This window comes from Strongylocentrotus purpuratus, unplaced genomic scaffold, assembly GCF_000002235.5.
Source record: "Strongylocentrotus purpuratus isolate Spur 01 unplaced genomic scaffold, Spur_5.0 spur5_scaffold_1, whole genome shotgun sequence".
In the NCBI taxonomy this organism is placed as follows: domain Eukaryota; kingdom Metazoa; phylum Echinodermata; class Echinoidea; order Camarodonta; family Strongylocentrotidae; genus Strongylocentrotus; species Strongylocentrotus purpuratus.
Window position 1 is genome coordinate 7523441 of NW_022145594.1, and position 61002 is coordinate 7584442.

At 38.8% G+C, this 61002-nt stretch overlaps 4 protein-coding genes and 1 long non-coding RNA gene across 5 annotated transcripts; 2 read left to right on the forward strand and 3 right to left on the reverse strand.

Moving 5' to 3' along the window:
* Nucleotides 1-10449: 10449 nt before the first annotated feature.
* On the reverse strand, nucleotides 10450-14129 carry LOC115921229. Its single transcript, XM_030978495.1, has 3 exons — nucleotides 14016-14129; nucleotides 12561-13289; nucleotides 10450-12132 (listed from the first exon to the last, which is right to left on the reverse strand). The coding sequence occupies exons 1-3, from the start codon at nucleotides 14127-14129 to the stop codon at nucleotides 10450-10452; spliced, it is 2526 nt and encodes an 841-aa protein (XP_030834355.1).
* A 2713-nt stretch (nucleotides 14130-16842) lies between these two features.
* LOC115921230 lies at nucleotides 16843-17604 on the reverse strand. Its single transcript, XM_030978496.1, has one exon. The coding sequence runs from the start codon at nucleotides 17602-17604 to the stop codon at nucleotides 16843-16845; it is 762 nt and encodes a 253-aa protein (XP_030834356.1).
* Nucleotides 17605-29697: 12093 nt separating this feature from the next.
* Nucleotides 29698-31935, forward strand: LOC115921231. The gene is made up of 3 exons (XM_030978497.1): nucleotides 29698-29999; nucleotides 30766-30999; nucleotides 31477-31935. Exons 1-3 carry the CDS (start codon nucleotides 29698-29700, stop codon nucleotides 31640-31642), a joined length of 702 nt encoding a protein of 233 aa, XP_030834357.1. The 3' UTR covers nucleotides 31643-31935.
* A 17255-nt stretch (nucleotides 31936-49190) lies between these two features.
* LOC105446489 lies at nucleotides 49191-51410 on the forward strand. The gene is made up of 2 exons (XR_004062596.1): nucleotides 49191-49233; nucleotides 50343-51410. It is a non-coding gene; the product is annotated as an uncharacterized LOC105446489 (long non-coding RNA).
* A 1052-nt stretch (nucleotides 51411-52462) lies between these two features.
* LOC105446739 lies at nucleotides 52463-56872 on the reverse strand. Its single transcript, XM_030977595.1, has 3 exons — nucleotides 56471-56872; nucleotides 55285-55386; nucleotides 52463-54306 (listed from the first exon to the last, which is right to left on the reverse strand). The coding sequence occupies exons 1-3, from the start codon at nucleotides 56853-56855 to the stop codon at nucleotides 53987-53989; spliced, it is 807 nt and encodes a 268-aa protein (XP_030833455.1). The 5' UTR covers nucleotides 56856-56872; the 3' UTR covers nucleotides 52463-53986.
* Between the last annotated feature and the right edge of the window lie 4130 nt (nucleotides 56873-61002).

Here is a 61002-nt window from a genome sequence, read left to right on the forward strand (position 1 = left end):
ACAGATGATAATAATGATATGATAACAATTATAATAATACTATATTTCTTATACTAATCGTCATCAAAATCATCATGTTCATATTCATCATAATGATAACAATAATAATGATTATTATAATTACAATAATAATTTATATTAACGATGATAATCATGATAGGGATAATAACCACAATAACAAACATAATAATTACAAAAATAACAGTAGTAACACCACCAACCATAATAATAATTGTTGTCATTATTATTGTGATACTGCTTCTAGTACTACTCCTAATACATGTACTAGGAAGAAGGAGGGGAAGAGGAAGAATCTTATTGTTTATTTTCTGTATTATCGAGGCATACAAATGCACAGGGAGGTAAGAGAGGGAAAAGTAAGGCGACGAAGAGGGAGAGAGCGGGAGAGAGAACGAGAGGGGGTAACCTATGGTCCGGGTTTAAATTCAGTTCTCTGTAATTTATTTGACCCAGTACTGATGATCATAATTTTATCTACCATGTGATTGCCATGTGTACGCCACACCGATGGCACTAGCTCACTTTTTTTTTTTATTGTTGTCAAGAACTTATTGGCATGCAGCCAGTAGATTTTCATCATGTGTTTGATCTTGTATTGAAGAAAAGATCAAACACATCATCATAATCTACAGAGTGCAACCAACAATTTCTTAACAACAATTGAAATTATTTCTTTCAAGAAGCCTAACACTAAAAGCTGTTTTGATTAAAAGATCATCGTAGAGACGATGAACAAATAAGAATGATAATACATTCACTTCTATTTTCCCCGCCAAATAATCCGAACAAAAGAAATCAACCGAGGGTAATCAGCTGTTAAACGAATTAATCACGAGTCCTTGACAAATTAATTAATACTGCTTGTCAAATATTAATAAAGAACAGCAAAGGCGAACGCGATTGTCGCTACAATTCAGAAATCATTGCTTGCATTGCTTTTCTCTCAAAATTACCGTGAGATATCAAGCTACATAGAACTATGATCGACAAAAACGATATTGTCTTGAAAACAGGCAGAAACATTAGAACTTGAATGAATAAAACATATTGCAAATGAATAAGACTAGAATGAATAGGACACAAGTTCATTTTTACCATTTAAATAATCCAGTACCAAATACCTAAGCAAAATTCGAACCAGATGCATTTAATGGTAAACTTAAAGACAATGATTCATGACAATTGTCAATTGTCATGAGTTTATCGTCTAGACGTATTGCAAAAAATAATCAGAATGATACCTCTACTATTAGGCCTACTTATACATGTACTATATTACACTACTGCCATCGTAGATTATGCTGATAATACAGATGATAATAATGATATGATAACAATTATAATAATACTATATTTCTTATACTAATCGTCATCAAAAACATCATGTTCATATTCATCATAATGATAACAATAATAATGATTATTATAATTACAATAATAATTTATATTAACGATGATAATCATGATAGGGATAATAACCACAATAACAAACATAATAATTACAAAAATAACAGTAGTAACACCACCAACCATAATAATAATTGTTGTCATTATTATTGTGATACTGCTTCTAGTACTACTCCTAATACATGTACTAGGAAGAAGGAGGGGAAGAGGAAGAATCTTATTGTTTATTTTCTGTATTATCGAGGCATACAAATGCACAGGGAGGTAAGAGAGGGAAAAGTAAGGCGACGAAGAGGGAGAGAGAGGGAGAGAGAACGAGAGGGGGTAACCTATGGTCCGGGTTTAAATTCAGTTCTCTGTAATTTATTTGACCCAGTACTGATGATCATAATTTTATCTACCATGTGATTGCCATGTGTACGCCACACCGAATGGCACTAGCTCACTTTTTTTTTTTATTGTTGTCAAGAACTTATTGGCATGCAGCCAGTAGATTTTCATCATGTGTTTGATCTTGTATTGAAGAAAAGATCAAACACATCATCATAATCTACAGAGTGCAACCAACAATTTCTTAACAACAATTGAAATTATTTCTTTCAGGAAGCCTAACACTAAAAGCTGTTTTGATTAAAAGATCATCGTAGAGACGATGAACAAATAAGAATGATAATACATTCACTTCTATTTTCCCCGCCAAATAATCCGAACAAAAGAAATCAACCGAGGGTAATCAGCTGTTAAACGAATTAATCACGAGTCCTTGACAAATTAATTAATACTGCTTGTCAAATATTAATAAAGAACAGCAAAGGCGAACGCGATTGTCGCTACAATTCAGAAATCATTGCTTGCATTGCTTTTCTCTCAAAATTACCGTGAGATATCAAGCTACATAGAACTATGATCGACAAAAACGATATTGTCTTGAAAACAGGCAGAAACATTAGAACTTGAATGAATAAAACATATTGCAAATGAATAAGACTAGAATGAATAGGACACAAGTTCATTTTTACCATTTAAATAATCCAGTACCAAATACCTAAGCAAAATTCGAACCAGATGCATTTAATGGTAAACTTAAAGACAATGATTCATGACAATTGTCAATTGTCATGAGTTTATCGTCTAGACGTATTGCAAAAAATAATCAGAATGATACCTCTACTATTAGGCCTACTTATACATGTACTATATTACACTACTGCCATCGTAGATTATGCTGATAATACAGATGATAATAATGATATGATAACAATTATAATAATACTATATTTCTTATACTAATCGTCATCAAAAACATCATGTTCATATTCATCATAATGATAACAATAATAATGATTATTATAATTACAATAATAATTTATATTAACGATGATAATCATGATAAGGATAATAACCACAATAACAAACATAATAATTACAAAAATAACAGTAGTAACACCACCAACCATAATAATAATTGTTGTCATTATTATTGTGATACTGCTTCTAGTACTACTCCTAATACATGTACTAGGAAGAAGGAGGGGAAGAGGAAGAATCTTATTGTTTATTTTCTGTATTATCGAGGCATACAAATGCACAGGGAGGTAAGAGAGGGAAAAGTAAGGCGACGAAGAGGGAGAGAGAGGGAGAGAGAACGAGAGGGGGTAACCTATGGTCCGGGTTTAAATTCAGTTCTCTGTAATTTATTTGACCCAGTACTGATGATCATAATTTTATCTACCATGTGATTGCCATGTGTACGCCACACCGAATAGCACTAGCTCACATTTTTTTTTATTGTTGTCAAGGACTTATTGGCATGTAGCCAGTAGATTTTCATCATGTGTTGGATCTTGTATTGAAGAAAAGATCAAACACATCATCATAATCTACAGAGTGCAACCAACAATTTCTTAACAACAATTGAAATTATTTCTTTCAGGAAGCCTAACACTAAAAGCTGTTTTTGATTCAAAGAGCATCGTAGAGACGATGAACAAATAAGAATGATAATACATTCACTTCTATTTTCCCCGCCAAATAATCCGAACAAAAGAAATCAACCGAGGGTAATCAGCTGTTAAACGAATTTATCACGAGTCCTTGACAAATTAATTAACACTGCTCGTCAAATATTATTAAAGAACAGCAAAGGCCAACGCGATTGTCGCTACAATTCAGAAATCATTGCTTGCATTGCTTTTCTCTCAAAATTACCGTGAGATATCAAGCTACATAGAACTATGATCGACAAAAAAAGATATTGTCTTGAAAATAGTCAGAAACATTAGAACTTGAATGAATAAAACATATTGCAAATGAATAAGACTAGAATGAATAGGACACAAGTTCATTTCTACCATTTACATCATCACGTACCAAATACCTAAGCAAAATTCGAACCAGATGCATTTAATGGTAAACTTAAAGACAATGATTCATGACAATTGTCAATTGTCATGAGTTTATCGTCTAGACGTAATGCAAAAAATAATCAGAATGATACCTCTACTATTAGGCCTACTTATACATGTACTATACTACACTACTGCCATCGTAGATTATGCTGATAATACAGATGATAATAATGATATGATAACAATTATAATAATACTATATACTTATACTAATCGTCATCAAAATCAGCAAACTTTGCAAATAAGCAAAATTTGGACCAGATGCATTTAATGGTAAACTTAAAGACAATGATTCATGACAATTGTCAATTGTCGTGAGTTTATCGTCTATATAGACGTATTGCAAAAGATAATCGGGATAATAAGGATCAGAATGATACCTCTACTACTAGGCCTACTTCTGCATGACTATACTACTGCCATTGTAGATTATGCTGATAATACAGATGATAGTAATGATATGATAACAATTATAACTAGACTTTAAATCGTCACTTTGACGAATTAGGTGATACGTATGCTATTTTTGTATTATGAAAGTGTGCCGATGATGATCTAATGATAATACTCATAAATACGATAATGACGATATTGACGATGATGATTTATTTGTTTTAAATGACGATTTTTTTTTTAAAAGCTTTTTTGCCTTTATTAAGATCTTCATACTTATACAAAACGATGAATAGGAACACAATTGTTCTTACAGTATAAACATACATATAGTACATTGTCTCATACATTGCAAACACAGACATATTTAAAAAATATTTTCCATTTGTATCCAAACTAATAAAGTACACATTCAAAACAAGTGTACAGAATGTGCTCCAATTCCTTTAAAATAGAAAAAAGTGACAGTAATACTTGGATACAACATTTTACAAAGGAACATTTTTTTAAACATAATAAGCGAATCAATTAGTTCAATATAAATTAAGCAATCTGCACAAAAGATTTTCTTATATAAACAAAAAGTATAAGGTGAAGGTGCTGCTTCATAATCCATGATAACAAGAAAATTGTTATATTTACATATAATGATATGGTGCATTTTTCATTATAACTATAAAAGGGTCTTGTATCAGTGGAGGTCTTTAACTATACCGTTATTTAAACAAATAAAATATAACAAACAAGCAAACACGATAGCAGATAAGTGTCCGGATCGATGAGAAAGTGAGGGAGTGAACAGGAAACAGGAATTACAATATATATATATATATACAATCAGTTCCCCTGCCTTAAGGGGTAAAATTTTCCCATTTTTGATAATGTATTGGCAGTTTGTCCTTTAATTTTGCTTTTTCATGTTCAACTTTTTTTGAGTTCTCTACAGCCCTAAATATTTCTTTACTAGTTGGGAACTTTCCTTTTTTACGATTACTGTAAATCATATATTTGACCAAAATCAATACATGATTTAACAATATATTATCTTTCATATATTTTTTCTGAAACCAAGCAACACATCAATCCATTGCATATTAAGAAACTGAAACATCTTTAAACTGTTTCCCATCTCATTCCATATTCTGGAACCTTCAGAACATTCAAAGAAGATATGACGATAGGTTTCTACTTCTTTTCTACAAAAGGAACATAAATGTGACTGTGTTAATCCAAAAAGATACAATTTATCATTACAAAATATGATGTTATGTAAAAGTTTATACTGAAATTCCCTTAACTTCCCATCTAGAGTGGAAAATCTGGGGATTGAGAAACATGTTGTAGTTTCCGACTTATCTAGATTTAAAGCTATTACCTCTGGATGTTTAAAAGCAAATGCATCATGTATTATAGCAATAAAAATGTTATAGAGCATTTTGGAAGAGACAGACTCAAAAGAATACACTGTTTTGTTAATGATAAAGTTAATGTTGGCAAGATCAACAGTGTCATTTAGAGTATCATTTCTCCCTCTGCGAATTCTCTTAGTCTTCCAGGCAGCTGGCAATTTGGTGTATAGATCATTAAGAAAAAACAGATCGTCTACATTAAGACCTTTCCTTATGAAATAGTCCCCTGATCTCATATCACCTTCTGCGTCCGTCAAATGTTTAACTTGAAAAATGTTCACATGAAATAATTTTGCATTAAAAGGAATTATCCTACCTTCAATAAAAGTATTGTTGAAGAAAATTTGTTTTTCATTATGTGTTTCTTTTACAATTTATTCCTTCTCCTTTAGATAATTCCAGATGTTCAAAAAATCCAAGTATATATTGGGTGCCTTAATATTGATTGTTTTGGGATTATAATTGCAAAGAAATATTAACTTTCCTCCTACCGTTCTGAATATATATTCAAAAAATTGTTTCCATTTCATGTCATTATTTCCACCAAGTAGTTTCTTAATCCACACTACACGCTGTGCATAGATCATGTACTTGAAATTCAACATTTTCAAACCCCCTTTATAATAGTTCAAATATAAAATATTCCTTTTTATCTTATCATGTCCATTCCATATAAAATTAAAACATATCGTTTCAACTTCCTTGAAAACACTTGGTGGTACCGAAATTATAGAAGACACATATAGTAATTTAGAGATTGCAAAAACTTTAACGAATTGAATTTTCCCAAAAAGTGTTAAATCCCGTTGCTTCCACCACCCTAACAATCTTTTTTATTTTGCTCAGTATTTCCTTATAATTCATTTCTTCTTTAACATTGATATCCAAAGAAAAGTATATTCCAAGAACTTTTACCAGAGAAACCATCTTACCCAATGTTATACCGGTCAAATTTTCATTACTGTGACCAGAAGAACCAAGCTTCATAATTTGTGTTTTGTCCCTATTAATTTTTAATCCAGATACCTGAGAGAAGGAATCTAATAATTTTTCTAAGATTTTCATGTCTTCTGTGTCTTTCAAAAAAATTGAACAGTCGTCCGCATACATTACTATCTTCGTCTGTGTATTGCCTATCAAAATACCTTTTAATTTTTGTTCATTGCGAATAGCCACTGCTAATGTTTCTATGATTAGCAAAAATAAATATGGACTTAAGGGATCTCCTTGTCTTACTCCCGTGCCTATTTCAAAATAGCCTGTGGAAAAGCCCCCATTCATGACACAGCTAACTACATTTGTGTACAATACTTCTATCCATCTACAAAAACATGGGCCGAAACCATATTTTTTCAGTAAGAAATTCATATATGAGTGTGAGACGATGATAATGACAATGACGATGACAATGATTAAAAGTGGTATAGTGGTTTAATTTCCTCTTAAAATGATCATAGATTCCTATTTCTTTTACACCATTGGGAAGGGAATTCCAATGTTTTATGGCATTGTAATAAAACGAATTTCCAATACTACCTACTCTTTCAGGTAAGTTAAAGTTGAATCGTCTATTTCTTGTATTATAATCATCTACGTCAGTAACAAGATCGAAGTTGGATCGAATATAATGATTCGACCTAGTATGATATATTTTATGGACATGATGCAATACGAGTTGTTTTGATCTTTGGTCGACTTCAAGAAAACCAGCTTTAGAAAGTTCGCTGTAGCCAACATGAGTTCTTGGACCAGAACAGTTGATAAATCTCACCATTTTGTTCTGTATAATCTTCAACTTCTTTTGATCTGACTTGTTTATGTTACTATACCATGCAGGGTTAGCATAGTCAAATAAACATTGAATAAGAGCAAAACAGAGTGTACGTCTTGCTTTTAAATCCATACAACTTTGATATCTGTACAAAAATTTCAGACGAGAATTTGCTTTTTTTACAACTGATTCTACTAAAGATGAAAATGAAATTGCGCTAGCCAACTCAATGCCTAAATACTTCACAGACTCTTTTCTCTTGATTGCTTGATTATTGTGTGTCACTTTGAATTCAAATGACTTTTTAGGACTACTTTTAGAACAAAATAAAATGCTTTCTGTTTTTCCCAAGTGTAAAGAAAGCTTATTATCAGTCATCCAATCGACACACGTAGACTGCTGTTCACTGAGCTTTTCCTCAATATATTAAGGATCAGGATTTGAATAAAGTAGTACGCTGTCATCTGCGTACAATAATAGTTTGAAGTCTTTTATACAAATACACATATCATTTATATAACTTGAAAATAGAATTGGGCCTAAAATGCTTCCCTGAGGAACACCGCAAGTTATAGGCATTAGTTTGGAACGAATATCATGAATGGCCACTACTTGGTGCCGATTAGATAAGTAGGATCTAAACCAATCTAAACTTGCCTTATCAAAACCCATTAGTTGTAACTTCTTCAATAAGACGCAATGATTAACTGTATCAAAAGCTTTTTGCAGATCAAGGAGCACCATACCAACAAAGCGCCCTTGGGAAGTTTCTCTCCTCAAATAATCAGTCAAATGAATTAGACATGTTTCAGTCGAATAATCATGTCGAAAACCAGATTGAAATTCATAAATTATATCTATTCTTTGGTATAACGATTATACCATTTAGTGCCATGTAGCTTGGTATAACGCTTATACCATTTAGTGCTCTGTAGGTTGGTATAACGTTTATACCATTTGGTGCTCTGTAGGTTGATATAACACTTATACCATTTAGTGCCATGTAGCTTGGTATAACGCTTATACCATTTAGTGCTCTGTAGGTTGGTATAACGCTTATACCATTTGGTGCCATGTAGCTTGGTATAACGCTTATACCATTTAGTACTCTTTGAGGTTTGTATAACGCTAATACCATTTGGTGTCCTTTATGGCCCGGTCCCAATGGCCGATGGACACAAAACGTATGCATAAAGGACACAGCGAACGAGCAAAATTTCGGGGATGGCTCCATCCGTTTTCATTAATGGTGTAAATACAAGTATTCGTAAATACGCCGATGACACGGTCATCATTGGTCTCATCACGAAGAATGACGAAACGGAATATAGGAGAGCATTGAACTATTTTGTACAGTGGTGCGACTCTAACTTTCTAATACTCAATGAAGAGAAAACAAATGAAATTGTATTCGATCATAGGAAAAAGCCAGTATAAATCCAGTTATCCTCCAAAATTCAGTCATTGAAATTGTTCCGAAATACAAATATCTGGGTGTAGTAATTGATGAGAAGCTGAATTGGGTAGAACAGAGCAAACATGTCCTGACAAAAGGTTATGTAAGACTGCACTTCCTGAGAAAACTCACATCCTTCCATGTCCATAAGACCATTCTAAAACTCTTCTACACCGCAGTCGTTGAGAGTACCATCCTATATGGCTGCCTCTCTTGGTATTGTAGTTTAGGGGGGGGGGGTTCGGGAGGTTACCCCCCCCCCTTTGGTATTTTTATGTGTATAAACCCCCCTAACCCCCCCCCCCCCACCCATGTACCTTATCTTTCCTCCCTCTTTCCGTTTTCAGCTGCAGCGGATGTGAGTTGCTAGGATGACCAGAGGATGCAGAGAGGATATAGCGGACGTATAACGGACGATAACGGACATATTGGCCCGAATTCACAAAGCAAGGTTTGAGCTCAAACCTCCTTTTGTTCTTTACAAACCAGGTTTGTAAAAAACGCGCAAAACGCGTCATATGACGTACGAAAACCAAGGTTTGTCGACAAACCTCCATTGTGAATTTGGGCCAGAACGTTTGTTGCTCGTATTTGTCGCGGATTTACATCGTACACGGCGGAAGTTCATCCGTTCTAAAAGTTTTGGGCAGCTCAAAACCTTTTGCGCGGATGAAATCCCAGTGGACGGATGCTCGATGAATAGAGCGTATGAAACACGTATGCAATGAGTACACAACGGATGTATAGCGTTTTCCAACGGATGGCAAGATTTGTTTACGTTTTACATCCTCTTTGCATCCGTAAGTGCAGTGGGACCGGGCCTTTAGGTTGATATAACGCTTAAACCATTGAGTGCATAATGAATACAATTTTCTGGTTTGTTTTAATCGCTTTGTGTTTTAAGATGAGGTACATGAAAAGAGAGTGAATTCATGGTCATGAAGAGAGGTTGAGAGAAATACATTGTGTTCTTGCACAAGATAGGAATTAAAAAGGAACAATTACCTTTTGTTTCTTTCAATTAATGACAGAGATTTGTGACTCATGGTTAAACAAAGACTAAATATACAAAAAAAAGGATTAAATAGCATTTTCTGTATTTTTTTTACACTCCATAAACGAAGAAATAGTCCAGAATGGAAAAAAATTGGAGCATTCTAGCAAGGAGCCAGCAAACATTGTTGCAATGAAAACCTTTACCAGTATTATATCAACCTAGGGGTTAGAATTCCAGCTCCTTGCATAAACCAAAGTCGCGGTTTTCAAGACATTACAGCGATGAGTGATATGGAGTATATATGCAAAATGAGTTCATAATGTTCAAGACAACCTGGATATGGTCGTTCTTTTTCAAAAAATTAACATGGCATCTACTAAAAAGCCCGGATACAAAGTCATACTCAATTAGTTTTAATATCCTAAACAAAACATTTCCAGCTGTCAGATTGGTCAATAACGGCGAAAGAGGGCGATGTGTCGTATCTGTATCTGTATGATTTGGTCAGCAAAATGTCCTTTCCAGACACATCCACGCTAACGTATTTGTAGACAGAGCACGCTGTGTGTGGGTTGACTCTAATCAAATTATTGGGAATGTTTAAGTAAATTGTTCTTAAAAGTGGTTAATGATGGGCTGTTTACTATGGAGGTTGGGAGATTATTCCAGTCCTTGATGGTTGACACAAAAAAGGAGTCCTGGTAGGCTCTAGCTTTGTGGCGAAGTTGTAGAAACTTCTGGTTGTTCCCCCTGGTTTCTCTGGGATTCAGTTGTACATAGTCATACAAAGGAATGTCGACCAGTCCATTCTTCATTTTGTATAACATGCTGAGTCTCTGGTTTCTCCTTCTAGTTTGAAGCGATTCCCATCCTAGGTCTTTTAGCGCCTTGGTGACTGTGCCTTCTTCTCTACTGTAGTTGCTAATACAGAATCTGGCTGCTTGTCGTTGGACACGTTCTAGGGACTTGATATTCTGCTTGGTAGAGGGATCCCAAGCTGACGATGCATACTCGAGAAGCGGTCTTACTAACGCCAGGTACGCAGTTGATTTCACCTTCTTGTTGCAACTCCACAAGTTCCTGCGGACTACATTCTGTATTCTCTGGGCTTTCTTGGTAGCTGCCTGAGTATGAGTATTCCAGCTCAATGTATTCGATATGTGAACACCCAGGTATGGATGAGAAGACACACTCTCGAGACTATGGTTACAAAAGTTATACTTGTGATGAGGGGGGTTTCTCTTACCAATGGTCATGGTACAGCACTTGGTTGGGTTGAAGTTCATCAGCCATGTGTCTTGCCAGCTTTCCAGTTGTCTAAGATCTTTCTGCAGTACGCTGGTATCTTGATCAGCTGATACGGCTGTATACAGCAAACAGTCGTCTGCGAACAATCTGGTTGTGCAGGCCATGTTGTTTGGTAGATCGTTAATGTACAACAAGAACCATAGTGGGCCGGTCACTGTACCCTGCGGTACGCCAGATGTAACAGATGCAGGTAGAGATGAATGACCATTGATGACAACTCGTTGTGTGCGGCCCATCAGAAAACTTCTCACCCAAGAAGTGATTTCTCCCTCAAGACCATAATATTGTAGTTTAGAGATTAGGCGACGATGAGGGACCTTGTCGAAAGCTTTTGTAAAATCAAGCACTGCCATGTCGACTAACTTATTTCTATCCAGTTCTTGGCTAATATCATTGATTGTGAGAATTAGCTGCGTTTCAGTAGATCTTTTAGCACGAAACCCATGTTGGAAGTCTGATAGGATATGTTGATTTTCTAGGTGTTTCATTACGTGGCTATGTATGATGTGTTCCATGACTTTACTCAATACTGATGTCAACGAGACAGGTCTGTAGTTTGCAGCACTCTTCCTGCTCCCCTTCTTGAAGATGGCGGCTACGTTGGCGTCTCTCCATTCTTGCGGTACTATTCCAGTGTTGATGGAAGATTGGAACAGGTCTTGCAAAGGTGCAGATAGCTGCTCAGCTCCGATCTTCAGGAACCACGGTGGAATGCCGTCCGGCCCTTGTGCTTTGTTGGTCTTCAGCGTGCTGAGCAGCTTTTCGACCCCTTTCCTAGTAATGTTGAGATGTCCAATCTTCTGGTAAGGGCTGTTGCCAAGGGACTGTGCTAATCCAGGAGGCTCGTTGGTGAAAACGCTCCGGAATTGTTCATTCAAAACGTTTGCCTTGTCTGTGTCGTTGCTTACAGTCTTCTCCCCTTGCTGGAGATCTGCTACTCCCGAGTTTTCTTGTTTCAGTTGCTTAATGTAAGACCAAAACTTGCCGATTCAAGAGTGTCCCTAACATATAAAGAACGGGCTTCTTTAATGAGCTTGTGTGTGCTTTTCCTAAAGGCCTTGAACGATTCCCAGTCATCCGGCTTTCCTGTCCTAACTGCCTTGTTGTATAATCTCTGTTTCTTCTTAATCGTACGACGTAGTGATCTATTGAACCATGGTGAGTTAAATCGGCTAGTGGAAAACTTGTGCGGGACATGTTTTTCCATTGTGTGTAGTATTGCACTTCTAATTTGTTCCCATTTGTCCTCTACACTTTTGTCTTGGTTCGTTTGGAAATAAGTATCTGAAAAGTCTTGAAGTGTCTCCTTGATACCCTGAGTATCTGCTTTACCCCTGAGGTAGATTTTCCTTCTTATCGGACGCTTCCTTGTCCACTATATCTTGTCCACTATTTCAGGGTTATTGGAGAAGATCAAGTCCAAGATGTTTTCTGTGTTTCCCTGAATTCTTGTAGGTTGGGTGACATGCTGAGTAAGTCCCAATTCTTCCACTAGAGTGACAAGCTTATCAGCTGCTCTGGTGCTGTATCCACTCCTGCTGGAGACAACATGATCATCCCACGAGATGTTGGGTAGATTAAAATCCCCTGTGAGGATGACATTGTGAGAATTGATCTTATTTCCTAACCTTGTAAAGGATTGCGCCAGGTGGTCGATTGCTTCACCATTGCTGTCATTCGGTGGACGGTAGAAGACTCCCACAAGCAAGGGTCTACACCCCTTTATTTTTGTTTCAGTCCATAATATTTCACAATCAGAGTTAAGTTCACTGCAGTGCGTTGTAATCAAATCCCCCTTCACTGCTTGGAAGACTCCACCTCCAGTCTTTAGCTGTTCACGATCTTTCCTGAAGATAGAGTGGTTGTCTGGGAAGATTTCACTGTTATTAACCTCTGGGTCTAGCCACAATTCTGTTCCACAGATGAAGTCTGGTTTAACGGAGTCGATGAGCACTTCGATATCACCAGCTTTGGATCTTACACTCTGGCAATTAGTCAATATCAATTTAACTTTGTCTCTCTTCTTGGCATTACACTTTCTATTCTCTTTATTATGTCTCTTATTTCTTTTACTGTTGGGCTTGGGCTGCGATGCACCCACATCCTTCTGGCTTGCCGGCTGGGAGCAGACATCAGCATCAGCATCAGTATCAAGAGCATCAAAAGGGTTTTCAGTTGAGATTTCACCTTCGCTGAAGAATGAGTCTGAAAAGTTTAGTTCACTGCAGAGTGGGCAAACCCACGTACAATTGTTGGTCATAAGTGATATGTACAACTGGTAATCTATATCACAGCAGGCTGTGTGTAACCATTTATCGCAGCTATCGCACTGGACTGCGTGGTGATCCCTTAATACATTTCCATCGCACATACTACGCGGGGCGCAACAATCAGAGCAATACCACTGTGCAGAGTTGGCTCTCAAGTTCGATAATTGCTTTTGTTTGACTCCAACACAACTAGGATGGAATAATAGTTGGCAATCAGAGCATGTAAGTTTGTTCTTGCCGATCACAAGTTTACTGCAAGAGCTGCAAGCCTTCGCTGAGCTCTTCTTTCTGTTGGAAGGTCGAGCTGGTCCAGGGTTGGGTTGTACATCCCCAGCACACATGATTAACCCCAAAATAATAGTTCTAGGTTGGGAACAGCTTAGATCTCTTTGACTAGTCTGGTTATACATGGTAACAACACGATCCAGGAATTTATTTCTGTTTGATAATCTCGAGTTCCAAATAGGATCAAATACATATCTTGCTGCTAATGCAGTGGTATCCCTTCTCGGCATGCAGAAGGCATAATTGCATACAGCATGGTGGCTAATGATTGTCAATTTAGGTCTACTTACAGTCTGTAATCCCTTCTCCCCAGCATGAATATCTGTCAGACCTATCAATAACTTGGCAGTCACAAAGATGAGCACGGCCTTGTTGAGGTTGAAGCGGCGTCGTTCGGTCCCCATGACGTACACGTAAGCAATACAAAATGGCGGCAGAAATCCAAGATGGCGGAGTCCGCGAAAATTTAAAAAGTTAAAACTACACAAATAAACTCAAGCGAATACGATTACAAAACTGCAGATAATCAGTCTAAACGATTTATTGCACTCCAGATAAAAAACGCTATCATAAAATCCATATCATTGAAGCTTGCACATGTAGATATAATGTCGAAATGTCTCGTAGAAAAGGTTGCGGTGGTAGAGTAGATCTCCGTAGTATACGCTATTGCACCGTAGTATCGCGTAGGTGATCCACTGTGACTCGCGAGCGCGATGCTGGCTACAAATTGCAGGTAAAAATCCTTCCAAAATATAAGTCTAAAATTCGAAATAATCACACAACTTATGTTTTTAATATTAAAAGAGCATATATTGCTTGGTTAAAAAGCAGGATGGCAGTTTAAAAAGGCAAAATTTTAGCGATTTTGTTGAAAAGCTACGAGCGAAAGTTTTTTTTAGCGTCTATCCACACACAGCGTCCAATGAAGCTTTCTCGATATGCGTTTGGTATCCACTTTCCCCTAGCCACAAAATATCGCGTGTTTTTACATTGACATGGATATAAGTTGCATCTGTAGACAAGTCAGAAAGCATTCACCGATGTTATATATAATATATATTATACAATTGTCATGAGCTGTATAATGTCACCATGCAAGAACAATGAAAGGGAGAGTGGTTCGTACGACCCATCCTTTTCAAACCCATAAATTCTGGACTAAAACAATATCTTTCATTAACCCTTGCGATGCTTACCCTGACTTCATCTAAAAATAATAAACCTGTATCTCTGACCAAATAAAGCCGGGGCCCCGTAACCCGAAGCTTACCCATAAAATCGTAAACATCAAGTTTACGATCACTTGCTGTTTGTGTTACGGGGCTCACAGCAGTTGTCCCTGGAGTATGTCTGGGGGCACATGGAAGGGGGTCGAGAAAGAATGAGGCGAAGTTTAATGATAAGAAATTATTAAAGAACAAAATGTGAGTTGATAAAACAACCTGAAAAGGGAGAAAGACCTGGGTACGTACCAGGCGCGGATCCACGGGCCCAATTCTACCGGTCCGGCTATGGCAAGCCCATTGTGTAAAAACTAGATAAACTCAGTTTATCAGAAAAACTGTGTTTATCAATGATAAACTCAGTTTATCAACTGATAAACTGAGTTTTTCTGATAAACTGAGTTTATGAACCGATAAACTCTGTTTATCTGATAAACTCTGTTTATCTGTTGATAAACTGAGTTTATCATTGATAAACTGAGTTTTTCTTGATAAACTGAGTTTACCAACTGATAAACTGAGTTTATCAACTGATAAACTGAGTTTTTCTGATAAACTGTGTTTATCTGTTGATAAACTGAGTTTATCTGAGAAAAAAAGAGTTTATCTAGTTTTTACACAAAGGGCTTGCCATAGCCGGGCCGGAAGAATTGAGCCCGTGGATCCGCGCCTGGTACGTACTGATGTTTCGTCGTCTATGAAGACTATGGACTTTTACTTAATCGTAATGCTAAACTCAGACCAATCCAATCCACTCAGATCCTTCACCCTAGTAACCCAATATACCGGTTTACTAATATATTAACATTTACGGAGGTTTCTTTCCTGGGGACCTTGTGACGGGTTATTCATGAACATAGTATTAATAATAAATGAACTATGGTACCTGAGGTGTTTCACAAAGACTAAGATCAACTTTAAGTTAGCATTAACTATGGCAGGCTGTTCATGACACTGTTTGCTCTCACCATTTACTGGCATTGATATCTCAAGGGACGTACAAATCATGGTCACAAATCTACAGATTTACATTTTTTGATAATTAATTATTGAAGGAAAAGAATATTATCTAAAGATCATAATTGAGAGACCAATCGTAGTAGCAACCGGTGTTCAGACGGGGCTTCCTAGTCGGCTTAAATATTTAAATTATACTATTAGTTGTCCCAACGCTCTTACGCGGACAAAGAGGCCTTTTTTTATTTGATTTTTTTGGTCTCAAAATTTGAAAATCTGGCCGATCGATTTTGGTTTCGTTGGGGGGGGGGGGGGGGGGGGGGGGGGGGGGGGGGGGGGGGGGGGGGGGGGGGTTAGGTCAGCTTTTTAGGTCACCCATTACCACAATTTTTTAAACATATTTTTTGTTTTGTTTATTAAAAAATCAAATAAAGGGGGGGGGGGGGTCCAAAACAACGCGCCTGTGTACAGCAATAGAATAGATAAGCCCGGTGTAATTGGCGTAGCATTGCACATTACATGTTTTATCCTAAAATAATTTGAGAAATAAACCTTGCTTCAATAATAAAACCTGCCCAAAGCAGATACAAACCAGCTCTGTCCAGACTTTTCGGACTCCATGTACTCACACACTTTTATCTCTCGCATCAACAAACCAATAAGAATAACAAACATCTCCGCTACACTCATGAATAAAATTTCCTCAAACTGTACATATCTCACTACACACCTGGGGGTGTTTCACAAAGCCTAAGACCGACTTTAAGTTTGACTTAATAATAATAATAATAATAATAAAGACATTTTTATAGCGCGACATATCCACCCAGAGGGTGCTCAGGGCGCTTACAATGATCGAGCTACATAATATACTTAAATACAATTTTACTTACAATACATTACACATTACACATAAAAAAGGAAGAAGATGATATTAGTTAAAGTTGCCCATTAGATAAGTTTTCAGGCTGGCCTTGAAACTATCTACTGATTTACAGTCCTTAAGTGTGTTAGGGAGACTGTTCCACAATCGGGGAGCTGCTGAGGCAAATGCTCGATCTCCCCATGATCGTCTGGTCTTAGGGATGATCAGAGTTGATGTATTGGCAGAACGCAGACCAGAACGACCAGGCTTGCGAAAGTTAAGTAGAGAAGAGATGTACTGTGGCGAGGAGAACTTCAAGGCACGGTATGTGATCAGAAGGATTTTGTAGGTGAGACGATGTTCAACAGGAAGCCAATGCAGGGATTTAAGGACTGGAGTGATGTGGGCGAACTTGCGTGTATATGTCACGAGACGGGCAGCAGCATTCTGAACAACCTGGAGCCTCTTAACTTGAGACATAGGGATGCCATAGAGTAAAGAGTTACAACAATCGATGCGGGATGTAACAAATGCATGCACAAGCTGCTCAGCCGCCTTTGTGGTGAGATACTTGCGAATAGCACGAAGATTGCGGAGACTGTGGATCGCAAGTTTAACACTTGATGATACTTGTGACTCCATGGTCATATTGGAGTCAAAAATAACTCCAAGATTTCGAACTTTCTTCACTGGAGTAATTGATGACGAACCAATATTCAGATAGGGGGTTACCGACTTGGCGAGTTGCTGCTTGGAACCCAGCATAACAAACTGAGACTTAGCTATTGCAGGCCGTTCCTGCCACTGTTTGCTCTCACTATTTACCGGCATTGGTCTTTCAAGGGACGTATAAATCATGGGCACAAATCTACAGAATATACCTTTCGCAATAGTTTATTATTGGAGGAAAAAATATTATCTAAAGATCACATTTGAGAGACTAATGGTGAGAGCAACCAGTGAACCACTGGTTGCTCTCATCATAGTTTTTATCACCCTTTACTGTCTAGTATCAGAAAGAGTTCAAACAAAAATCTAGTTAGATTTCTAATATTATTTGAAGGGAACAATCAGGTACTATAAATTTGAAACTCCACACAACTAGAATTGGACATATACCTTAAAGTAAGGGTTTCGTTTTGGGATTCCTAAACTGATCGTTTTCCCCTTTTCAATGACCATATCTTCTTTCAACTTATTGGTCCGAATTGGAGCAATTCCATTTATGATTTAACAAAAGGCAAAAGTTTAAAGTTGCCACTGGAAAAAGACTGGTTGAATTCCCTTTTCAAAGTTAACCCTTTGACTGCTGCGGGCGGCAAATTCAGTCTAAGAATTCAAATTGACCAATATGTTTGGGCTTAGAATGGTTATGACTTTCTTACTGAAACAGAAATAGGTACTTTTATGATGAAGCTTATTCAAATGAAATATATTTTAAACTCAAAGACGCATGTTAAGTAAGAATTTTAACATTTTAAAGCTTGTTTTGTTTATGACAATTGTTCAAAAATTAGTGGAACAAAAGGGATTAAGGAAAATACTGTTGCATGCAGAAAAGCAAATGTAAAACAGTAGATGAAATCTGCAATAACTATTAGATGTTCTCTGGTGGTACTAATTTCCTTGGCTGTAATACCTTACAGATGCTTGGTAGGCATTTGTATGCTAATCCTAATATATTAGCTGGTTTGCTAACAACCCTAAAACATTGAATAATGTACATTCTATTTTATAAAATAACGGTATGTTTGTGGGAAGAAAAGAAAAGGATACAGGTAATGCAATATAAGTGGATGCAAGGTGTCAAGTCGTATTTTCTACAGCAATGCATACTTTAAACTTGATGTTCAAAAAAATATATCCGATAATTTTATTCATTAATTAATTTGTCTGAAAGTAGTCAAACAACAATCATGAATAGATAAAGATACTGCAAGCGAATGACCCAAAGTGAATACCGGCATACATATACAATATAAATAGACACAATATAGATGCAATATGATTATAGACAGACCCAAATGGACCCATACGAACCCAAAGCACACATCTGCTAAAAACCAAGTATTTCATGAATATCGGTTGCAACCCTCTGATGGCCAAATATTGTTATTCTTTGTTACTCCTGTTACGAATATGTAAATGAGATGTTGATTGATATGCGAATTCCAAAGTGTTGCTCGAGTTGAGAGTAATAAACGGATCAAAGGTAACCAAATCGTCTTGATTTTCTTTATATATTAATGTAAATGAGAGTTGTGGAAGGGCCAATGTGAGTTGTTTGTCCCGACCTAACACTCCCTTCAATTTTAACACTCATACATTTATATAATTTATATTATGGAATAAGAAAGTTGCCATTTATTGATGCAATGTGCTTCTTACTCTTAAACCTCATTACAGAGCTCAGTGACACGGCATCTTCAATGGGGCGACAGGTGCGCATCATTTATGGAGGAGAGCAGACACCCAGAGGCATTACACCAAACATGGGCGATGCACAGACCATAAGCCAGGATGTGTACTCCTTTGACGACTCCGATCTCACAGAAATGGAATAAAGTTACTAGTAAATGTGTTTAGTGTGTGTCATATGATAATCATCTCGATGCCAAAATTGTCCTTGCCAGCAGTCATAGGTGGTACATGAAACTAAATTGTTTATGTTGGCCTATATGTTTTAGGGCAGGTCCAAGCAATTGTCCCCTCTGGGGGTCAAATTTAATCTTTATATATATTTAACAAACTGTACATCATTTTAAAGCTGAAACTATGAATTTTATGAATCTGATGAAAAAATTAAACATTTAATCATAATACGAAGAATGCCAAGGTCACGAACTTCGATTTGTATTAATTAGCGTGACGTACGGGACATTACATTTTTATTTTATGTATCTCATTTGAATTATTTGTTTAAAATTAAATATCCCGGGACATGTAGACCATCATGCAAGAAAATAGGAAAAAAATATAAAAACTTTCAAAATTAATTAATTATGCAAATGAGGTAGGTTCCAAAGTGTGATTTCCCGTACGTCACAATTTGATCATTAATTTTAATCATGAAAATAATTTTTTTTAAAAGATATTCTAGGAAGTTCTAATTTAGATGAATACCTAACAAAAAATAGGTTTAACAAAAATTCCAAAAATTCTGTGTTGATTACATAATCAAATTAAGAAATGTGACGTACAGGACAAGTGTGTGACGTACGGGACAACCCTATATAAAACCAATGCAAGATGTGAAAAAGGATATGACCAAAAGGAGAATATACACTGTGTTAGGAATACAGGGATATATGAACATTCCAACTGGGTCCCTTCTAGGAGTTTACTTGTACTTGTTACTTGTTACTTGTAGAGATAATCCCGATGGCAGCTATCATACAGCTAAACTGGGATGTCCGTGCAACGTGCTGGCATAGTGACAGTGCATGAAGTAATTCAAAACAGTGAATGATGTCTATTATTTACAATAAAACGGTGGACGTGCAAGTAAAAACCGAGACGTGGAGTCTACAGTAGCTTGGACCCAACAGGAGGAGGCAACGCTCTGATGATAGGTAGAGCAGCCTCCTGGAAGATGGTCACTGTTGGAGATGTTACTGCAGCAGCTGATAGGTGGTTCCACGTCCAGATGGTGCGAGGATAGAAGGAGTACTTAAAGCTATCAATGGAAGCTGGGGGTACTGCATACTTCAGAGGGTGATCATTTCTGCCCAGATATGTAGCTGGGATAATGTGAGTGGGAAAAGGCATGTTGAGTTGATGATGGTGCATCTTGTAAAACAAAGTGGACTGTGCAAGAAGCCTGCGGTTGTGAAGGGTATCCCATCCCAGTTTGTTGACAAGTGCTGTGACTGATGTTATTCTCCGGTAGTCTTGGTATACAAAACGGGCGGCAGCTCGCTGTACTTTCTAAAGACTTTGTATTGATGTCAGAGTCCGAGGGTTCCAAGCTTCACTGCCATACTCAAGTTGAGGACGAACAAGCATTGTGTAGGCTTTGGATTTGATGTTCTTGGTGCACGGTGATAGAGTTCTGCGTAGGAGGCCAAGGGTTCTATTGCCTTTCTGGGTGACGAGTTTACATTGGGTGTTCCATTTAAGGTCATGGGTAATCGTGACACCAAGATACTTGTATTGTTTTACTCGAGGAATTGACTCATTTAGTAGGGTGTAGTCCACTGTGACGGGGTGCTTCTTGTTTGTGATTGACAATGTAGCACACTTCTTGATGTTGAATCCCATCAGCCATTTAGTGGACCAGTCTGCAAGAACATGGAGATCTTCTTGCAGTATATGAGTGTCAGAGGGAGAGTCGATACGCCGATAGATGACACTGTCATCTGCAAATAGACGCATTGTGGACTTGATGTTGAGTTTGATGACATTGATGTACAGCAGGAAAAGTACGGGGCCGATGACAGAACCCTACGGTACTCCTGAAGTAACAGGCATCCATGCTGAGCGAGCACCATTGACGACGACAGCTTGATGTCTATTCGCTAGGAGTGACATAGTCCAGCGGAGAGAGTCTCCCCTGATTCCGTAGTAATGTAGTTTGGATCTAAGGTGTTGATGTGGTACGCGATCAAACGCTTTTTGGAAGTCGAGAAAGATGGTATCAGTTTGGCCTCTAGATTGAAGAGAGGATGACCAATCATCGGTAGCTGTGACAAGTTGTGTTGTTGTCGAAAGATTCTGTCTGAAACCATGCTGTTCATCAATGAGTATGTTGTTAGCTGCAAGATGTTTAGAAATTTGGCTAAGCATAATATGTTCCATCACCTTACTGCAGATACACGTCAGCGATATAGGTCTGTAGTTACCTGGGCAACATTTATCTCCTGCCTTATAAATAGGGGCTACAAGTGCACGTTTCCAGTCTGAAGGCACTTCTCCGGTATTGTAACTCTGTTGAAACAGAAATTACAATGCAGGGGCTATTTCGTGTGCTAGCATCTTCAGAATTCTTGGATGTATCTCATCTGGGCCACTGGCTTTGGATGGATTCAGTTGAAGCAGTTGCTTAACTACACCAGACCGGTGGATGTGGAGATGTCCTATGTCATTGTATAGGGAGGGCCGGTTTATGCAAACTTGATCCACGTTGCTCTTGGTGAAGGTAGAATGAAAGTAATTATTCAAACATTCAGCCTTGTCCTTGTTTGTGATATGGAGCTTGTTATCATTTCTCAAGGGTGGTATACCAAAGTTTTCAGATCTACGCTATTTTACATATGACCAGAAAGCCTTGGGGTTCGCATATAGGCTCTCACCTATTATGTTGCAGACGTAATTGTGATGAGCTTGGCGGACACGTTTGGTCAGTTCGTTTCGAAGCTGCCTGTAGGCCTTCCAATTGGATGCACTAGGCTGACTTCGTGCCTTCTTGAACAAACGATCCCGCTTCCTCATTTGCCTTTTGAGGGAAACGGTGATCCATGGCAAGTTGCGTCTGGCTCTTGACATCTTGGATGGGATGAATTCATCCTTGCACTTGTTGATGAGTGATGTGATACAGGTCCAGTTTTCATCAACTGACTTCAGCTCTGGTGAAGATGATAGAAAATCCATTGAGAATTTTGCAACAGCCTTGCGGAGTTTCTGAAGATCAGCTTTGTGGAATTGGTAGATTTTTCTTGGCGGAATGCGGCAAGTTCTTGGATTCCCCGAGATCGAAAAAGCAACGATGTTATGGTCCGATATTCCTGGATGGACACAGACATCGGACACCAGTGTTGGATTTGACGCAAGAAGAAGATCAAGTGAATTCTCAGATACAGTGCGGGTTACTTCATTAACAAACTGGAGAAGAGAATTCTCTAGCAGGATATCAAGGAGGAGTTGGTGGATGCTAGTGCGATTGCTGTTTTTAACAATGCATTCCTTCCAATCGATATCTGGTAGGTTAAAGTCCCCGCCGATAATAATATTTGGATGATTGCGTCGGTAGGATTGCGTCGGTGTCTAGACATGTACTGAATTTGATGTAATTAGTCTTCAAGCCAGACCCCTGGTATTATCAACTTTGGTATTTTGCCAGTTGATGTCCCCAACATTGGCACGATGCTAAATATGTAAATCATAATAGTGTACTAGTTCCTGGAATGAGTCTAATGAAATTATATGGTGGTAGATGCACCAGAAGCTGGCTTTTACAACTCATAGATGCTGCAGGTAAGAATAGCACATGGTATCAAGCTCTCCATCTGAGGTTGTTTTTTGATATTCTATTTAAATGTCATATATGATGGTAAAGGATTACAGCATACACTGTACATGTTAATGAGCCAGCTCGGGAATTCTGATCTCCTAAAAACTAAATCATAACTTTTAAGGAAGGATAGCCTTTTTGAGTATTTCATACTCTCACCCACTTAAGATTTTCATCACTTTTACACCCATGCAATTTTGTTGATTTACGCTTTAATCTTTTGAATTGTGGAAAAGGTCACACAAACCTTTAGGGTTCTAATTTCTTATATCTGGTGGTGTTAATAAGATGTCTTTAATCAATACGAAATACATTCAAGATTTATATTTTTGTATCCATCTTTCACAATCATGTACATTAATGTACATCGAAATTCTTGAATATATGACAGCAACATATACATGTTCTAATCTCCTCATTTAGCTGTGAACGAAGATGAATTTATCCTCATTTAGCTGTGAACGAAGATGAATTTATCCTCATTTAGCTGCGAACGAAGATGAATTTATCCTCATTTAGCTGTGAACGAAGATGAATTTATCCTCATTTAGCTGTGAACGAAGATAAATTTATCCTCATTTAGCTGTGAACGAAGATGAATTTATCCTCATTTAGCTGTGAACGAAGATGAATTTATCCTCATTTAGCTGTGAACGAAGATGAAATTATCCTCATTTAGCTGTGAACGAAGATGAATTTATCCTCATTTAGCTGTGAACGAAGATGAATTTATCCTCATTTAGCTGTGAACGAAGATGAATTTATCCTCATTTAGCTGTGAACGAAGATGAATTTATCCTCATTTAGCTGTTAACGAAGATGAATTTATCCTCATTTAGCTGTGAACGAAGATAAATTTATCCTCATTTAGCTGTGAACGAAGATGAATTTATCCTCATTTAGCTGTGAACGAAGATGAATTTATCCTCATTTAGCTGTGAACGAAGATGAATTTATCCTCATTAAGCTGTGAACGAAGATGAATTTATCCTCATTTAGCTGTGAACGAAGTTGAATTTATCCTCATTTAGCTGTTAACGAAGATGAATTTATCCTCGTTTAGCTGTGAACGAAGATGAATTTATCCTCATTAAGCTGTGAACGAAGATAAATTTATCCTCATTTAGCTGTGAACGAAGATGAATTTATCCTCATTAAGCTGTGAACGAAGATGAATTTATCCTCATTTAGCTGTTAACGAAGTTGAATTTATCCTCATTTAGCTGTTAACGAAGATGAATTTATCCTCGTTTAGCTGTGAACGAAGATGAATTTATCCTCATTAAGCTGTGAACGAAGATAAATTTATCCTCATTTAGCTGTGAACGAAGATGAATTTATCCTCATTTAGCTGTGAACGAAGATTGATTTATCTTCGTAAAATTAATAGATTTGCACATATGTATACATATTTATTTGTATTCATTTCTACATATTAAATTGTATAGTACATTTGCATAAATATCTTGATTTCAATTGTTTTGATTATTTGTCTGGAGTGACTGACATAATTTCCTTTATGTTCAAATGATAGTTGAGTGAAGAGACTGAAGAGCATGTGTAGTACAGAGATCGATAATTCAGATATGTGTGTGGTCGTGTGCAGAGATGTGAAAGAAAAATCAAGGAATCATTTTGATGAAATTTTGAGGAAAAATGAACAAAAATTCGTTCATTTTGAAAAGATATACTGTTTGGTAAGAATGGCCTGCCATAGTTAAGTCAAACTTAAAATCAATCATAGTTTTTGTGAAACACCCCCAGGAATACTTTTGTAGCACATGATATATGTGTGAATTCACTGGGAAGTTTCCAAGTGAATTCACATATTCCTATTAGAAACTTAACAAAAAACTTCCGCCATCACACATCACGATCTCGTAATTAACTGAAGAAATATATGAACAGATTCAAACATAGTTTAGACCTAGTAGATTGGTCGAATGTATTACGTAGTCAGAATGCTGACAAACAATTATTACTATTCCTCGAAGTGTTTATGACAATATATAATGGCGACATACCTCAGCACAACCCTCACCCTACACAATATGAAAAGACACCACCTCAAATTAGGGTAACATAATTATTATTACGCTGCCTAAAAAGAAAAAAAAACAGATTATTCTACAAATGTAAAAGTCATGCATCAAACATCAATGAATGTAAATATAAAGCTATAAAGACAGCCTATCCAGTATTTTACGTCATGTGAATTAAGAAAGAATATTTCTCCAACCAATTTATGATATTAAATGTACATGGAAAATCATCTATGAGCTTAAAACAAAAAAACACCTACTAAATCACAAATACAGGACATTTATATAGACCTACAAGACAAACAGGCTAAAATTGCCCAAAGCTTGAACGATAAGTTTGTAAAAAAATTGGCCCGAGCCTTGCACAAATTATCCTATCCTTAAATCAGGCGCGGATCCAGGATTTCTTTGGGGGGGGGGGGGGGGGGGGGGGGGGGGGGGGGGGAGGGGGGAGGCCAAAATTTGAATTATGCGAGCCAAATATTGGTACGTAATAGTGACCAGCAGTGACGTAATGCAGGGGGGGGGGGGTACGTGCAGGGAGGGGCGAGTTCCCCCCTCCCTCCTCCGCGAAACGCGGAATCTTTGGCGTTTCATTTCATTCAAAAAAAGAAGACGATTCGTTGTACCGTTTTCGAAAATAATCCTCGTCTGAATTCAGTTTTCCCCCTCCCGCGCGAAGCGCGGAAGCTTTTACGTTTCATTTATTCATTAGAGAAACAAGACGATTCGTTGTAAAGTTCTCGACTCTTAATCCCAGTCTGGATTTAGGTTTCCCCCCCCCCCCCCCCCCGCGCGAAGCGCGGAAGCTTTAAGTTTCATTAACTCATTAGAGAAAGAAGACGATTCGTTGTACTGTTTCCGAAAATAATCGTCGTCTAAATTCATTTCCCCATTCCGCGCAAAGTGCGGAAACTCTTACGTTTTGTTAAATCATCAGAGAAACAAGACGATTCGTTATACCGTTCTCGACTCGTAATTCTCGGCTGAATTAAGTTGGCCCCCCCCCCCCTCTCGCGCGAAGCGCGGAAGCTTTAAGTTTCATTAACTCATTAGAGAAAGAAGACGATTCGTTGTACCGTTTTCAAAAATAATCTACTTCTGCATTTAGTTCCCCCCCCCCCCCTCCCGCGCGAAGCGCGGAAGATTTTACGTTTCACTTAATCATTAGAGAAAGAAGACGGTTCGTTGTACAGTTCTCAAAAATAATCCTCGTCTAAATTCATTTCCCCATCCCGTGCAAAGCGCGGAAGCTCTTACGTTTTGTTAAATCATCAGAGAAACAAGACGATTCGTTGTACCGTTCTCGACTCGTAATCCTCGGCTGAATTAAGTTGGCCCCCCTCTCGCGCGAAGCGCGGAAGATTTTACGTTTCATTAAATTATTAGAGAAAGAAGACGATTCGTTGTACCGTTCTCGACTTTTAATCCTTGTCTAATTAATTCAGGCCCCACCCTCTTGCGCGAAGCGCGGAAGCTTTGGCTTTTCAATAAATTATTAGAGAAAGAAGACGATTCGTTGTACCGTTCTCGACTTTTTGTCCTTGTCTGAATTCAGTTCCCCCCCCCCCTCCCGCGCGAAGCGCAGAAACTTTTACGTTTCATGAAATCATGAGAGAAAGAAGACGATTCGTTGTACCGCTCTCGACTATTAATCTTTGTCTAATTAATTCAACCCCCCCCCCCTCTTGCGCGAAGCGCGTAAGCTTTGGCCTTTTCATTCATTATTAGAGAAAGAAGACGATTCGTTGTACCGTTCTCGACTTTTTGTCTTTGTCTGAATTCAGTCCCTCCCCCTCCCGCGCGAAGCGCAGAAACTTTTACGTTTCATTAAATCATTAGAGAAAGAAGACGATTCGTTGAACCGTTCTCGACTTTTAATCCTTGTCTGAATTCAGCCCCCCCCTCCTGCGCGAAGCGCGGAAGCTTTGCCCTTTTCATTAAATTATAAGGAAAGAAGACTGAATCCTTGTTTGAATTTCAAAGATGTTCTTTGTCTTCCCCTTTTTCTTCCTATGTCCTCTTTTTTTTTCTCTCCTCTCTTATATATTTTTTTTTGTTTTTGCCGGTGATTTTTTGGGGACCACCCCCACCGCCCCCCCCCCCCCCCTGGCTACGCGCCTGCGGTCAGATTAACACATTTTGATACCTTGTCCGACCCCGAAGCTCAGGGTTTAAGGCAATACATTAAGGTCAAAAAAGCATTCAGGGGCCCGCCTTAGGACCCCTGGTTGGGTCGAGTCGGTGGAGCCCCCGGAAGCTTAGGGGTTTTAGGCGTTTAATTAAGGTCAGATGAGCATTTTTTTTATACCTTATTATTTTGTGACACTGGCAGGACACTATTTGGCGTGTGGTCCAGAGGGCGGAGCCCCCCCCCCCAAATCAGGGGTTTTAGGCATTACATTACTGTCAGATGAGCACCTACGGGCCCGCCTTAGGGCCCTAGTTGCAAACCATCCAGTGACTCCTAATAAATTGCGTTACTAATTCATTAATTATATCATTACAAATCTTTATTTTCAGTTTTCTTATGTATAACTGATTTTCTTATAAAATTGAAGATAATGCGTACATATTCAATACTGAATGAACGCCATTAAACTATTACCACCAACAACAACTTAGGACCTTAGGTGGAATCCAGGGGGGAGAGACCCCGGAAGCTTAGGAGTTTTAGGCATTTGATCACGGTCAGATGAACATATTTTGATGCCTCATTATTCGTGACACTGGCAGTTAACTATTCTTTCTTTCTTGCTCTTTTTCTTTTTCTTAAATATACTTTTTTTAAAAGTGGGGGGGGGGGGGGGGGGGGCTCCAGGCTCCCGATGCATAAAAGTATAATTTACTAAAAAGTGAGGAAAAATCTCGGAAATTATGTCATTTCAGCATTATTTGTAATCTACCGTTATGGAATTAGAATAAACCACGTTGGAATTTGATTCCCCAAGCCCCCACCCCCCCCCCCTATTAAGAAAGCCTGTATCTCCTTTTTTCTTTCTTTTTTCCTTTCCTTCCTTCTCTCTTATTTCTTTTATTAGGGGGGCGGGAGAACAGCCTGGGAGGCAAGGCCCTTTCGGCCCCCAGATCTCCTTCCTCCCCTTTTCTTTTCTTCCTTCTCTTCTTTCTTTCCCTTCTTTTCCTTTCTTCTCTCTTTTTTTTTGCGGGGGGGGGGGGTAGGCCCGCTCGCCCCCCCCCCCCCCTGGATCCGCGCCTGCCTTAAATAACCACTTCTCCACCTTTCTCGAACATCCCAAGTCGAAATCTTTTTCTTTTTTTTCGTTACTGCATTACAATATTACAAAGGTAATGGACATCGTAAATAGCCTCAACTCTCAGAAAAGTCCTGGTATTGGATGGATTCACGAATACAGTTTACAAATGTTAGATATAATTGTTTATACCCGGACCATTATATTCATACGCGACTGCAACATATTTAGCGACCCACGATACGATTTCCGAGAAAAGCACGCAACAGCTCATATTATTATTGTATTTACAAACAAAGTAACCAAAGTAATTGAAAACTCTTCCACACTATTGGAACTTTTTTGCACTTCACCGGGGCCTTTGGCACGATAAATCATGATAATCCTTTATACAAACTTTTTCGTTATGGTATAGGATTTCCCGGCCAAATTCGCGAGTTTGTCAATCAAATTAATTTGTCTTGCGTTCAACTTCGACGGTTTTAGTGCAGTCAGATATATCTCGGGTTTATATTCCCTTTTTTAGTTATTAAATCTATGGAATTTTCGTTAGAATCTACGTATGTTTCATTCAAATTAATGAACAATGTGCTTCTTTCGCTATTTGGTCATTCGATTTGGCGCAACACGATTTTCTGACAACGCGACGGTGTACTTTTAACATTCTAATTCATTTGTAGCATTCAAATTAAACATTTCTCGTTTATTACACACTTTTTATAGCTCATTCTTTTTCTTCAAGATTGTTTTTTCATGTGTATTTCATCATATTTAATTTTCTTGCATTTATACACTTATATACTTATAAGTATACTTATTAGATTTTATCTGATATTCATCAGCATCTAAGTTTGATTGTAAAGAAGAAAAAACGACTTGCATCTACGGACCTGATGGTCTCAGTATATTTGTAAATGTTCATGTAAGGAAGTTGTTTGTCTTATGTTTCATCATAAATTTATCATAATTTCATCATAATTTCATTATGGAAGAAGGTACAATATTGTGACTGGGGCAGGGAAAAGAGTCAACAATTTGAACATGATTCTGATTTAGCCATGTCTTCAGCCATCGATCTGCTGGCGGGCAAGTAAACTATGAAACTCTTTAAAGACCTTGACCGGAGCGTACACAACCATACATCCACAGACGGCTAATGAAACACAAAATACAAATACAAGAAAGAAAAAATTAAATACCCTTTCATTACTGAGAAAAATGAAAATTACAGTACAACTGCCGCCCCCTCCCAAATTCGCCTCGGTCAAGAGCCCCCGCGCCGCACGGACTTGGGTGACGTCATTCCGTGTAGACTCGAATTGTTTGCTATAATTCTTCGCCGCGCGATGTTCGAGATCTACATTGATTTTGCGTACCGTGAATCCTTTCTGCTTTTTATCGATTGAAGTTTGAGAAGTTTTGAGAAGTCTTTCTAAAGAGAATGGCTACCCCAGTCGTCAGGGCAGATGCACAAGATGATTTAGTTATGGAATTTGAGTGTGAGGAGGATGGCAGTTGCGGGGAAAGCGGTGAAAATGACAGTGTCAGTGGTAGTAGTGACAGTCCGGACAGAGGCAGCAGCAGTGATACCGACAGCGATGCAAATGATGCAGACGCCGGAGAACACGGGTGTATCGTCGAGTGGGAGTATGAGCCTTTACCTCGTTGTGAACCTGGGCAAAATGTTGGCGATGCTGGAAGGGCCAACAACGCAAATCGGCTTCATGAAAATGTCGAGGATTGGTAATTAAGACTTATAAGCTTATTGAATTTGTTGTGCATTCTAAATATTTATTCCCCCCAAAATTGAAATCAAATACCGTAGATCTCTAGACTCGGTCATAAATGGCATGTCTAATTCTAAAGTTAACTTGTTAGAATGATTCTCTAGATCTATGTCTGCGCACCTAAAATTCGACCTCGATTTCATTACCCAGTAAGATATTATTTTTAGAATCATCATTGTTATTCCGTTCTTCATATTCTAATGATTACTGAAACAAAAAAACTCGACAAATTATTCACAAGAACAATTTTTTTTAACGAATTTCAGACGGGCTCGTCACTTTGTGTAGCAAAACTGAAAAGTGCCCATGTCTGCGCACTCACTATTTTGCACGCAATTCAATCAAGCACAGTGAAGTTTCATACCAGGGACAACCCCCTGTTCAGACTTTTCTTTTTTGACAATGATTGAAATTTTCAGGGTGGCAAATGAAACTTGCTAAAACTCATTTTTAATCTTCCCAATTATTTTCACAAATGTTGGTATCTAAATGAATTGTTGAGGTTAAGATTGAAAATTGGTGTCAGTTTGATGTTTTGTTCTATAAATATCGCGCATTTACGTGGGTGCGCAGACATAGGCACTGCCCAGCCTTGGGCACTCTTACCATACTACGACTACGAGAACGATGTCATTTTTATATTTATCAGGAAGCTGTAATAAAATATTTATAAAATTATAGTAGGTGTATTGATTTTTGTTTGAATCTTTCTGTATTTCAAGGTGTACATGCGGAAGATGTCGTGTGCCTCCATCTTTCAATGAAGGTGATTGTGTCTGTTGTCAGGAAATTGCAGAGGTCAAGGCAGAGGCTGATCGACAGGGTTCAAGTTGTCTGGTGGATTCTGAGGAGTTTGAGCCGGCCATCCTAAATGCGACAACATTGTACATCGGATGGATGGAGTACACAGATAGGTGGCGCCGAGCAGCCAAAGCATTTGGGGACAGGAACAATGAGTAAGTTATGTTTCTCCTTTTCATCATTTTGGCAAGGGCAAAAAATTAATGGATTGATTTTGAAAGTTTATTGGGTGAAACTTTTCAAAACGAATTGAGTCACCGCAAGATGAATTACTAGTTTTGACCAAAATTCTTGCCTGGGGACCACTGGTGTACTAGCTGCCTTATCTGCAGGTGCTTCGGGGCACTTTTTCAGGAAATGTATACAAATAGGCAAGAATGATCACCGATTTGTGAGTTTTAGCATGTAACCCCCCTCCCCCCAATAATCTGTAGTTATGAAACACAAACTTTATATGCGATTTTGAATGTTGCCCCCATACGCCCGACAAACAATGACTAACCCTTGGTCATTTTAGTTTTTTTTTAATCATTTTTATTTTCCTGAATTAATTAATAAAGAATTAATATTTTGACATCAAATCATCTATCCTAAGAAAAATATGAATTTTTTTATTGCTTTTTATTTTACAGAAAATACAGGTATGTGGCCTACAGGAAAGTCGTGAGATGGTGTTGGGGCTGGCTCGGGAAGGACATCAGGGTGCAACTGCCAGCATGTGTCCATGCCTCAATAATGGAAGCGTATCCTGATGGACGTGGTCAGTACAAAGGGACCATCCTGCGTCGGTTGAGATGAGGATGTAACATCAACTATTGTCTTGCGAACTTTGAATGACTGTCATCTTCTATGTGATTGTCAGCCATCTTCTGTACGTTATTTGTGATCATCGGCTTTCATCTTCATATTCATCACAAATACTATTGTTTGAACTTCTCATGATGGTATGGTTGCTATGAACTTTGATCTCGACATTTGATTCTAATTTCCAAGAGCTGATATTCGAACTTTTGCAAAACTATGATCAAGCAACGATTTCTTATGAGGAAGAATGTTGAAATCTATATAAACAAGCAACAACAAAAAAAAAAAAAAAAACACAACATGCCTTGTTCCTTCTCTTTTGTTATACACCCTGCAATGTAATTTGTTTTAATAATTTGAGCATTTCATATACAGTCAACCTGCCGAGTCAGACTCGCATACCGTTTTAACCTTCAATACGTCAAATTGTTTTCAAGTCAAAACTTTTCCTTCAGTTTTCAAATTTGAATTTATAAGGCAAGGTTGATTGTATATGAAGAGCTTGCATGCAAAACATGTTAAATCCATTTTGGCCAAATGGGAGAAATTAGGGATTTTTAATTTAACACATTTATCTTGATTTATTAATTGTTTTCTCGAAGCAAATGATTAAGACAATCATGTAGGTCACAAAAATGGAAATTAAAAAAATCCTGCAATTTTTATGTATTTTATATGATTTTTCTATAATATTTTTTTGTTGGGTTTAACATGTTTTGCATGCAAAGATGGATTTAGCATGTTTTGCATGCAAACTGTTAATGGTTGTAATAGGTAATTGTCACATACACATACTTGTTAATGCACATACATACTGACACAGACACAAACATTCGCGCACACGCATACACACTCATAATCGCTCACACACACACACACACACAACACACATACACACACACACACACACATACTCGCGCGCGCAGGAAAACGTGGACCTGCCATTCTTTCTGTCAAACCGTGGACTTCTTTATTTCAGGGGTATTATCATAATGTTGACTACACATGATCAGTAGATGTTTCTCATTTAAAAACTTCATTTGAAAAAAAGAAGTTCCTTCTAAATCTCTTTCGAATTTTCCAAAATTTCAACAGTACAATTGTGGACTTTAATGTAACCTAGGGCTCAATGTGGTGAACTGTGGACTTGAGATAACGCTTGACCCCTACATGAAAACGCGGACCTGCTCTCTTATTCCTGTCAAAACGTGGACATCTATATTTCAGGGTGTATTTTGATAATGTTGACTTGGAAATGACTAGTACAAATTTCTCATTTAAAAACTTCATTTGGAAAAAAAGAAATTCCTTTTAGTAACATGTTTAAATCTCTTTCCGATTTCAATAGTACAAAATTAATGTGGACTTTAATGTAACCGAGGACTCGATGTGGTGAACCAGGCACGGATCCAGGATTTCTTAGGGGGGGGGGCCCAAATTTGAAATTATGCGAGCCAAATATTGGTACGTAATGGTGACTAGCAATGACGTAATGGGGGGGGGGGGTGCAGGAAGGGGCGATTTTCCCCTCCCTCCTCCGCAAAGCGCCGAAGCTTTGACGTTTCATTAAATTATTAGAGAAAGAAGACGATCCGTTGTACCGCTCTCGAAAATAATCCTCGTCTGAATACAGTTTTCCCCCTCCTGCGCGAAGCGCGGAAGCTTTTACGTTTCATTAGATCATTAGAGAAAGAAGACAATTCGTTGTACCGTTCTCGACTCCTAATCCTCGTCTGAATTCAGTTCCCCCCCCCCCCTCCTCCCGCGCGAAGCGCGGAAGCTTTTACCTTTCATTAAATCATTAGGGAAAGAAGGCGATTCATTGTACCGTTCTCGACTCTTAATCCTCGTCTGAATTCAGTTAACCCCTCTCCCGCGCGAAGCGCGGAAGCTTTTACGTTTAATTAAATTATTAGAGAAACAAGACGATTCGTATTACCATTCTTGACTCTTAATCCTTTAGTCCATGGGCCAGACCAGATATTGGTACCACCAGAGGTGGCAAAACCTTTGTACTTTTTTTTTGTTTGTTGGGCATATATACGTGTAAAAAGTTATGATAGCATTTCCGAATGTACAGCTTAGTCATATAATCAGCAGTTTCCATGGCAACACAACAATAAAACCGGTATTAGTCAAAGAAACAGTTAAAGTCATTTATAAATTATAAAAACACTTTTTAATGCGTAAAATGTACAGTTTAGAATACCTCACCATAAAGGAAAGTAATGAAATGCAATATACATCACCATTTATAACGGTTGCCATGGTAACGACCCCAGAATGGCCTTAAATCAAGGATTTTTGAGTAATTTCAGTAATATATTACACAATATACTCATTCAAGACAAGTTAAAGTCCCCTTTCCAAAATAAAGACAAAACTATATGAAAAATACATCAAATAAGCCAAGAATATGCTATATAGTACCTTCCCATTGTTACCATGGCAACATGAATTAGAGTTAACAAGATGCCCTGTATGGTACTATTTGCCATATTTTGGCTATATTTTGGCATTGGAGAGGTGTTGAAAGTTTATTTTGGTGTCTGTATCCAGGTTTTCAGGCCCAGAGAATGAAAGTTTAGAATACCTCACCAAGAAGAAGAGTAATGAAATGCAAACTACATCACCATTTATAACGGTTGCCATGGTAACGACCCCATAATAGCCTAAAATCAAGGATTTTGGAGTGATTTCAGTAATATGTTAGACAATATGCTCATTCAAGACAAGTTTAAGTCCCCTTTCCAAATTATTGAAAAACTATATGACTAATCTATCATATAAAAGCCAAGAATATGTAATAGTACCTTCCCATTGTTACCATGGCAACATGAATTAGAGTTAACAAGATGCCATGTACGGTACTATATTTTGGCTATATCTTAGGATAGGAGAGGTGTTAAAAGTTCATTTTGGTGTCTATACACAGGTTTTCAGGCACAGGGAACAGAGCTAAAGCATTATTTTGGACATTAACATAGGACATCACCGCTATTTTTCATACATTTGCATAAAATCAGAGCAAAATGACCATAAAAGTATTCTGCCACTGCATATTACAAGCTGTTTCTTAGGGTTTAGAAAGATATAACATTGTGATGAATACATTAGATGCCAGAAAACTTCTTTTGATTGTATGCAATGCTGGAACCAGCACAGATTCATCTCATTAATTTGTTTGGTATTGTATAAAAAACTGTGAAGAACCTGGGATGTATATCTCTTGGCATATGCACACTGTGGTTACCCATTGAGAAGATTTTTCAAATGCTGGACTGTCTAGAGTGTAGAGTCAGGTGTCATCGCTATTAGCTCCGTAGCTGGAGTGATGGAATGCTGCAAGTACAACCGTGCAGTCAAGTTGTTGTACGAGGCATTTATGCGACAGGCATGGAAAGGCTTTCTACCGTCCCTGTCTAGAAACCAACGACCAGGTTCATCTGGAAGAAAGCCTCAGAGTCGTGAACAGCCTATCTGAAGATCGTTTCTCAAGCTGCTGGCTGTGAGATGATTGAGAATCAGTCATTTGAGCCCATCTTCAAGCTGTTTGATGTCTATCTTGATTACCTGATACAGGAGAATCGGACCCTCTCGGCCTTCTGGATGTCATTATGTGGACATCGTTGAGGTTATGGTAGGTCTGGTTTGGGCATTTAGAGAGAGTGTCTGGGTGCTGCACCTCGCTTTCATTCGTGCAATGATTCCCTGGTGCTTCGCCGACGACAAACTGAACTATGGCTTTTTTCCCTACTATGGTTATTATGCAAATGGACCAATAAAATTAATCTGAATCTGAATCTGAATGCACATATGTCCCGGCTGGCCAATTGATCACCCAGATGTGCATAAACAATTCATGCAGGACCAGAGATTTTCTGTACAAGTTGGTAGGACCTCTTTGGCAGAATCCCAGTCGACCAGAAAATTGAAGAAACCATCAACAAGGACACACAGACCACTGGGGGGGGGGGGGACAAAAGGCTTCAGCGTTAAACCAGGAGCTGACAGTAGGTACTACCTGACATCTGAGTACAGAGGCTCATATTATTTTGAGGGAGTTGAGAGACATATGGTCAGCAGAAACAGTTTACAGCACTTACAGCACAATCATCCGGACCTGCAACTAAGCTGGATAAGAAAAGATGAGACCGATGTTTGTTTATTTGTGGAACTATTCGAGAACAGCTGAGCTCGAGCCATGATGAAACAGAGGTGGTCAACTTGTCTATTGTATCCTGGCCCCACCAGATATTGCCAATGACCTGCTGAAAGTTCACAACGTTGGAAATGAAGCATACCGAGAAGATCATTTGGAAAAAGAGCAACCCATGGTAAACTTTCATGAAAAGATGAAAAAAAAGAAAGAGAGCCCGAAGACCTTCCTCAACATCAATAAAAAGCAGACTGGTTACAAAGCTGAAGGGAATTAGGTAATTGTGAAGGCAGACCGAAACCTCTTTGGGCGCATAATCATCATTGCGCACAGCAGAGCGCTATCTATTAGAGAGGTTCTAGCACGCCCACTCGGACCAATACCATGGTCACTGGCAACAGCTTTGCTCTCTGCGCAAGACAAACAGAGCTGGATAAAATTTTGTCACCAGCAGCTTGTATCATTGATGGAATGAGCCTTGTCCATAGACTCAAAGGAGATGGCAAGTCATTTGCACATCTAGCAGATGCTGCACTGAGGCTAGTTCTACGCGAAGGCACTGATAGTGCCAGGATTGATGTCGTGTTCGATGTCTACAGGGATGAGTCCATCAAGAATGCAGAGAGATACAACAGAGGTCCCATCGCTGGAACTGCAGTGGAAGAACATTGCTCCTTGTCACATTTTGCAGTAGAAAAAATTCCTGAGAAACCCTGAAAAAAAAAAAAAAAATCCTCATCAAATTTTTGGTTGATCAGTGGAAGCAGCCTGCAGAGAGGGAGAACCTTAATGATAAGTCACTTTATGTGGCAAGTGGAGAAGCACTATGAAGAAATCATAACTCTGAAGACAACACAAGAGGAAGCTGACACACGACTGCTTCTTCATGCATGACATGCTGCGGAGGATGGATACAGATTCATAATAATCACAGCCGAAGACAGAGATGTGCTGATAATCTGTGTCTGTATTATCGTGCTCAGTGTCCAATAACATTTGATTTAAATGACAAGCGGTGAAAATCTCTCGGCCCGCAGAGATTTTATGTTTGTTACATTTTTCCACTGTGCCCTCATCATTTCCGGTCCGCCTCCATACTGGTTCCTTACCACTTACAACGCGCTCGTACCATCTAGTGTCATCGTGTTGGCCTTTCCCTCGCCAGGTCTTACCAGATCCCGACCGGGTGGGTACCTGCTGCTTACCGCCCGGAACGCAACCATAAAAGGGCCATTCGCTGAACGTTCGTTTGACTTTGAAGACGTCACACACGGTAAAAAAAAGCTCGGCACTTACCCTAGCTACCGGTCACACTTCAGTTCTCGAGTTGACGGATGTACGTCCTCATCGTTCATCGTTGTTATGAACAATTATTCATAAATCTTCATCATTCTTCATAATGCCTACACATGGAAGCAGGGGCGGCAGAGCGACTAACAAATTAGAGGGGGGCCAACAAAAAGGGCACCTACAAAGGGGCACTTTATTAAAGTAATAGGTGCACTTGTAAAGGGGCAATTTTCCTATGTACAAAGGGGCACTTCTGGGGTACTTCAAAAATGGGGGGCACTGTGCACACCAGCCCCCCCCCCCCCCCGAGCGGCACCTCTACATGGAGGGAAAGTAGGGGAAGGGTAAAGCTAGGAAGCTCGATCCGCAGGAAACAAAGGAAGCATTTGTTATATAGTGAAATATGGAGTCACGGTGTCTGGCAAGGTTTCTGAACGGGCACAACGTAAAACATGGCAACATCTAGGCCGGTATTGAGCCGTTATGAGGACGGTGGAGTGGAGAGATGACGTTAATAGAGCGGTTGACCGTTAATGATCGGTGAGCCGGTATAAGGCGGTGGGTCAACGATGAGAGCCCGGCGAGAACCCGTAACGTCGTCGGTATTCAGTAACAGCCCGTTGGACAAAATATGACACCTCGTCACTGCCCCACGAACGGGTCCATAACAGCCTAGCTCGTACCAGCCCACTGTTCTTATGGAGCTCTCACACTCTGCCGTGTAGGCCTACCGTCCACCTGCCGGGCTATTAAAAAAATAACAGAGTCCAGAACGTTGGGTTTTGAGCGAACTTGTCCCCGGCCGCAAAAAAAAAATCATAAAATTAATCTTTTCACCGTTTCGTTGCCATCTTCTGACCGTTCTTACCGGGCGCATACCGGGTGTTGAACGTGCTTCTACCGTCTTCACCGCCCAGATTGACTTTTGTTGAAAATTTTGGCCTCTTCTGGCCGTTTCCATACCGGGCCCATACCGGGTCTCGAACGTGTGCACCGGGTTTGTAGCAGCCACCTACCAGTCACTTAGCGTCCCCTCACCGCTCGGAGCGTCCTGTGAGCGAGTCCCTGGACTACTGACGTTCATGACACGTTCACAACCCGCTTACAACCCGTTGCAGACGGTAGATATTTTTTTTGCCCGTTCATCACCGTTCTGTAACGGGTTATGAGCGTGTTCATACAGTGTGACCGTTTTCATAACGTATTCATACCGTCCTCATACCGTTCAACACCGTCCTCTTGCGGCCGGTGCCAGCCGGCCAAAGTTTTGAACATGCCCAAAACTTTCGCCGGGTCCCACCGGGTGTAAATAAGCGCCAACGCCCTATTAACGTGTTGCCCGCTTCGCACGGTGGCACACGGTAGGCCTATACGGCAAAGTGTGAGAGTCACTTAATTATAACTTATATACCGTCCTCTTATAGTCCTCATACCGGGTTTTCATCGTGTGCCACCGCTTGTACCCATACGGCGAAAATTTTGGGCATGCCCACAACTTTTGCCGGGTCTCGTCTGGTCTCTTTGGCCACTAACAGGCCCTTACCGTGGTCACCGCGATCACTCAACGCCCCGCCGTGTGCCCTCATCGTTTTCCACCGACCACACACAATTTTCCACACGGTAGGCTTAGCCGCCGCCATGGGCAGGCGCGTAGCCAGAGTTTGATGTTTGGGGGGGGGCACATACATGTAATCGATCGAGGTCAAAAAAAGGGGTCTACAAAATTTCAACCGATCCTGGAATTTTTAGGGGCACGTGCCCCCCCCCCCCCCCCGTGCCCCCCCCCCGTGCCCCCCCCCCCCCCCCCCCCCCCCCCCCCCCCCCGTGGCTACGCGCCTGGCCATGGGACAGCTACTTTTAATAGCAAGAAGCTGACCTGCTTTCTGAGAAGTCTGGCTAGACAAAGAACCGCATCGGATACATTTATGTTTGCAAACTTGCAAGCTTTTTGGGTGAAGATGTCTGCCAGGCTCTAACCCCTGCCTTTACTGGCTGCGACATTATAGTGCGTTTGCAGGACGTGGACAGCCGGGTGCACTGAAGCTCCTGACTTTCCAGCATTTTGGTGAAGAATAGGATGTTTCAACAAACCTCATTGACAAGATACAAGAGTTTGTGTGTCGATATATAAGCATTCACATCAACAATCTGAGACTGGATCAATTAACTCCGCTACCACCTCTTCTTTGCAAAACGAGGAGAGGTAGAATCCAGCCAGCTACCTCCATGCAAAGACTCTTTGCGCATGCATGTTCTTCGCGCGAACTACCAGGCTGCAGTATGGCGAGGATGAAAATACATGTAGTAGATGTTGCTTTCTTCCTTCTTGTCAATTCAGGATAAAGACAAAGAAAGGTTGTTGCAGACAAAAGAAGAGTCGGTGACCTGAGATTGTGTGTGATCTATTTACCACAAGTCACCAGTATCTAATTGACAAATAAGCTGCCATTAGCAGAGTCATGGTGACAACTTAGGGTAGGCTTGAAATTCCAGATCACATGGAAAGAACACTTGTAGGTTAAACTTGAAGATGTACTAGATATATTTTATCAGTTACATCATTTCGAACAATCAATGTAAAGTCTCAGAGGCATATACATTTTTTTTCTGGCTTTGAGAATATGAATTGATTTGTGTCCAAATGGACTACTTAAATTCAATCACACCTTTCTTGTCAAAGAGAGTAAAAAAAAATAGGAAAGGGAGGATGTGACAAAATAGTTTCTGAGACTTCGTGCACACCGCCTGTAATATTTCTGCCCAAAGAAGGCGTTTTGATAAACAGGCACAAATTTTCTGGCATTCATTTTTACGTTTGACTCATTTATTTTCATTTTGCCTCGTAATATTCTTTGGGACAATTTTGATACAATACCAAACAAGTTAATGAGATGAATCTGTGCTGGTTCCAGCATTGCATACAATCAAAAGAAGTTTTCTGGCATCTAATGTAGTCATCACAATGTTATATCTTTCTAAACCTTAAGAAACGGCTTGTAATATGCAGTGGCAGAATACTTTTATGGTCATTTTGTTCTGATTTTATGCAAATGTATGAAAAAAGCGGTGATGTCCTATGTTAATGTCCAAAATAATGCTTTAGCTGTGTTCCCTGTGCCTGAAAACCTGGGTATAGACACCAAAATGAACTTTCAACACCTCTCCTATCCCAAGATATAGCCAAAATATGGCATATAGTACCATACATGGCATCTTGTTAACTCTAATTCATGTTGCCATGGTAACAATGGGAAGGTACTATTACATATTCTTGGCTTATATGATAGATTAGTCATATAGTTTTTCAATAATTTGGAAAGGGGACTTAAACTTGTCTTGAATGAGCATAATTGTCTAACACATTACTAACACATTACTTAAATTACTCCAAAATCCTTGATTTTAGGCTATTCTGGGGTCGTTACCATGGCAACCGTTATAAATGGTGATGTAGTTTGCATTTCATTACTCTTCTTCTTGGTGAGGTATTCTAAACTTTCATTCTCTGGGCCTGAAAACCTGGATATAGACACCAAAATGAACTTTCAACACCTCTCCAATGCCAAAATATAGCCAAAATATGGCATAGTGTACCGTACATGGCATCTTGTTAAATCTAATTCATGTTGCCATGGTAACAATGGGAAGGTACTATATAGCATATTCTTGGCTTATATGATGTATTAGTCATATAGTTTTGTCTTTATTTTGGAAAGGGGACTTCAACTTGTCTTGAATGAGTATCTTGTGTAATATATTACTGAAATTACTCAAAAATCCTTGATTTTAGGCAATTCTGGGGTCGTTACCATGACAACCGTTATAAATGGTGATGTAATTTGCATTTCATTGCTTTCCTTTATGGTGAGGTATTCTAAACTGTACATTTTTACGCAATAAAAAGTGTTTTTATAATTTATAAATGACTTTAACTGTTTCTTCGAATAATACCGGTTTTATTGTTGTGTTGCCATGGAAACCGCTGATTATATGACTAAGCTGCCAGTCTGGAAATGCTATCATATCAAAATATTATGTATAGATATAGGACATTTCAAAATGCATAAGTAGATCTTGCCACCTTGAGTGGTACCAATAACCCAAATTTCTGGTCTTGGCCCATGGACTACTTGTCTGAATTCAGTCTCCCCCCTCCTGCGCGAAGTAGGGAAGCTTTGACGTTTCATTAAATTATTAGAGAAAGAAGACGATTCGTTGTACCATTCTCGACAATAATCCTCGTCTGATTTCAGTTCCCCCCCCCCCCTGCCGCGTGAGGCGCGGAAGTTTTTACCTTTCATTAAATCATTAGGGAAAGAAGGCGATTCATCGTACCGTTCTCGACTCTTAATCCTCGTCTGAATTCAGTTTACCCCCCCCCCCCTCCCGTGCGAAGCACGGAAGCTTTTACGTTTCATTAAATTATTAGAGAAACAAGACGATTCGTATTACCATTCTTGACTCTTAATCCTTGTCTGAATTCAGTCTCCCCCTCCTGCGCGAAGCAGGGAAGCTTTGACGTTTCATTAAATTATTAGAGAAAGAAGGCGATTCATTGTACCGTTCTCGACTCTTAATCCTTGTCTGAATTCAGTCTCCCCCCTCCTGCGCGAAGCACGGAAGCTTTGACGTTTCATTAAATTATTAGAGAAAGGAGACGATTCGTTGTACCGTTCTCGACTCTCAATCCTCGTCTGAATTCTGTTCACCCCCCCCCCTCCCGCGCGAAAGCTTTGACGTTTCATTAAAATTATTTAAGAAAGAAGATGATTCGCTGTACCGTTCTCTTCTCTTAATCCTTGTCTCAATTCAGTCCCACCCCCTCCTGCGCGAAGCGCGGAAGCTTTGACATTTCATTAAATTATTAGAGAAAGAAGACGATTCGTTGTACCGTTTTCGACTCTTAATCCTTGTCTGATTTTCAAAACTGTTTTATTGTCTGCTTCTTTTTCTGCCTACGTCCTCTTCCTTTTCTCTCCTCCCTTTTTTGGCCAGCGTTTTTTTTGGGGGGCCGCCCCCACAACCCCCTGGCTACGCGCCTGCGGTCAGATGAACATATTTTGCTACTTTGTCCGCCCCCGGAAACTCAGGGGTTTAAGGCAATACATTACACACAGATAAGCATTCAGGGGCCCGCCTTAGGGCCCCTGGTGGGGTCGAGGGTGCGAACACCCCGGAATATCAGGGGTTTTAGGCATTTGATTACGGTCAGACGAGCATATTTTGTATCAATTACCTTATTTGTGACACTGGCAGAACACTGATTGGCGTGAGGTCCAGCGGGCGGATCTCCAGAAGCTCAAGGGTTTTAGGCACTAACTTACGGTCAGATGAGTATCAAGGGGCCCATCTTAGGGCCCTTGGTTTGGTCCCGGGGGCAGAGCCCCTGAAGCTTATGGGTTTTAGGCGTTTAATTACGGTCACATGAGCATTTTTTAATACCGTATTTTGTTGTGACACTGGCAGTTAACTATTCTTTCTAGTAGAGGTGTTGTGGTCGAGTGGATACGTCGCCGGACTGTCGATCACAAGGCCCGCGGTTCGAGTCCCGCCGCTGCACTTATGTCCTTTGGCAAGACATTGGTCTACATTTGCCACACTCCACCCAAGTGAAGTAAAATGTACCTGGTAGGAATTTATTCCTTGAAACGCAGCGCGCGTAACAGCTGCACTGCTAAAGCCAGGGTAATTATGCTGCATTATTGTAGAGCGCTTAGAGACTTCTGACAAAGTAAGTGTTAGGCGCTATATAAGCACTGTAATTATTATTATTTCTTTCTTGCTCTCTTTCTTTCTATTTCTTTTTAATATTCTTTTTCAAAAAAGTGGGGAGGGGGGGGGGGGAGCTGGAGGCTCCCGAGCCCTGACATGTAGGCATCTCAAGAAGCATATTTCTTGCCTGGCTGTAAATTTAGGAGTTTGTCATTTTACAACAAGCGCATAAAAAGTATAATTTACTAAAAAATGAGGAAAAATCTCTGAAAATTATGTAATTTCAGCATTATGTGTAAACCACCGTTATGGAATTAGAAATAAACTACGTTAACATTTGATTTCCCCCGAGCCCCCTCAGTACGCCAGTGCCCCCCCCCTCCCCCTCCCCCCCCCCCCCCCCCCCCTCTGATCTACACTTTGTTGGCGGAAAAATCGCAACTGATCTCCCTTACCTTTCTTCTTTCTCTTTATTTCTTTCCCTTTCTCTCCTCTTTCCCTTCCCTTCCTTCTCTCTCTTTTAGGTTTGCTGGGGGGGGGGGGGGGGGGAGCAAGGGCGTTTTGCCTCACCCCACCCCGAAACACAACTTGTTGGCGGGAAAATTGCAACTGATACCCCCTTCTTTTCTTTTCTTCTTCCTCAATTTTCCTTCCGTTTATCTCCTCTTTTCCTTTCTTCTTTCCATTTCCTTCCTTCTCTCTTATTTTTTTGATTGCGGGGGGGGGGGGGGGAGGCAACAGCCTGGGAGGCGAGGCCCTTTCGCCCCCGATCTCCTTTTCTTTTCTTCTTCCTCTTCTTTCTTTCCCTTCTTTTCTTTCTCTCTCTCTCTTTTTTTTTCATTCTTTTTTTTTCCCATCTTTTTTTTCCCTTCTTTTTTCCCCCTTTTTTTCCCCTTCCTTTTGTCCCACTTTTTTTCTCCTTCTTTTTTGTGCCCAGGGGGGGGGGGGGGGGCGCCCCCCTGGATCCGCCACTGTGGTGAACTGTGGACTTTGGGTAACGCTTGACCCCTACATGAAAACGTGGACCTGCTTTTCTTCCTGTCAAAACGTGGACTTCTTTATTTTAGGGTGTATTTTGATGTTGACTTGGAAATGACTAGTACTAAATTTCTCATTTAAAAGCTTCATTTGGAAAAAAAAAAAGGAATTCCTTTTAGTAACATGTTTAAATCTCTTCCCGATTTCAATATTACAAAATTACTGTGGACTTTAATGTAACCGAGGGCTCGATGTGGTGAACTGTGGACTTTGGGTAACGCTTGACCCCTACATGAAAACGTGGACCTGCTTTTCTTCCTGTCAAAACGTGGACTTCTTTATTTCAGGGTGTATTTTGGAGTTGACTTGGAAATGACTAGTACTAAATTTCTCATTTAAAAGCTTCACCGAGGGCTCGATGTGGTGAACTGTGGACTTTGGGGAACGCTTGTCCCCTACATGAAAACGTGGACCTGCTTTTCTTCCTGTCAAAACGTGGACTTCTTTATTTTAGGGTGTATTTTGATGTTGACTTGGAAATGACTAGTACTAAATTTCTCATTTAAAAGCTTCATTTGGAAGAAAAAAAAGGAATTCCTTTTAGTAACATGTTTAAATCTCTTCCCGATTTCAATATTACAAAATTACTGTGGACTTTAATGTAACCGAGGGCTCGATGTGGTGAACTGTGGACTTTGGGTAACGCTTGTCCCCTACATGAAAACGTGGACCTGCTTTTCTTCCTGTCAAAACGTGGACTTCTTTATTTTAGGGTGTATTTTGATGTTGACTTGGAAATGACTAGTACTAAATTTCTCATTTAAAAGCTTCATTTGGAAAAAAAAAAGGAATTCCTTTTAGTAACATGTTTAAATCTCTTCCCGATTTCAATATTACAAAATTACTGTGGACTTTAATGTAACCGAGGGCTCGATGTGGTGAACTGTGGACTTTGGGTAACGCTTGACCCTACATGAAAACGTGGACCTGCTTTTCTTCCTGTCAAAACGTGGACTTCTTTATTTCAGGGTGTATTTTGGAGTTGACTTGGAAATGACTAGTACTAAATTTCTCATTTAAAAGCTTCATTTGGAGAAAAAAAAGGAATTCCTTTTAGTAACATGTTTAAATCTCTTCCCGATTTCAATAGTACAAAATTACTGTGGACTTCAATGTAACCGAGGGCTCGATGTTGTGAACTGTGGACTTTGGGTAACGCTTGTCCCCTACATGAAAACGTGGACCTGCTTTTCTTCCTGTCAAAACGTGGACTTCATTATTTCAGGGTGTATTTTGATGTGGACTTGGAAAAGACTAGTACAAATTTCTCGTTTAAAAATTTATTTGGAAAAAAAGGAATTCCTTTTAGTAACATGTTTAAATCTCTTTCCGATTCAATAGTACAAAATTAATGTGGACTTCAATGTAACCGAGAGCTCAATGATGTGAACTGTGGACTTTGGGTAACGCTTGTCCCCTACATGAAAACGTGGACCTGCTTTTCTTCCTGTCAAAACGTGGACTTCTTTATTTCAGGGTGTATTTTGATAATGTTGACTTGGAAATGACTAGTACTAAATTTCTCATTTAAAAGCTTCATTTGGAAAAAAAAAAAGGAATTCCTTTTAGTAACATGTTTAAATCTCTTCCCGATTTCAATATTACAAAATTACTGTGGACTTTAATGTAACCGAGGGCTCGATGTGGTGAACTGTGGACTTTGGGTAACGCTTGACCCCTACATGAAAACGTGGACCTGCTTTTCTTCCTGTCAAAACGTGGACTTCTTTATTTCAGGGTGTATTTTGGAGTTGACTTGGAAATGACTAGTACTAAATTTCTCATTTAAAAGCTTCATTTGGAGAAAAAAAAAGGAATTCCTTTTAGTAACATGTTTAAATCTCTTCCCGATTTCAATAGTACAAAATTACTGTGGACTTCAATGTAACCGAGGGCTCGATGTTGTGAACTGTGGACTTTGGGTAACGCTTGACCCCTACATGAAAACGTGGACCTGCTTTTCTTCCTGTCAAAACGTGGACTTCTTTATTTCAGGGTGTATTTTGATAATGTTGACTTGGAAATGACTAGTACAAATTTCTCGTTTAAAAACTTCATTTTGAAAAAAAAAGGAATTCCTTTTAGTAACATGTTTAAATCTCTTCCCGATTTCAATATTACAAAATTAATGTGGACTTTAATGTAACCGAGGGCTCGATGTGGTGAACTGTGGACTTTGGGGAACGCTTGTCCCCTACATGAAAACGTGGACCTGCTTTTCTTCCTGTCAAAACGTGGACTTCTTTATTTTAGGGTGTTTTTTTATGTTGACTTGGAAATGACTAGTACAAAATTTCTCATTTAAAAACTTCATTTGGAAAAAAAAAGGAATTCCCTTTAGTAACATGTTTAAATCTCTTCCCGATTTCAATATTACAAAATTAATGTGGACTTTAATGTAACCGAGGGCTCGATGTGGTGAACTGTGGGCTTTGGGGAACGCTTGTCCCTACATGAAAACGTGGACCTGCTTTTCTTCCTGTCAAAACGTGGACTTCTTTATTTCAGGGTGTATTTTGATAATGTTGACTTGGAAATGACTAGTACAAAATTTCTCATTTAAAAACTTCGTTTGGAAAAAAAAAGAATTCCTTTTAGTAACATGTTTAAATCTCTTTCTGATTCAATAGTACAAAATTACTGTGGACTTTAATGTAACCGAGGGCTCGATGTTGTGAACTGTGGACCTTGGGTAACGCTTGACCCCTACATGAAAACGTGGACCTGCTTTTCTTCCTGTCAAAACGTGGACTTCTTTATTTCAGGGTGTATTTAACCCACTTTTCATGCGTCTAGTGCTACATCACCAACCAGCCGGGGCCGAAAACAAAACAAAACACCACATTCATTTTGTCATCAGAGCTGAAATTTACAGTAGGTATGTGGAGTGCATGAAAACAGGTCATGACAAATTTAAACGTGGTGGTAATTTGTTTACGACGCCATTTTCCAAAATGAACTAGTATTTTGTGAATCGGGTACTTCTTCTCCTTATAAGTCTTCATTTTAAATATAATAACTGTCAGGTGAAAAAGGGTGCCTACATTATGGTTCAAAGGGTCGGGACATAGCACAGCACAGCTGCTTCATTGACAAGTTCAAATGTTTCAACTCAAAGACATTTAAAGGGGCATTTCGTGATCCACAACATTCCCCCCCCCCCGGATTTATACAAAACCACCCCAGATTTTGATGCCATCTGAAACCTTCGCCACCTGTTCTGCAGATCTACATGTTCACGATAGAAATCCTAAAATGTATGAACATTTTAATTTCTTTCCGTTCACAGAACGAAATCATTTCATAATAAATTTCTCAAATCAAATAACTAATAGTGAATATAGCTGTATCAATCCAGTAAATCGTATAATTGGCGAGTGTATCATGCTTAAACATAGTGTAACAGGTTTTCTGAAGATTTATCAGATTGACGAACAAACTTGCAAAAACCCTATCTAAAAATCCTATCTAATGCCTCCTAAGTGTTTCCAAGATAGTCTTATTACCATATTGTTGTTTTTCAGGTGAATATGTCAAAAACCAACCATTTGCAAACTTATAAGTCATCATGTGCATGCAACAAAGGTCGTATCTACATTTTCTTCATTTTGCGGGAGAAGCCATTTTGTGTTCAACTTTGTTTTCTTTGTCTCTTACCATCTTCTTTCTTTTATAAAATAAAACTGTTTAAATTTGAGACTTGAAGTCTAATTTAAAAAATGAATATTTAATTCTTTCAAAATAAAAAGAAAACTAATTTGTGCCCAAAATGTCAGTTACGACCTTGTTTCATTCACATGGTGGAGTATCAAGATAAGCCGGAATAAAATCATAAAAACATGAGATGCCCCTTTAATATAAAATAAAATACTTCGACATGCCTTTCAAATACAGCAAAACTGTTTTTATTATTAAAGACAACTTTGAAAAAATAAGGCTTATAAAACAAGGTTCCAACAAAACATGATACATCTCAGTTCAGAGGACAACGAACACATAGGTGGGCTGTTATACAGGTATGGTAGGAGAGGAGTTACTCGCAACTTGGGGATTGTTTAGACCCATATTCATGCCTTCTTTGCAGTGAAATCAGCCCCCAGTGACCTTTAAAAACAAAAATTCCCATATAAAAGTGAATCATGGTGTTGCAATATTGAAATTGGAGTAGCAAACTACATAACATTAATATTTACCTCTATCATAATTTGGTATACACAAGAAAGAGTTTGAGTACTAAGCTTCTGAATAGCGTTTTTGCAAAACCTTAATTTTCATGTTTAGATGTTACAAAATTGAAATCTGACATGATAAAAACTAATGTATTTCGCTTCAAGCTGTTAAAAAAAAAAAAAATCGTAAGTGGTGATTTTGCTTTTAAAGGCGGCATGAATATGGATCTGAATAATAACATTTTATTTAAAATCCCTACAAAAACCTTCAGTCCCAGCGAGGGCATTAGTATCTGCTTTGAAAATATCCACTTTGGAATGGCGTGCTGGGCAGTCAAGATGTGTACATCAAAATAAGATCGCAACAGAAATATCAGAGTTGGACAAATATTTCCCAAATATGCCCGTGTCTCTTTAATCAAGATCTTAATTTAAAGAATGAAAGTTACATTTGTTAATAAAAGCAAGTGGAAAGTATCAGCATATTTGTGTTCTGAACCCAGGATTCCGAATTCCATAATCCATTTCATTTTTGTATAGAACTCGGGTTACAAAGTGATATGTTATGAACATATAAACATTACATTTTAGTGGATGGATAGTAACATCAAAACATGACCAATACATCACTTTTGTGCTAATCTTGTCTTCTTTGTACAAAAGTATTGGGCAAAGAAATACAGTCAAACAAAACTGTTGGAAAATGGACTACATATAGACATTTTAAATTATCACTTTCATGTCAGATAATAGGTCACATTGTCCATGGAGTTGGGTTATAGTCCGACGTAGACGACAAACCAGACATAGTGATCATTCATCTCTTCAACCAGCATTATAGTTTTGCACATCATTCTTCATTTTGACTGTCTATGGGTGCTGGGCTATTCCCACTGGTGGGCCCTACAGAGAATCTAAATTCAAATTTGAATACGACGACAATACCCTTTGTTTCACAAAACATTTGTAGTGACGTCAACTAGTTTGCGTTCCAAGCGTATCAACCTGTCCATGCCTATTCAATCACCTTATCTTAACGATCATGAAGCACGCACGAAAAGCATGTGATGTCACTACAGACATTTTGGTAAAATACAGAGTAATGTACAATGTAGTGTAGGTATACCTATAATACAAAACATGATTTATTTTTAGAATGAATTTGATATAAAACAGCTTTTGCCCAAATAATATTTCTTCAATGATAAACCTGACAGGTGATGTCACTACAGAAGTTGTGATGAAACAAAGGGTATTCATTACTTAAAGCATACACATTTTTTTCCACATAACAGGAAAAGATTAACAATTGATTGCATTGCATGAGAACATGTCTTGTCAAGACATTTAACTCACTCTTTACAAAAAACAAAAACAAACACAAACATCAGAAATTCATAACAACAAACTGAACCAAGGGTAAATTTGTAATATGTCACATTTTCATATATGAACAAAACACTCTTGCATGCACTATCCATTTCAGAACTCTATATAGATTGTGTACATGTATGTAAAACTATAAAACTGTTCAAAACAACACTGGATGAAAAATTGAATACACTCAATGGTATATGCAAGATTGGAGTTGACCAACTCTGTAGCTTGTCACTACAGACGTTTTGGTAAAATACAGAGTAATGTACAATGTAGTGTAGGTATACCTATAATACAAAACATGATTTATTTTTAGAATGAATTTGATATAAAACAGCTTTTGCCCAAATAATATTTCTTCAATGATAAACCTGACCTTCTGTTTCAACTCCTTTTCTGAAATACCAGCCATTCCACAAATTTTGGTCAACCAGCATTTAACTGCAATGATACTGAACAATCAACTTTTTTAACATGTACACTATGAACGGTGAATTGTAAACTGTATATACCTGATCTAACTATTATAATATGATATACTGTTTAATACAGGCTAGTGGTTACATTTTAATACACAACTAACAAATGTATTACAACATTGCTCATACTAGCTACATCAAATAACAAAATGTTATACATATAATTTGAGAGTGCTCTGGTAAGATATTTTCATGAGGTGAAAGATTAGTTGCACCATACCAGGAGCTGGCGGAACGGCCAATCTTCCACTAAAATGAAAATATTCTATCCGATGAATAAAACATTTATCATTTGTTGTATAACTCATCTACAGATTCCCATCTAAAATATTTTATAAATCATCAGGAAGACAAGATTCAATTCAATAAAAACTATTTTTTTAATGTTCCTTTAGAAGCAGAACCCACACTTATAATTGGCGGTGGTCATCACGCTTGGAATTCAAACCCAGAAAAAGTGTTCTTTGCAGGTGATGTCACTACAGAAGTTGTGATGAAACAAAGGGTATTCATTACTTAAAGCATACACATTTTTTTCCACATAACAGGAAAAGATTAACAATTGATTGCATTGATTGCATTGCATGAGAACATGTCTTGTTAAGACATTTAACTCACTCTTTACAAAAAACAAAAACAAACACAAACATCAGAAATTCATAACAACAAACTGAACCAAGGGTAAATTTGTAATATGTCACATTTTCATATATGAACAAAACACTCTTGCATGCACTATCCATTTCAGAACTTTATATAGATTGTGTACATGTATGTAAAACTATAAAACTGTTCAAAACAACACTGGATGAAAAATTGAATACACTCAATGGTATATGCAAGATTGGAGGTGACCAACTCTGTAGCTTATCAAAGCTGACCCATAAGTCGCTGTTTGACCAACAAATTACCTCATACAGTGGCAACTCGTTCTTGCAAACCCTTTTCTTAACACAAAGTTCCAAATAATACAAAGAGGAATTCAATTTCCAAGGTGTTCTTGTAAATTTCATTCTATCCTGATAACACAAACCTAAATCCAAACCCCCACCAACTTTGTGTAAATGAGTTGCTACTCTACACAGTACAGGAACGAAGATGCTTCTGATCCCAGCCAAATGAGGAGATATCAAACTTGAATGGGCATAGTACCTTAACAAGTTTGATCAGATCACAGATTGGAGAAATGCAATGGAGCATCTCATGTTTGCAAAGGGACTTTGGGGCTAACTCTTATTATCTCCCCAGCTGGGTCAACACAAGTGAGCATCATATGTCCCCGTTTAAGCTGAAAACCTTTATACATGGGCTATTCAATTCCTAGGACGACCAGCCGGGAGGTAATAATCAAGGTTGGCCTGCAAAGTCCCCATTTGATCTACACAACTTTTAACATCTTAAAACATGTAATTACCTACAACTTAAGGATGCACCCAGCAACGTCAAAGTTTGCCATACCCTTAAATGATTTTTTTTTTATTGCTATCTTCAAACTCTGTTCCATCATGTCAGTAAATTCTGTGATGCTAATATAAACATTGAACCATCAAAAACTGTTTTGTGGACCCTTTTCAGGTTTAAAATCTAACAAAACTACAGATGAAACCTTTTTTAACGCAAAATGACAGTGTCCGTTTATGCGATGCATGCTACGTGTCCCGTCACATTGCAACACGATGTGCAATATCCGCGCAATCTATCTACGTGACACAACGCCCATGGAAACAGCAAGCAATGTAAACAGATGGTGAGACCATGTGGACGTTTACTCTCAAATCCATATAAATTCAATTGGAAAAAATGTCTAATGTACCATCGGATGCAGCATATTGTCGGCAACCGTATACCAAAGTCAGGATCGAGACACAGGATCTTGGGGTTTTCAAGATGAGATTGAAAATGCAACTGAAAATCCATGTTTCTGCATAAAATCATAATTTCAGCCATTTCATTTTTAAGAGTTTATATGAGTTTTGAACCCTCAGGACTCAAAAATAAAACATTTCTGATTTAAGATTTCATACAGAATACATTGTACCTACTAAAATCTAGTAACGTTTTTTTGTAATTAGGCCCTAGAACTTTTTTTATAGCCCACAACTCATAAGTTCAAACTTGGTTATTATATTTTTGGTACATTGTGAGTTATATTTTGGACACTAGGAAAATAATTTTTTGTTGCAAGGATATTTTATTTATGGTGGTCGAAAAAAATGGGTAAAAAAAATGATAAATTGTTGTCCAAATTGTATGTGTTCAATGGATTTAACAGGTCATTTTCAGCCAGAAAATGTATACCTTTATACACTTCCCATCAATAGTTTTTGAGTTACATACGAGATGAACTATACTGCATAAAGCATGTTGCTGAGTGCATCCTTAAATAAACAATGTTCTTGGCTCAGAAGCTGATCATAGTTTGTCGCAGAAATATACCCCACTTACCCTGCAAATCTTTATACAAACTGTTACACATTGGTCAATGCTCCCTGATAATTGACTGCAACTGGAAAATTATCGAAGCTGGCAAGCTTTGAGTCCACATTTGATCTGTAAAACTTTATTCACATTTGGCCTTGACTAACTGGGGATCTGATCATAGATGGTACAAAGTCCCATTTGATCTGCAGACATAACTTAATAGAAACACATTGAACACATGATTATGCTTTAATGGTTATCTGGCCCTACCCAATAGCTGAGTGCGAGGACCTGATTAAATTTCACAAAAGGGGCAAATGGTCTACTTTTTGATGATTTTTTTGAAAAAAAGGGTCCAAACTTAGATGAAATTGGACAAGAGTGGTGAGATATTTATAAAGTCTAATAAAGGCCAAAGGTCCATGGTAATTGACCAACAGTCAAAACCCAACTGCTAACCAAGTTGTCTCATAAATCAAAATTAGACATGTTACTTTTTACACAATTTTCAATTTCATGGGACTTCACCTGGCCTTGACTAATTGAGGATCAAAGGTGGTAGCTATGTCCCATTTGATCTGCAATGTACTTAAAAATCTAAATTTTGCAAGTAGCGGGCCTTTGACGAGTCAAGTTAGCCATAAGTCCCCATTTGACGTGCAAACTTTAGTTTACACAATGTGGATGCTTCCTCATCAGCTGGAACTAGCCAACTGAGGACCTCGATCATCACAGTTGGCTCTTAAATCCAAACATTATACATAGCGGTCCTTTGACGAGTCATCATGGCCCTGATCAACTGGTGAGCCAAGTAAAGTTGACCAAAAGTGCCCATTTGACCTACAAACTTAACTTTCACACAATGTACACATGCGGATGCTTCCTGGTAATCGGACCCAAGCCAACTGAGGACCTGATCAAAATTGCCCATAAGTCACTAGTTGATTGCAAAACATTACATACTGGCCTATTTAACTGGGGAGCCAAGCAAAGTTGGCCTAAAGTCCCTATTTGACCTGCAAACTTTATTTTACATAGTGTACACATGTGGATGCTTCCTTGTCATGGTCTAAGCCAACTGAGGACCTGATCACAGTTGGCTCTTAATTCCCAGTTGATATGGAAAACATTATACATCTAGTCCTATCACGAGTCCTATCAACCATGAACCTAATCTAGGGGAAGTGAGCAAAGTTGGAGTTTGACCTGTAAACCTTTATGCACATTGTTACACATGTGATGCTCACTGACGTTGACCATCTGGTGATATGGGAGCTGATAAAATTGACCTGTAAGTCATCATTTAAACTGCAAAACGTTAACCTGGCAAACTGGGGCTTATCAAACAACTTTAGCACAAAAGTTCCCATTTGCCTTACAATCTTCTATACAGTATACATACTGTTAGACACAAGTCTACTCCCTGGCCCTGACCAACTGGGCAGGTAATTAAGTTTTTCCTATTAAGTTCCCATTTGACTTGCAGAACCATACACTGCTTTACACACAGTATGCTTCCTGGCCATGGAGTTAACTGTTAACCTATATAAAGGTGCACCTCTTCCAAAGCACAGCCCTTCATCAAGGAAACCAGTAAGTGGGTTATATGAATAAGAAGCAACCACATTTTACGCATGTCAGTACCTGAAAAGATTTCATCCAAAATTGCGGAGTGTGATGAACATGATTAATTTCACTCATAACAGGTTGAAAATTCACTAAAAATCCAGTGGATTTGTCTTCTAATTTGGTTTCTAATGAAATCTTTGACTGTTGTCCACCTTTTAGTACGACCCTTCAGGTCTGCATCCATCTTGCAGTACTTCATTATTTTTTCTTTACCGGGCAGTTGGCGTGAGCGTAGTTCTTCTTTAAAGTGTCTGTGTATTGCTTTTTTTTCTTCAGCTGTCCAAGATTGTCTGATACTCCTTTTCTTTCTGCTGGCACCACGGTCACTTTCCTTGTTTGCAACTTGGTCACTCTTCTTTCTGCTTTGCTGCGGCATGCTCATACCTTTAATAGTGAATTAGACAAATAAGTAGGGAAACACAATTAATGTTTCAGGTTCAATGACAGATTTTAAAAAACTTAACCAAATGCAGAAGATGGTAGCTGAGAGAAGAGTGGAATGGTTATATTTTGATTTTTTTTTTTAAAGTTACAATTTACATTACTTTTAGCTAGTTCTTCATTTAAAGCTGTCTGCATTAGGAGTGCCATTTAGCCAGAATTCAAACTAAGCGAATGCTAAAATTCAAATAGTGACACAAGGATAATCACCTGTTGAGGGCATCTGGAATAATCAAAGTAAGGATAAACTAGATGGAACTTCGACTGCGCGCATTCGAAAATGATGCCTCCGTCATAGAGCAAGTTTACAAACCAAAACAGAAGAAATTTTTCAAATTCGAATTTCATTGTAATCCATTAACAGGTTCTCAGAATATCGTGATTACAAGCAATTTCTCATATACATATATGACCCTTTGATCTTTGACCTCATGACCCTAAAATCTACTCAGTTCATTGGCTCTGCAAGATGTCCTGAATTAAATAGTAATCCATCTGTCAGTTCTAATGATAAAGCTGTTTTTGCATACATAATGAGCCCATGACATTTGACCTTTGACCTCATGACCCATAAATCTACTCAGTTCATTGGCTCTGCAAGATACATACATGACCTAAGTTTGGCAGGAATCCATCAATCGGTTCTTGAGATAACGCGATCACGAGCTGTTTTTCATACATAATGAGCCCTGTGACCTTTGACCTTTGACCTTGTGACCCCAAAATCTTATCAGTCCATCGGCTCTGCAAGATACATACATGACCAAAGTTTGGCAGGAATCCATCAATCGGTTCTTCAGATAACGCGATCACGAGAACGGGACGGACGGACGGACGGACGGACAACCCGAAAACATAATGCCTCCGGCTACTTCGTAACGGAGGCCTAACAAAGGATATAACAAAGTAATTCATTCACACCTTCATTTTCTTTGTCTGACATCTCATCCATCAAAACAGCATCATCGGGCCTGTTCACTTCGTTGTCAGGATCATCATCAACATCTGGATCTATGTTGCATTCTGAAAAACAAAAAACAAACACAGATTTAACAAGAGCAGGTGAAAAATAACATACATGTACATTATAATCTTTGCAAGGGTAAGTTCATAGCAGACAGCTGTGGATAGTCATCCCTGTTTTGCTTTTCATGTAAACAGCACAGCTGGTACCACAACTACTCTTCAATACAAAGTGTATTTAGAGAGACAATTCTGCAAGTGTCATCATTTTTTTAAAACACATGAGTATCCAAAATATATCAAAATATGCAAATTAGCTCATTAAATGTCATGATTATGCAAATAATGCAATGAAAAGCATCACACAACATCTTGGCACCTCAGTCTGTCACCCTACCAGGTTTCAAATGAATCAGGTATAGCGTTTAGCCTGCAGAGCATTTTTTTTAAGGTTAACCTAAATTGCATTGCAAATAAGCTAATTGAAATTCATGAATATGCAAATAATACAGCTCAAAGCAACACATGATATTGTGGCACCTCACTCTATCACCCTACCAAGTTAGAAGTAAATCGGGCATAGCGTTTAACCTGCGGATCATCCTACCAAGTTTTGGAGTAAATCAAGCATAGCGTTTAGCCTGCGGAGCATTTTTAGAAGGGTTAACCGAAAACGTTAACCGAATCGGTTAATGGAAAGACGGACATAGATAATTTGGATTAGTATGTGCCACCATGAACGTTCAGTAAGGCGACACAAAAATCAAATCACATATTCAAGTATTTGAAATGTTGGCAGCTTCCCATATATTGTATCTCGGATCAATTCTTATTAAAACTGGAGGTACTAATGAAGACATCCCAGTTTGCTTACCAAAAGCATGGAACTTCACAAACTGAAGGATATAGCAAGCATACAAAACTAAGGAAATTATACAATATAAAAACTGTGTTGTATGAGAGTGAAATGAATGATTGAGATGTAACATAAAAGTTTTCTGGCCTAATGTAATCTCAAACTAGAAACCGTTATGATCTCACTAACCAATCAGATATCACTTTAGATAAAAGTAGAAGGAAATGAAAATGGTATGGCATATTCTCAGCCATTCTATCTAGCACAAAACATAAAAAATAGTCATACCTTCATCTGCATCTACACGAACATCATCCAACGTCTTTCCTGCCATTGCCTTTAGGTCTCCCTTCTCCATGCTGAAGAGTACTTTAGAAATCTTTGCTACTTGCAGTGACGCATCTGGCAGGCGGTAGTAGGCTCTGTGGGTTCTTATGTCATGGCCCATGAAGGTGGCTAAAATGTCCACTTCATTATCCTTCAAATTCATGATCTGAGAGCTGATAGCAATGTGCTTCCTGAGTTTTGTCAATCTAAGCTGATCTGGATACTTTGCTCCACACTTTTGGGCATGATTTCGCACTGTATCAGTTGCTCTCAAGTGGCCTCTTCCATCGGGGTTTGCAAACAAGTAGGGATTTCCATCATTGACTACTTGTGACCTTTTCTCCATCAACAAGTCAATGCTGCTTTCATGTCATCTGTTAGCAAAACGGGTACAGTGTTATTGCATTTCCCATTAATCTCCACCCTCCATACCACATTGCACAACGCCTTTTCCCATTTGGTTAGGCCTTCACCAAATATTCCACCTTCTCCTTTTGTGATACACTTGTAATCACTGAGGGCATCTTTGAAACTTCTCCCGGACGCTTCCTGTTGAAAACACACACCTGGGTCAGGGTAACCTCAGCCAACTGTTTCCATCTGTCAAGGGTCTCATCACTACTGCAGCTGTTCAGCTTCTGTTTTCCCTCTTTTGTTTCTTTTCTCACATAATTGGACAGTGCAACAACATCTGTTGTCAAAGGAAGCAGCCTTGATGTATTTCTCTTGTTTACTTTTAATGTACGCAGTGCATGTGTGCTTACTTCTGCTTCCCACTTGAGAGTATATGATTTGATGAACTGTTTGCATTTCTTTTCCAAACCAGCATCTGCTTGCAACAGAGCATTTCCCATAAGGACTTTGGCAGCCGTCACCAGTGTATATCCGACTTTCAGTGCCAGGCTAGGTGTTGTGTACAAATGTGTATCCTCATTAAATCCTGCAGCCTTCCTAGTTGCAGCTATGACCTCATTAAATTTGGTAGGACAAATCAAATCTACTAATGAAGCCGATGGGTGATCATTCAATTTTCTGTACTCACGAACCAGTCGTGCAAGTTCACGCAATTTTTGCCGTATATATGAATACTGGTCTTTGTCATGCCCATGCTTCAATGTCAGCCTCTCTGCTACTTGCTGCATTAATCTATCTGATTTCACAACTCTCAATATTTCATCATCGACTCCCATTGATAATATCATGTGCACCTTTGGGCTTACTCCTGATGGGCCTGGAAGCATCATTCTACCAGTTTGAACATGTAAGGTTCTTTTTTTCTTCTTGGGTGGTTCACAGGTCTCATCCTCATCCTCAACATCTGGTCGCAATTTACATCTATGAACATGCCTGTACAAATCATCCTTGGAATAGAAAGCATAACAATGACTACATGGCAAATATTCTTCTGGATCCACATCATATTTCGGTCTGTATGCAACAATCAAGGTACCTTTATTTTCTTGAAGGACTTTGACATTGTGACGATAGTTTCCGTAATTTCTCATTTTAGCTAGCAAGTTTGCCTTTTCTTTCATGTCTTTAGTTGCAATCCATTGCTGAACCTCAGTCTCGTTGACATGTTGTGGTGTAAGCAGATGCCTCGGCAGTTTCTTTTGTGGTTGACTACAAAATTTACAGTACTGAGGTTTGTCCCACTTTCTACAGTTGTTGTTTGAAGTGGTCATCACATTAATACTGCAACTGGAGCTTGAGACTTTTGCACTTTGAACACTTGCAGAGGCATGGGCAGGTGAGGTATTAGGTACTGAATGGTCAACAGGCATGGCTTCACTCTCCTTATTATCACTGACAGAAACTGCCACAGAGTTACTTTGACGTCCACGTACAAACCGAAATGGAATGAAATCAGCCTCATCACTGCTACTACCTTCTGGATCAGATTCGGCTTCATAATCACTATCGGAATCATCTCCAGATGGTTCAGATGCGACAGGAGTGTCGTCATCTCCAGATGGTTCAGATGCGACAGGAGTGTCGTCATCTCCAGATGTTCAGATGCGACAGGAGTGTCGTCATCTCCAGATGGTTCAGATGCGACAGGAGTGTTGTCATCTCCAGATGGTTCAGATGCGACAGGAGTGACGTCATCTCCAGATGGTTCAGATGCGACAGGAGTGTCGCCATCTCCAGATGGTTCAGATGCGATAGGAGTGTCGTCATCTCCAGATGGTTCAGATGCGACAGGAGTGTCGTCATCTCCAGATGGTTCAGATGCGACAGGAGTGTCGTCATCTCCAGATGGTTCAGATGCGACAGGAGTGTCGTCATCTCCAGATGGTTCAGATGCGACAGGAGTGTCGTCATCTCCAGATGGTTCAGATGCGACAGGAGTGTTGTCATCTCCAGATGGTTCAGATGCGACAGGAGTGTTGTCATCTCCAGATGGTTCAGATGCGACAGGAGTGTCGTCATCTCCAGATGGTTCAGATGCGACAGGAGTGTCGTCATCTCCAGATGGTTCAGATGCGACAGGAGTGTTGTCATCTCCAGATGGTTCAGATGCGACAGGAGTGTTGTCATCTCCAGATGGTTCAGATGCGACAGGAGTGTCGTCATCACCGGTCCAGTGAACATTTGAGCCAGATGGTGCAGCATCCAGAACTCCCCACCTGAAATTATCGGAAACGGAAAACAATTCATGAGTTTAGAAATTAAGAATTAGCCATAATATGCAAAAGTTTTGCATGCATTTCAATTTCGCGAGCAAGACAATTCACAATTTTTTTAAAATGCATTTTCGAACATCAATTGGTAATATTAACAAATCGCTAAATTTGAATGCCACTACAATGGCCAATTGCCACTATCCATGGTGTGTAATTCCAAACTCAATCAAAGACATAAAACTTTGATTCTGTAGTAAGATGAGATTCATTTTTAAACAAGTCAACGCAAAGCGTAGCATCCCTCGCAGGTACAAATGGCCTATATACGTCAGAACAAGTTACCTCCATTGGACTATATTATTATATTTCTAGGCAAGGATTTTCACATATATAATTACCGGTAGGTGTTTTTGCATATTTAATGAGCTATGACCTTTCACCTTTGACCTACATACTCAGAAATCGAAATTAGGCTGTACATGTATTTTGATACCATGTACCTTCATATCAAATTTCATTAAAATCCGTCAAACATTACTCAAGTTATCGAATGGAAACCAGATTTGCATATTTAATGAGCTATGACCTTTGACCTACATACTCCGAAATCGAACTTAGACTTTGTTTTAATACCATGAACCTTCATATCAAATTTCATTAAAATTCGTCAAACATTACTCAAGTTATCGAATGGAAACCAGATTTGCATATTTTAATGAGCTATGACCTTTGACCTAGGTACATACTACTCCGAAATCGAACTTAGCCTGTATTTTGATATCATGTACCTTCATATCAAATTCCATTAAAATTTGTCAACATTACTGAAGTTATCGATCGGAAACCAAATTTGTTACGAACGGACGCACGCACGGACGGACGCACGCATGGAAGGAAGGACGGACGGCAGCGTTACTATATCCCCTCCGACTTCGTCGGCGAGGGGATAATAAAAGTTTTTTTTTTTAAACCAAAAAGTGCGACAAAAGGCAGATTTTGGCACTTTTGGTCACAATAAAAAAAAAAAAACTTACATAAAAATATCAAGATGAAGAATCTACAAACTAACGGTAGGTAAGAATGACCACAATTTTGACCAAGTTGTGGTAATTCTGACCAATAAATTGCGTAGCTTTCCTGTTAACTATTGAGCAGCACTTTTGGTCAAATTTGAGGTCAGATATGGAACTTATGACTTCTTTCCTTTCCCCAAAAATTGTACTTTCATGATCTTTGCATAATGTTTTGCACACTTTGAACGTTGGCACCCCCCTTTAACATATTTAAACTGATTTTTTGTCGTACAGTGGAATCTCTTTTACACAAAATCGAGCTAAAACATGACATTTATTTTTAACTGTCAAGGTACCTTTATTTACCACTAATCTATGAGACAGGGCATCTAAAGATCTTAAATTGATTTTTAAATTATCAAAATGAGCAGAAATAGAATTTACTTGAGCCCGGGTCAATTAACGTACTCTCCTATCCCACCTTGGCCTCGCAAGTCGTTTTTGGCTTTGCACCTTCTCATTTTTTAACCGATTTTTTAAAGAATCCAAGAAATATAATTCAGCATCATACAAAGGTAGGACCATGTAACATGATACAGCTGAACCTCGGAGCGGAACTTCTTTAACACAAAATCAGTAGGACCACAATATTTTGTTTGTGTTATAAGGATTTTGTGTTATCCACTTAAAATTGCTACAAAATACATGGTTCGGCAAATATTTACTTTGTGCTATCAGGGTTTTTGTGTCAACAGATTTGTTTTTATAAAAAGGTTTCACAATTCACATGTACATCGCATTTTCCCCTTTTCATGACATTGGGGCTTTGATCACATATCTTGCAGGGAGGGTC

Bases quoted from the DNA above. Each gene is read 5' to 3' on its own strand.
- LOC115921229 (XM_030978495.1), bottom strand. From the start codon at position 14,129: ATGGGGACCGAACGACGCCGCTTCAACCTCAACAAGGCCGTGCTCATC. The intron at 13,290-14,015 runs GTAAGTAGACCT...GTCTGCTCCCAG, and splicing joins GGGAGAAGGGATTACAGACT to CCGGCAAGCCAGAAGGATGT. The intron at 12,133-12,560 runs GTGGACAAGATA...TCTTACATTAAG, and splicing joins TCTCCAATAACCCTGAAATA to CAACTGAAACAAGAAAACTC.
- LOC115921230 (XM_030978496.1), bottom strand. From the start codon at position 17,604: ATGCCGGTAAATAGTGAGAGCAAACAGTGGCAGGAACGGCCTGCAATA.
- LOC115921231 (XM_030978497.1), top strand. From the start codon at position 29,698: ATGGCTACCCCAGTCGTCAGGGCAGATGCACAAGATGATTTAGTTATG. The intron at 30,000-30,765 runs GTAATTAAGACT...CTGTATTTCAAG, and splicing joins CATGAAAATGTCGAGGATTG to GTGTACATGCGGAAGATGTC. The intron at 31,000-31,476 runs GTAAGTTATGTT...TTTATTTTACAG, and splicing joins TTTGGGGACAGGAACAATGA to AAAATACAGGTATGTGGCCT.
- LOC105446739 (XM_030977595.1), bottom strand. From the start codon at position 56,855: ATGGAGAAAAGGTCACAAGTAGTCAATGATGGAAATCCCTACTTGTTT. The intron at 55,387-56,470 runs GTATGACTATTT...TTTGTTTTTCAG, and splicing joins TCGTGTAGATGCAGATGAAG to AATGCAACATAGATCCAGAT. The intron at 54,307-55,284 runs GTGTGAATGAAT...TCACTATTAAAG, and splicing joins GTCAGACAAAGAAAATGAAG to GTATGAGCATGCCGCAGCAA.